The sequence below is a fragment of the Bos grunniens genome, chromosome 10 (genome assembly GCF_055505025.1).
Source record: "Bos grunniens cultivar Pamir isolate PY7600 chromosome 10, Bosgru_T2T1.0, whole genome shotgun sequence".
Lineage (NCBI taxonomy): Eukaryota > Metazoa > Chordata > Mammalia > Artiodactyla > Bovidae > Bos > Bos grunniens.
The window spans coordinates 75849005-75921093 of NC_141174.1; the positions used below are offsets into that span (position 1 = coordinate 75849005).

Here is a 72089-nt window from a genome sequence, read left to right on the forward strand (position 1 = left end):
AGGGTATCCATTATAGAGGAAACTTTAGTAGTAGACTAATAAATTCTTTGTATGCTAACCTATTTTTCCAGCCACCTCCAGTGCTTGCTAAATGGGATTTTGTACAAAATAACCATGGTCAGAAATCATGTATTGCTAAACACTGAATTTTATCAAGTTTATTTTATAGCAAAGCAATTAGCAACAATAGTTATAGAAGCAGATTTGTGGTCATGGAATTCATGGATCATAACATGTACTTAATCACCCATAAATAGCTGATGAAGGTAGAAGGGCATACTGAAGACTTCCTTATGAGAAGGAAGTTCTCTTTTGCGAGATAATATCTTCATTCTCTGATTCTGGAATCAAAATGTGGAAGTGATAGTTAATCCTTACACTCTGATGTTTCATAACCCACTCACAAAATTTTTGCATCCCACCTACCACTTTGAATGCTTCCACCAGAGTAAATAGCATTTTCACTAACTTGGAAGTTAAGACTGACTACTGGCCATGTAAGAGAATACTATACTAGAGAATGTATAAAACTATGCATCCCACTGATTAATATCTTTGAGGATGAATATAAAAGAAACCAGTGAGAATTAAGGAGAATTTGCCTTTCTGATAAGTGTGTGAAAAATAATGTCAGATGGTATGAAAGTGACTGTAATGTTTGAGTTGAGAGCATGTGATACTTGCATTTGTTGTGGCAAATTATATTACAAGACAGTATAAGCTGCATTTTCCATCCTTATGCCCTTCTATCTTCAGAATATTAGAAAATTCATACAGATTGTACTTAAGAGGTTTATTTTTTAAGGACTGAGAGAAGTAAAAAGATACCCATTATTCTAAGTAGGATAAAAGATGCTTTAAAAATACTGAGATGACAATGCAGCAAATGAATGGGCATAGCCATGAGAAAGAACTGAGGCAACTGCCCAAGATAGAGATAGCCATGTGGTTGGCTCTTGGTCCTTTGGCACCACCTCTGTGCAGGCATGTTCTTGGTGATGTTTCTTTTATTCCCAACTTTCACTTCATGATACAATTAGCTTGCAAATCATATTACTCTCAATATTTTTATACAGTTATATTGATAGAGACACTCTAATATTTTACTCTTGGCATAATTTATTCTTTTATTCTCAGGAATAATTTTCTATTGTACTGTGTACTGTCATATAATAAATGAATAATTTTTGAAATCAGATTGACCTTTGAATCTTTAAGTGAAGAAAAAATTAAATTGTACTATCTTGAGGAACTGTATTTCATATTTCTGAGTCTCATTTTCTTATCCATAATTTGGATAATATAATAATAGTAAATTTATATAACAAACATAACAGTGGTATAGAGCAGGCATTCAAGGATGATAAGTGCTATTTTTTTGCTAAGATTGTTTTAATTTTTTCACTTTAGTTGAAGCATAGTTGGTTTATAATATTATACAGTATTCGTTTTAGGTGTACAGCAAAGTGATTCAGTTATATATATATATATATATATATATATATATACACTCAATATATGTATTCAGCTATTATAGGTTATTACAAGATATTGAATATAATTCCATATGATATATATAAATCATTGCTGCTTATCTATTTTATGTATAGTACTTTGTATCTGTTAATTCCATTCTCCTCATTTATCCCTCATCCCACCCTTTCTCCTTTGGTAACTCTAAGTACGTTTCTTTTGAGAATCTGTTTCTGTTTTATGTATAGATTCACATATTATTTTTATATTCTACACATTTCTACACAGAAGTGATAGCATATAATATTTTTCTTTCTCTGTATGACTCATTTCACTTAGTATGATTTTCTCTGTATTCAACTATCTTGTTAAAAATGACAATATTTCATTCTTTTTTGTATCTGAGTAATAGCCAGTAAGTATGTGTGTGTGTGTGTGTGTGTGTGTGCATGTGTGTATCACATCTTCTTAAATCAATCTTCTGTTGATGAGCAGTTGGTTTGTTTCCATGTCGTGGCTATTGTAAATAATTCCTATGAACATTGGGGTGCATGTATCTTTTCAAATTAGAGTTTTCATGTTTTCTGGATATATGGCCAGGAGTGGGATTGCTGTACATTTATTTCTAGGCTATTTTGTTCCATTGACCTATATGTCTATTTTGTGCCGATACCATGCTGTTTTGATACTGTAGCTTTATAGTATAGTCTGAATTCTAGAAGGGTTGTCTCCAGCTTTGTTCTTTTTCTTCAAGATTGCTTGGCAACTCTGGGTCTTTTGTGGTTCCAAAAAAATTTTAGGATTGTTTATTCTAGTATAGTGAAGAATGCAATGAATGTTTTGAAAAGTATCACAGTAAATTTGTAGGTTGTTCTTCCCTGGTGGTCAGACGGTAAAGTGTCTGTCTACAATGCGGGAGACCTGGGTTCAATCCCTGGGTTGGGAAGATCCCCTGGAGAAGGAAATGGCAATCCACTCCAGTACTATTGCCTGGAAAATCTTATAGACAGAGGAGCCTGGTAGGCTACAGTCCATGGTGTCGCAAAGAGTTGGACACAACTTAGCAATTTCACTTTCACTTTGGGTGGTATAGCCATTTTAACAGTGTTAATTCTTCCAATCTAAGAGCATGAGATATCTTTCTATTCCTTTGAATAAGTTTCAATTTCCTTTATCAGTTTTTTATAGTTCTCAGCATATAGATTTTTCACCTCCTTGATTAAAGTTATTCCTAGGTATTTTAATTTTTTTTTTTTTTTTGGTATTTTACTTTTGACACAATTTTAAATGGAATTTTTTTTTTGCTTTCATTTTCTGATACTTCATTTTTATATAAGTACATCACTTTTATTCTAACATTTTTCTATTTTTGTGTCCATTTTAAGAGAAATGAAATTTCTATATGTACCATATTTTTATTTTAGGACTTTTATTGTTGATTCTTACAACTGAATTTACCTAATTTATACCTCTAAAGGAAAGTAAATTCTATTTATTTAAAATTTTTAGGAATTTTTAATTCATGAAAAAAGACTGTACTTAAATACCTCATGATTGATAAATGGTATTGATATTTGAATAAAAAATGGCCTTTTATATATAAATTAAAATATGTTTGTTAAATATTGATTACAAGTACTAAGTACTGTAGTTTAAAGAATTAACCAGGTAAGGCATGCTGTCTGACTCTGTGCGACCCCATAGACGGCAGCCCACCAGGCTCCTCTGTCCATGGGATTCTCCAGGCAAGAACACTGGAGTGGGTAAAGCATAGCCCCTACCATTAAGGAGTTTACAATTTCAGGACTTCTAAACCAATGGTTAATATAATTCAAAGTATAAATGTTAATCCTTGAGACTAAGATCATCAAAGGAAACATCATTTGGTTTTTTTTTTTCTTTTATTGAGTTAATGGAAACCAAACACAGAACAGCTTCTGTTGTTATTCTAGTGTCCACTGTCATTCCCTATGTACTGTACCACTGTTACTCTCTCTTTATTTTTCTCCTACTGCTTTCCATTAGTATTTGGGTAGAGAGTTAAGCTAAACAGTAATTCAGTTGACAAGAGGTCAAGTGAAAAGTCTGAGGAAAAGAGTCAGTGTTACAGAAATACCTTCCAAATGGAGTTAGGAGAAAATTCTAAAGAAGTTTATTAAGATGCTATCCATCAGAATGGGTGTATAGCTTGGTTGAATGAATTTTAGCTTCTCACTTAATACAGTTAAAGGCATAGGAAAGTTGATTAGACAATTCACTTACAAAGAAGAACCATTTGTGTTGAATTTTAAGGAAACATTTTGTGGTGTTCCACTGGTTGATTAGTGAATGTTAAAATTCGATGAACTTCATTAACCCTATTCCTGTACTTGGAGACAGGCATTAGTTAGTTCAGTGGCTCAGTCGTGTCCGACTGTGACTCCATGAATCGCAGCATGCCAGGCTTCCCTGTCCATCACCAACTCTCGGAGTTCACTAAAACTCATGTCCATCGAGTTGGTGATGCCATCCAGCCATTTCATCCTCTGTCATCCCCTTCTCCTGCCCCCAATCCCTCCCAGCAGCAGAGTCTTTTCCAATGAGTCAACACTTTGCATGAGGTGGCCAAAGTACTGCTGTTTCAGCTTTCGCATCATTCCTTCCAAAGAAATCCCAGGGCTGATCTCCTTCAGAATGGACTGGTTGCATCTCCTTGCAGTCCAAGGGACTCTCAGGAGTCTTCTCCAACACCACAGTTCAAAAGCATCAATTCCTTGGCGCTCAGCTTTCTTCACAGTCCAACTCACATCCAACTCACATCACATATATGACCACTGGAAAAACCATAGCCTTGACTAGACGGACTTTTGTTGGCAAAGTAATGTCTCTGCTTTTGAATATGCTATCTAGGTTGGTCATAACTTTCCTTCCAAGGAGTACGCGTCTTTTAATTTCATGGCTGCAGTCACCATCTGCAGTGATTTTGGAGCCCCAAAAAATAAAGTCTGCCACTGTTTCCACTGTTTCCCCATCTATTTCCCTAGAAGTGATGGGACCAGATGCTATGATCTTCATGTTCTGAATGTTGAGCTTTAAGCCAACCTTTTCACTCTCCTCTTTCACTTTCATCAAGAGGGCTTTTTAGTTCCTCTTCACTTTCTGCCATAAGGATGGTGTCATCTGCATATCTGAGGTTATTGATATTTCTTGTGGAAATCTTGATTCCAGCTTGTGCTTCTTCCAGCCCAGAGTTTCTCATGCATAAAATGTAGATATAAATTGAATGTCTAGAATTTTCAACCTCTTTTATAAGGTCAGTATATTGTCAATTTGAAGTGTTTCCAGTGAGGTTTCTGGGTATTAAATATTTCCCTTGTGATGTATGTAGTAGCTTCTGAATCTCTTTATAGCAGTTTTTATCTCTTTATTTCTCAGGGTATAAATGGCTGGATTTAGAAGAGGTGTAATAACAGAGTAAAACACAGCAAGAAATTTGTCCACCCAGGTGATGCTGAGTGGCCACACGTAGATGAAGATGCAGGGCCCAAAGAAGAGCACCACCACTGTGATGTGGGCAGTGCAGGTAGAGAGTGCCCTAGATGTACCAGCTTTAGAGCTTTGGCGAATAGTAAGAAGAATATATGAGTAGGATATCAACAAAACTATAAAGCAGGTCATGGCTGGAACCCCACTATCAGCATTCATTAATATTCCCAAGTTATAGGAATCTATGCAAGCAAGCTTGATTACCAGTGGTATATCACAGAAAAAGCTGTCGATTTCCCTGGGGCCACAGAAAGGCAATTGCACAATCACAGCCATTTGACTCATGGCATGCACAAAGCCAGTGGTCCAGGAAGTCAGCACAAGCCCAATGCACTTTTGCAGGTTCATTATGGTTGAATAGTGGAGTGGCTTGCAGATGGCCACATAGCGGTCATAGGCCATTACCACCAATAGCACCATCTCACCCCCTCCAAAAAAATGCACAAAGAGAATCTGGCACATGCAGCCTCCAAAGGAAATAGTCTTGTTCTCTCTGACAAAGTCTGTTATCATCTTAGGAGTGGTCACTGAGCAAAGCCACATATCAACAAAGGACAGGTTGGCCAATAAGAAGTACATGGGGGAATGCAGATGGGGGTCAGTGATGATTAAGATTATGATGGCAATGTTTCCAAATACAATGATCAGGTAAAGCATAAAAAACATCAGTAAGAGTAAGACCTGCATAGTCCATGAGTGACAAAGTCCCAGAAGCACAAATTCTGACACTACAGACAGATTTCCTGCATCCATTTAATTCAGAGTGACATCTAAAATAAGCAGGAGAAAAAGACAGATTTTTCAGTTAGTAGGATGGGAAAGGATACTTAATCTTTAGAAATTGGTTGAAATTCTATCTCAATGAAGTTTAAATTCATTGAAAATTAGCGTCTATATCTGAAAGTGAAAATTTAATTGGGAAGACAAATATTGGGAAAATACTGATAGTATTATGACCAAAAGAGAAGTAAATCCCTAAAATTTGCTTTCCAAGATAGACTTATTATAAATGATTAATTAAGAGGATATTCCCACAAAGAATAAGTGAGAAAGGTGGATAGCAAGATGAAAGACTGAGAAAAGATTATAGTGTCACCTAGAAACTAGTTTCATTCTGCTTCCCCAGTGAAAAGAATCTGAGTGCAGACCATCAACTGTTATACTGTAATAACTATGATTTGAGTAGTCTACTTAAGAAGATGATAGTGAACAGATACTGAAGTCCAGAACAAACGCATGGCACAAAATTACAGTTTGTCTCTATTATGCATACTGATTTCTTTAAGCCTCATTTGCGTGTCTTCTATAAGACATCATTTAATTAAAATTTTACCTTATTTCTCTACATTATATATTGGAACAATCTTTAGGAGAAAAGCCATATAATAAATACAAGGCATGATAATTCACATGGAAAATCAAGCACATAATTCATCATTATTTAAGATCACAAGTCAATAGAATTCATTTAGTTAACTGAATCTATTAGAAAAAATGTCTGGAGACTTATGTGAGAAAGGGAGGTTAACTCAGACGCAGGTTCTGTTTTAATGACATGTGAATGAATGTTCCTTATAACTCGAGCTTATGAATAGAAAATATTTACTTTCAATTATATCAGTAGATGTTAGGAAACCCCTAGGTTTTGAAATATTACTGTAAATGTATATAAAAAATGATTTGGGAGAATGGCATTGAAACATGTATAATATCATATGAGAAATGAATTGCCAGTCCAGGTTCGATGCAGGATACAGGATGCTTGGGGCTGGTGCACTGGGATGACCCAGAGGGATGGTATGGGGAGGGAGGTGGGAGAGGGGTTCAGGATGGGGAACATGTGCACACCTGTGGTGGATTCATGTTGATGTATGGCAAAACCAATACAATATTGTAAAGTAATTAGCCTCCAATTAAAATAAATAAATTTAAATTAAAAAAAGAAAAAAAAAGCCAGTCTTGCAGATAAGCAGCTATTATCTTCTGTAACTTTAAATACATGTTATTTATACTTAATAACCGAATAAAAGATGTGAGGATTAAAAAAAAAAAAAAAAACTTCAGAGATCATCAATTACTGACCTCTGAATAGAATAAAGATATAGTTTATATTAATCCTTAAGTACACTAAGAATTCCTCTTGAGCTGAATGGTGAAAATATAACTGTGTATCTCTGAAAGTGAAAGTGAAAGTCACTCAGTCTTGTCTGACTCTTTGCGACCCCAAAGAGGTCCCCATATAGTCCATGGAATTCTCCAGGCCAGAATACTAGAGTGGGTAGCCTTTCCCTTCCCCAGGGGACCTTCCCAACCCGTGGATCAAATCCAGGTCTCCCACATTGCAGGAAGATTCTTTACCAGCTGAGTCACAAGGGTGTGTATCTCTCTTCCTAATCTATTTATTTCCCTTGGCTTTGTTTTACTTTTTGGATGCTGCATTTTCTTTTATCCTTTGAAATCTCAAGGGTGGTGCTAAGGAGAGCAGGTGAACAATGAAAACTATTACCTCATCATGAGCACTGATTTCCCCTTCCCTTATAATGTGAACTCAGAAGTATAAAGGATGGAAAGAAAAAATAATTTCTTCAAAAAATTAGATGACTCACACATTTGCTGTGAAAGGGAGAACATGTAATAATAGTCTCAAGGTTTAAAGATAAATATATCCTCCATGATAGAGATATGTTTAATTTCTAAAGAAAATATCCTATATTACACACAATAGACTTATGTCCCCTGAGAAATTTGAACAATTTGACCTTTACTTGGAAACTTAATTTTTGTCAAGATAAACCTGTCAAGATAACAGACCAGGATTAGTTTTCTATATATTTTTTAAAATACCTCTTGGGATAGGGATATGGAAGATAGCTAGTAGCAAAAGCAGAATTTCAACTGGGTTTGAGAGAGGAATTTCTTAAAAGATTAATATGTACATTGCTGAGGAGCCATTTACCAAAAATAAATGACAGTGTTTTTAAAATCAGTTTTGAAATTGTTAATATTTCATAATATTAATAGACTGATTATATCAATTAATGTCAATCTAACATTTGAGATAATTAGTAGAATAACCATGGACTTTTAGATTAGTCAGATCTGGTCTAAACTCCAGCTTTGTTACCTGTTGACCTTGTGATCTTGAGCTAAATTTATTTCTATTTCCATTTCCTCATCTGTGAAAAGAGAACAGTCAATCTAATAGAAAGTGAAGTTGCTCAATTGTGTCCTACTCTTTGCGATCCCATGGACTGTGGTCTACCAGGCTTCTCTGTCCATGGGATTTTCCAGGCAAGAGTACTGGAGTGGGTTGCCGTTTCCTTCTCCAGGGGATCTTCCTGACCCAGGGATCAAACCCAGGTCTCCTGCATTGCAGGCAGACACTTTACCCTCTGAGCCACCAGGGAAGCTGCCCAATCTAATAGACTTGTCTTCAAATCAGAAAACACAGAAATTACTTAAAGTTATCTGATATTCAGCATATGTTTAATAAATACTAGTTATTTCCCCTCCTTATTGATTAAAATGTAACTTAAAGCTCTGCAGTTTCCAAAGTTTTCAAGAAACAATCTTAGTTAACTGCCAACCACCTTCTATAACCAAAATATATAAAGTAAATTTTATTTAAAATAATAACGGATTATATTTTATTTAACTTACATTAAGCAACTTTATAGGATATGGATGCAAAGGAAATATCAAGAAGCAAGAATTGCTTCTTGCTTTCCATGAGCTTAACACGTTTTTCACCTTTACATCTGCTTCTATCTAGGAAGTGTTTTGTATTTTAAGAAAGCCTTCAAGAGAATAGTACATTTTTTTTTAAGTACCTTTAGAATCCTGTAACTTAGGGTCAGTTTTCACAAGAAGAGGTAGTTATAACTTTGGGATTAGTGAAAATGAAAAAAAAAAAAAAAAGAAAATTAGGGAAAGGAGACAAATTGAGTTACTCTTTTTAGAGTATTAAAATACAGCCAAGCATTTTTCATCCCCATCTAGACACAAGATCCTTCTATTAATTTTTATTATAGCAATTATAAAACTGTGATTATCAACATTTTTAATTTTACAAAGAGAAACTTGGACAAAGAGAATTTAATAGATAGTCTGAGATATACACTAGGGAAAGTACACAGGGAAATTGTCCAAGTTCCTTTCTCTTCCTAAAGGTGCCCTCTTTTCTTCCTAAGGTTCTGAGTTTTAATCCTGTTAAATCCTATTAACCCTGCAGTAACTTAGTATAGCATCACTTTTCACCGGTTATATAATTATTTTTTCTTCTATCTTTATGCTGAAAGTTAACTTAGTATGTAGTTCTCTCTCTGATATAAAACTCTTGTCTTTTAAATGGGAAGGACCATTTAGCCAGGATAGCTGGAAGTTGCTCATAATCAAGTAGTTGTTATAATATTCAAAGAACTGTGATCTCTCATAGCAGACTTGAGAGCACCTCTGAGGCATGGCATTATGATGGTATGTACACTGTTGTTAAAGAGACCATGGAAATTCCAGTAGGATAACTGATTATCTCTTTAAAGGTCAGAAGCTAAACAAGTCATACTCAACTCTAAGCGTAGTGGGCATGCATGAAACAGATACATAGAAATACTTTTTAAATTATTTTAAGGAAGAAAGTTCTAGAGAATATGAGATAACTTACTAAGACCAGATTTCTCTAAGACCAGATTACTTTTTACTCTTCTCTTCTGATATATGGTTGAGATAACATCCACTGTGGAGTGGAAACAGTATCTGTGGGAGAAATTTCCCTCAGCCTGACATATATTCACCACTGGAAGGAATCCCTTGGGTGAATTTTTCCTATTACCTGTTCTAGACAGAGCAAGAATCATGAAAATAATTTACATTGTACATCTCTTAGGAACATTTTTGTTAAGAGCAGTAACTTTTGCATATTCTGGAAATCAGAACTAGGAGTGAAGAAAAATCACACATAAAGCAGCTAAGAATAGTGAAGTTTTTAAATTACTTTTAAGTTAACCTGTAAGTACCTAGATGTATTCTGCAGTCTTAATCTCTAACTAGATATAAATAATCAGATGCAATTAAGATTTAATTCCAGTTTTAAGAAACCGTATCCTGACCAGTGTGTGGTATATGACCACCAATAGAAAATCCTCATGTGAATAGCAAGATTACTTGTCTATGTAGAAAACATTCAAAGAAGATTTGATACCTACCTTTTTCAAACTTTCTAAAAACTTGGAGAGATAAAATTCTCCAAACACGTTAAAGAAACCAGCATTACTCTGATACCAAAACCAGACAAGGACATCACACACACACAAATTATAGGCCAATAACATTGATGTACATAGATGTAAAATTCCTGAACAGAATATTAACAACTGAATCCAACAATTAATTAATTTAATCATATATCACAATCTAGCAGCATTTATTCCCAAAATGTAAAGATGTTTCAGTATTCACAAATCTATCACTGTGATTTATCGCATTAACAAAAAGAGGGATAAAAATCAGATGATTATCTGAACAGAAGCAGAACTGCATTTGACAAAATCCAGCATCCATTAACAATAAAAACTCTGAACAAAATTTGAAATATTTTCCTCTTAGATGAGGAACAGAACAAGGATAACCAGTCTCCCACTTTTGTTTAACATAGTATTGGAAGTTCTAGCCATAGCAGTTAGGCAATAAAAATGAAAGTCATCAAAATCTGAAGAGGGCTTCCCTGATAACTCAGTTGGTAAAGAATCTGCCTGCAATGCAGGAGACCCTGGTTTGATTCCCGGGTCGGGAAGATCTGCTGGAGAAGGGATAGGCTACCCACTCCAGTCTTCTTGGGCTTCCCTTGTGGATCACTGATAAAGAATCTGCCTGCAATATGGGAAACCCGGGTTCAGTCCCTGGGTTGGGAAGATCCCATGGGGCTTCCTTTGTAGCTCGGGTAGTAAAGAATCTGCCTGCAATGCAGGAGACCCGAGTTCGATTCCTGGGTTGGGAAGATCCCCTGGAGAAAGAAATGGCAACCCATTCCAGTATTCTTACCTGGAGAATCCCATGGACTGAGGAGCCTGGCAGGCTACAGTCCATAGAGTCACAAGAGTCAGACACGACTTAGTGACTAAACCAACCAACCAAAATCTGAAGAAAAGATGTAAAAATGTCACTATTTGAAGATCACATGGTACTATATATAAAGAGCTCTAAAGACTTCACCAAAAAACTGTAAAAACTAATAAATTGATTTAGTAAAATCAGAGTACAAAATTAATTTACAGAAGTCTGTTGCAGTTGTACACACTAATATCAAACTGTCAGGAAGGTAAATTAAGAAAGCAAACCCATTAAAAATTTCACCAAAAAGAATTTAAAAACCTAGGAATAAATATAATTACAGAGGTTAAAGTTCTATATAGTGAAAACAATTAGAAAGCAATTAGATGAAACCAATGAAAGCAATTAGAAGATACAAATTAAAAAGATGTTTTGTGTTCATGGATTGAAAGAATTAATATCGTTAAAATGTTCTTGCTACCCAAAGGAATATACAGATTCAGTGCAATCCCTATCAAAATTCTAAAGGTGTATTTCACAGAACTACAACAAATAACTATAAAATTTGTATAAATCAAAAACAATCCTCAATAGCTAAAACAACCCTGAGAAAGAATAATAAAGCTGGAGGTATCATACTGTCTGATTTTAACAAGCTGTAGTAATCAAAATATTTTGGTACTGGCACAGAAACGGACACACAAGATTAATAAAACAGAGATGAGAGTCCAGAAATAAACCCACATGAATATAAACAATTTGTGATAAGAGAAAAGGTCATACTCTGAAGAAAAATAGACTCCAATAAATGGTGTTGGGAAAATTGGACAACCACATGTGATAAAATAAAACTAGATCATCTTTCACCATTCACAAAAATTAACACGAAATGGATTAAAGACATGAGTGTAAGACCTGAAACCATAAAATTCCTAGGAGAAAGCATAGGCCATAACCACACTGACATCAGTTTTACTGATGTTTTTGTGCATGTGACTTCTGATGCAAGAGCTGCAAAAGCAAAAACAAACAAATGAAACTACCTCAGCTAGAATGCTTCTGCACAGCAAGGAAAGCTATAAACAAAATCCAAAGAGAATCTAAGAAGTGGCAGGAGATGTTTGTAAATCACATATCTGACAGGTGGTTATAAAATATATAAAGTCATACAACTTAAGCAAACTGATTTAAAAATGAGTAGAGGGTCTAAATAGACATTTTTCCAAAGAAGACAACAAATACATGAAAAAATGTTCAATACCACTAATTCTTGGGGAAATGCAAATCAAAGCCATAATGAGATATTGCTTCACACATGTTAGAATGACTATTGTTGAAAAGAAAGTAATAACAAATGTTGGAGTGGGTGTGACAAAAAAGGAGTCCTTATACATTATTGGTCAGACTGTAAATTAGTGCAGCTACTATGGAAAGAAATATGGAGACTCCTCTAAAAATTAAGAATAGAGCTAACTTATGAAACATCAATTCCATTTTGAATATTTATCCAAAGAAAACCAAAAAACTAACTTGAAAAGTATATGCAAATCATCCCACCCTCTCCCTCTCCCACAGAGTCCAAAAGACTGTTCTATACATCAGTGTCTCTTTAGCTGTCTCGTATACAGAGTTATTGTTACCATCTTTCTAAATTCCATATATATGCATTTGTATACTGTATTGGTGTTTTTCTTTCTGGCTTTCTTCACTCTGTATAATAGGCTTCTGTATGGCAAAACCAATACAATATTGTAAAGTTAAATTAAAAAAAAAAAAGGTATATGCACCCCTATATTCGCTGTCCCCTTATTTACAATATCCAAGATATAGAAACTAGTGTCCATCAGTGAATGAATGGATGAAGAAGATGTGGTGTATATACACAATGGAATATTACCCAGCTCTAAAAGAGAATGAATTCTCTCATTTGTGACAACATGGATGGACCTTGAAGGTTTTATGCCAAATGAAGTAAATCAGATGAAGATGACAAATACTGCATGATTTCAGTAATATGTGAAATCTGGGACAACAAAGCAAACACAAACTCATAGGTACAGAGACCAGATTAGTGACTGCCAAAGGGGAAAGGGGTTGAAGAGTAGGTGAAATGGGTTAAGAGTGTCAACTGACTGATGAGGAATGATAAGTATACTTAGACTAGGTGTTGATTACTTTGTAGGGTTTACAGATGTCAAATTATAATTCTATACACCCGAAATCTATATAGTAAGTAAATAAACACATAACAAATAAATAGAAGTAACCTGAAAAACACTAATTTTACTGAGCCATTTAAAATGTAATATACACTTGAAATTAATATATTAATAATATTGTAAGTCAACTATACATCAATAAATTTAGAAAAATAAGTGAAGTCGCTCAGTCATGTCTGACTCTTTGCAACTCCAAGAATTGTAGCCTACCAGGATCCTCCGTCCCTAGGATTTTCCAGGCAAGAGTACTGGAGTGGGTTGCCATTTCTTTCTCCAGGGATCTTCCTGACCCAGGGATCAAACCTGGGTGTCTCACATTGTAGGCAGATGGTTTACCGTCTGAGCCACCAGTGAAGTCCTTAGAAAAATAAAATATGCAATATTACTGAATGTTTTAACACTGATTTAAGTTCACCATTAAAATAATTGCATTCATTGTGTTAAAAAAATGTAACGCCATTTTTAAAAAAATTTTACAACAAACATGGCTTCTCCTATATTATTTTCTAGGATACTTATAGCTTACATTTTACAATACATCTGTGATCCATAATGAGTTAGTGTTTGTGAAAGATGTAAGGTCTATGTTTAAATTCTTGGGATTTTTGCATGTGGATATCTAGTTGTTCCTGCACTAATGAGATCTTTGATGTATTATATTGTGCTTGTTTCTTTGTCAACTGATTGACAAACTTGCCTACATATGTCTATTTCTTGGCCTTTTATACCTTTTATACCATATTTTATACCATTATGGTATAAAATATATATATATATATATATTTTTATATATATAAACAAAATAAATATATATTTCCATTCTTTAGCCAATATCGTACTGTCTTGATTGCTGTAGCTTTATAGTAAAGTCTAGTAATGTCAGTCCTCTGATCTTGTTGTTCTTCTTCATCTTTTCATTTTTAATCCATATCTTTATATTTAAAGTGTGTTTGACATGTAATATATAGTTGCATCAATATTCATGAGAGATATTAGTCTGTAGTTTGTGTTATTTTTGTGTTGCTTTCGTACCAGAGTAAAATTGTTCCCTACTCCTCTATTATCTGGAAAAGTTTATTGAGAATTGGAATCATTTATTATTTAAATATTTGGTAGAATGCACCAATGAAGCCATTAGGGCCTGGATTTTTCATTTTAGTAAGTTTTATAATTCCTAATTCAATTCAGTTTTTTTTTCTTTATGTCTTCAATTCTCTATTTCTTCTTGTGTCTTTTTTAGGTATTTGCCCATTCCATGTAAAATATCTAATTTATTGGCATATTGTTTTCTATAGTATTCTTTTTAATTCCTCAGCACATGGATAGATCACAATTTGCATATTAATTTGAGCTATTTCAAGTGTTGGCATTATGAACTGAGTGCTAAAAACATTTGCAAAGTCACTGTGTGGAACGAGACAATAATTGATTCCTTTCAGAATGTAGTAACACTGGACAGCAGTTCCTGCAGATTCTGAAACTCCAACTAGAACCCCAAATCTCCAGGTACAGTTTCTTATAGTTAGACATGCCTTTCAGTTACACAAATTGAGCTTCTAGGTCTTTTATTCCAGTTCTTCTTTACCTTTCCTTCTATCTTTTCCTAGTCTCCACACCCACTGGACACCAGTTCCCTAGGGCTTTGGTCTCAGCAAGTTGTCATGGAATAAAGGAGATAAACCAACTCATGATATGATATGCATGACTGCTGCTGCTGCTGCTAAGTAGCTTCAGTCATGTCCAACTCTATGCAACCCCATAGACAGCAGCCCACCAGGCTCCCCCATCCCTGGGATTCTCCAGGCAAGAACACTGGAGTGGGTTGCCATTTCCTTCTCCGATACGCATGACTAAAACCAAGCAAATATGTTAGTGTTTGTAATTTTGTATACTTAAGTACTTTTTTTAAGGAAATGGTTTTATCACTAAAAGAGTGACAAAAATAGTGGAATTTTAGGATGCGTAGCAAGTAATAATCAGTGAGTATTTTGGGGAAAATACTTTTCCAGGCACTATTGAACTTTACCAAATATATGTATACTTGTGTGTGGTCTGTGTATAAAGCTGTCCCTATGCTTCCTCTCTAAGATGGGTAAGACCATCTTTTGTGAACATGTCAAATACAGCTCTGATCCTTGTAGGATACAGTGAGTTCTCTAAATGACATGGCTTCTTTCCTATTTTCAGATAGTTGTGAGCAACCAAGAAAATATTTCATATATCTCTACCTATTTTTTGCATATTTATCTTTGGACTGTAAGAAAAGTAGTGGAGACACTGAGACATTTATCCAGACTCAGGCTTTCCTGGTGGCTAAGATGGTCAAGAACTTCCCTGTAATGCAGGAGACCTGGGTTTGATCCCTGGGCTGAGAGGATGCCCTGGAGAAGTGAATGGCAACTCCCTCCAGTATTCTTGCCTGGAGAATTCCATGGACATAGCAGCCTGGTGGGCTACAGTCGATGGGTCACAAAGAGTCAGATACATCTGAGCGACTAACACACACATATCCGAACAAGAGTTTGGTGTGGGGTGTGGAAAAATAAGTGAAGAATATTAAGAGGTACAAACTTTCAATTATAAAATAGAGAAGTTAGGAGGATTTGATTAAAACTTGGGAAATATAGCCAAAAATAGTGTAACAACTTTGTATGCTGACATGTTTACTAGACTTATTGTGGTCATCAATATTTAATCTGCGTAAATGTGAAAAATCACTATTTTGTACACCTTAAATTAACATAATATTCTATATCAACTATACTTCACTTAGAAAAAAATAAAAATAATCAAGATAAAAAAGCATTGAAAATGTTAAGCCCATTATTGTAACAGATTAAATGAGTGAGGATAATTATCTCAAACTGTACAGAGAAGTTTTATGAATTAAATATTCATTTATTATTAAAATATTACAAATCTATTAATAGAAGAGATACATCTTAATTTCAAAAAAGTATCATCCATGATGGTATTTTAGAAACAAGCATTATGTATTTAGGGGGAAAAAATGCTTCTCTTCAGCACTGTACTGGTGGTTCCAACTCATTCAATATGAAAAAATCTAGAAAACAATAACTACTTGGTCTAGAAAAGATCAGGAAAAAATTGCTATTTGTTTTCTATATACCTCTTCATGGATCATAGCCTTGTCATGGGGAAGGGACTCGCATAACTTAGTGAAGCAATGAGCCATGCCGTGTAGGACCACTCAAGATGGATGGGTCACAGTGAAGAGCTCTGACAAAACGGGGTCCACTAGAGGCGTGGGACTTTAAGAGGAATCTATACACAAAATACAAATGAATGGTAGGAAATCTCAACAACTTTAATGAATATACAGTGAATATGTGAAAATTGCTGTTTTTCTACGTTAGTAATGACCTACTAAAATATAGAGCAAAAGATATTTCTATGTAATAGCTTGAAAATATAATGCCTGATAACAAATTAAACAAATCAAAATCACTAAATATGAAAGAATAAAATGTAACCAGGCAAAGCGATATACAAGGTTTATGGATTAAAATAATCAAAATCATAAAATTATCTATTCTTTCCAAATTGATCTATAAATTCTATCCATTTTCAATTGATATCCTGAGATTGTTATTGTCAAATTTGACAACTTATCTTAAAATCATCTGTAAGAGTTAGGTGACAAGAAGAACTTAGATATTCTTAAAGTAGCATACTTGAAGAGTATAGATTAATTGTGCTAAGTACCAACCATATTTAAGATTTTGTATTGTTGTATCTGAGAAATAAAATGACTAATGGACAGAATGATAGATTTCAGGAACAGAGCCAAGCATAGATGAATGTTTGATATATAGCAAAGATGACATTAAAATCAGTAGGGAAAATCTATTCAATAAATCATATTTAGATGATAGCTTATATCCATATAAAATAAATTGTATTCCTTTAATACACCAATACAAAATTTAATTTTTTGTTGGATTAAATAACTGAAAAATAAATGTTTAAAATTATAAAAAAGTGTAAAGACAATAAAATATTTTGGGAGTTTAGTTATGAAATGTACTACAGAGGAGACAAAAGCTTTAAATTTAAAGGAAAGAAATTGATAAATGTAACAATTAAATTTTGTGTATGTATAAACATCACAAACTTTTCATATCATCTATAGGAGTGAAGGCACTTTCAGTTTATATATTTTTTTGTATAAAAATTATAGCATCTCCAAAGATTTAGCTGAAGTATGAACTAAAAAGATGAAAGACCATATCCAGTAAATATTCAATTTGTTGTCCAAATTCACTATTAGCCAAGAAAATGCAATAAACGTTTTAAAATTAAAATTTAATATTTTATTTTAAAATATTTTCTATCCACCTAAATGGAAATAAAACACAGCAATTTGCAAAATTCAATATTGATAAGTCATGGAGAAATTAGGACCCTTGGTAGAGTATAAATATCTACAACTTAGGAAGAAATTTTTTAATTTCCAGTAAAGTTAGAAGGTTTATACCTTACAATTCAGCGCTTACAATTCAGCACTTCCAGTTCTAGGTAAATATCCTACCAAAATTATCACATGTGCACAAAGAAGTGTATATATATATATATATATATATATATATATATATAGGCATGTATATATATGCATGAATATATATATATATATTCAATTGAGACATTATTTATAATAGTAAATAATTAGATAATTCTAAACTTTTTCCAAGGGGAGAGGGAAATACATTTTAAAATACCCATTAGAAGAAGACTGTAGCCATTAAAATGAATAAACTAAATTCAACAAGTGGGGTGAGAAAGCTAGATATACACATATAAAAATGATGCTGGATTTTTAACCTTTCACCATATACAAAAATAAATCCAAATGATTTAAATACCTAAATGTAATACCTGAAACTACTGAACTTGAAGAAGAAAATATATGAGATTTTTAAGATGTTGATTTTGGCATTAAAATTTGAATTTTGTTGAATAGGACAGCAAAACATAGCAAAAGCAAAAATCAGACAAAGTTATATCAAAGTTAAAAACTTCTCTGTAGCAAAAGAAACAATCAAGAGAATGAAAAGGCAAACTACAGAATGGAAGGAAATATTTGCAAATAATATATATAAGGAGTTAATATATAGAATATATAAAGATCTTGTACAACTTAACAATATGAAACCAAATAACCCATTGAAAAATGGGCAACAGACTTGAATAGACATTTATTCAAAGAAAATATACAATAGTCAGCAAGCATGTGAAAAAGATGTTCAACAGCAGTAATCATCAGGAAAATGTAAATCAAAACCACACTGAGATATTACCTCACAACTGTTAGGATGGCTTCTATCAAGACAAAAACCAATAAATAAGTGCTGATGAGGATGTGGACATTCAGAGAAATGGAAAGCCTTTGCATTGTTAGTGGGAATATAAAATGTTACAACCATTCTGGAAAAAATTATGGAGTTTCTTCAAAAATTAAAAAACAGAGAATAAAAATAGAGTTATCATTTGATACACACATTTGAATTCTAAGGGTATATATATATGTATATATAAAGAGTTGAAAACAGTATCTTGAAGAGATATTTGCACACCTATGTTCATTGCAGCAATATTTACAATATGCAAGGGGTGGAAGCAAACTAAATGTCCAATTATGAATGACCATATAAAGAAAATGTGGCATGTCCATCAATGGAATGGTATTTAGCATTAAAAAAGGAGGAAATCCTATCATATGCTACAGCATGGGTGAACTTTGAGAACAGTATGCTAAATGAAATAAGTCCATCTCAAGAAGATAAAAATACTTCATGATTGACTCAAGTACTCAAATCCTTAGAAACAGAATGGAGACTGATGGTTGCCAGGGTGAGGTGAAGTGAAAAGAGCACTTGAATAGTGGCTATAGAGTTTCAGTTTTGAAAGATGAAAAATTTCTAGAGATCTATTTCACAAGGTGCATATATTTAACATTATTGTACAATTGAAAATTAAGATGTTATATTTTAACCACATTTTTAAAAAGAATGAACTAGAGCAGGATATATTTAAGTAGATAAATCTTTACAACATAACAATGAGTGAAAAAACAAATTTTAGAATAATGGCAATAATATATAGGTACCATCTGTATCAAGTTAAAACTATGCAAAATGTATTTTTTCACAATGTATGAAAAATGAGGAAAATACTTTTTTTAAATATACAAGGTAGTGATATTCATGGAGTTGATAGTTATTATCTTTGCTATGATGAAATAATTGGATATAGAGGATTGCTTAGAGGTCTTTATTATTTCTAATAATCCACTTTTGTAATAAAGAGGAATCTGAAATAAATAAGGCAAAATGTTAAAAATTTGATGAAACCACATACCATATCAGTGTCCAGATTAAACTCTACAATCGAAATAGTTTATAGGAAAGATAAAAATATGTTCAGTGATCTCCAGGGACCTTTCCAACCCTCCTCAAAGAATTTTTTAAAATAAAAATTTAGTGTGAAATATATCAAGCACATATGGCTAAAGATTCATTTTTAAAGCACACTTTAGCCTATAATTAGTATGGACTGAAAGGAGATCAAACCAATCAGTCCTAAAAGAAATCACCCCTACAAGTTGTGAAATTATTTGTTCTAGCTCTGTGAAAACTACCATTGGTAGCTTGATAGGGATTGCATTGAATCTATAGATTGCTTTGGGTAGTATACTCATTTTCACTGTATTGATTCTTCCAATCCATGAACATGGTATATTTCTCCATCTATTAGTGTCCTCTTTGATTTCTTTCATCAGTGTTTTATAGTTTTCTATATATAGGTATTTTGCTTCTTTAGGTAGATATATTCCTAAGTATTTTATTCTTTTCATTGCAATGGTGAATGGAATTGTTTCCTTAATTTCTCTTTTTATTTTCTCATTATTCATGTATAGGAATGCAAGGGATTTCTGTGTGTTGATTTTATATCCTGCAACTTTACTATATTCATTGATTAGCTCTAGTAATTTTCTGGTGGAGTCTTTAGGATTTTATATGTAGAGGATCATGTCACCTGCAAACAGTGAGAGTTTTACTTCTTCTTTTCCAATTTGGATTCCTTTTATTTCTTTTTCTGCTCTGATTGCTGTGGCCAAAACATCCAAAACTATGTTGAATAGTAATGGTGAAAGTGGACACCCTTGTCTTATTCCTGACTTTAGAAGAAATGCTTTCAATTTTTTACCATTGAGGATAATGTTTGCTGTGGGTTTGTCATATATAGCTTTTATTATGTTGAGGTATGTTCCTTCTATTCCTGCTTTCTGGAGAGTTTTTATCATAAATGGATGTTGAATTTTGTCAAAGGCTTTCTCTGTATCTATTGAGATAACCATATGGTTTTTATTTTTCAATTTGTTAACGTGGTGTATTACATTGATTGATTTGTGGATGTTGAAGAATCCTTGCATCCCTGGTATAAAGCCGACTTGGTCATGATATATGATCTTTTTAATGTGTTGTTGGATTCTGATTGTTAGAATTTTGTTAAGGATTTTTGCATCTATGTTCATCAGTGATATTGGCCTGTAGCTTTCTTTTTTTGTGGGATCTTTGTCAGGTTTTGGTATTAGGGTGATGGTGGCCTGATAGAATGAGTTTGGAAGTTTACCCTCCTCTGCAATTTTCTGGAAGAGCTTGAGTAGGATAGGTGTTAGCTCTTCTCTAAATTTTTGGTAGAATTCAGCTGTGAAGCCATCTGGACCTGGGCTTTTGTTTGCTGGAAGATTTCTGATTACACATTCAATTTCTGTGCTTGTGCTATTTCTTCCTGGAGAGCTAGAACAATAATTTCACAATTTGATGGAAATACAAAAAAACCTTGAATAGCCAAAGCAATCTTGAGAAAGAAGAATGGAACTGGAGGAATCAACCTGCCTGACTTCAGGCTCTACTACGAAGCCACAGTCACCAAGACAGTATGGTACTGGCACAAAGACAGAAATATAGATCAGTGGAACAAAATAGAAAGCCCAAAGATAAATCCACATACATATGGACACCTTATCTTCAACAAAGGAGGTAAGAATATACAATGGAGAAAAGACAATCTCTTTAACAAGTGGTGCTGGGAAAACTGGTCAACCACTTGAAAAAGTATGAAACTAGAACACTTTCTAACGCCAAACACCAAAATAAACTCAAAATGGATTAAAGATCTAAACATAAGACCAGAAACTATAAAACTCCTAGAGGAGAACATAGGCAAAACACTCTCTGACATAATTCACAACAGGATCTTCTATGACCCACCTCCCAGAATAGTAGAAATAAAAGCAAAAATAAGCAAATGGGACCTAATTAAAATTAAAAGCTCCTGCACAACAAAAGAAATTATAAGCAAGGTGAAAAGACAGCCTTCAGAATGGGAGAAAATAATAGCAAATGAAGCAACTGACAAACAACTAATCTCAAAAATATACAAGCAACTCTTGCAGCTCAATTCCAGGAAAATAAACGACCAAATCAAAAAATGGGCCAAAGAACTAAATAGACATTCCTCCAAAGAAGACATACAGATGGCTAACAAACACATGAAAAGATGCTCAACATCACTCATTATCAGAGAAATGCAAATCAAAACCACAGTGAGGTACCATTCCACCCCAGTCAGAATGTCTGCTATCCAAAAGTCTACAAGCAATAAATGCTGGAGAGGGTGTGGAGAAAAGGAACACTCTTACACTGTTGGTGGGAATGCAAACTAGTGCAGCCACTATGCAGAACAGTGTGGAGATTCCTTAGAAAACTGGAAATAGAACTGCCTTATGATCCAGCAATCCCATTGCTGGCTGTACATACCGAGGAAACGAGAATGGAAAGAGACACATGTACCCCAATGTTCATCACAGCACTGTTTATAATAGCCAGGACATGGAAGCAACCTAGATGTCCATCAGCAGATGAATGGATAAGAAAGCAGTGGTACATATACACAATGGAGTATTACTCAGCCATTAAAAAGAATACATTTGAATCAGTTCTAATGAGGTGGATGAAACTGGAGCCTATTATACAGAGTGAAGTAAGCCAGAAAGAAAAACACCAATACAGTATACTAACACATATATATGGAATTTAGAAAGGTGGTGACGATAAGCCTGTATGCAAGACAGCAAAAGAGACACAGATTATAGAACAGTCTTTTGGACTCTGTGGAAGAGGGAGGGGGTGATGATTTGGGAGAATGGCATTGAAACATGTATAATACCATATAAGAAATGAATCGCCAGTCCACGTTGGATGCAGGATACAGAATGCTTGGGGCTGGTGCACTGGGATGACCCAGAGGGGTGGTACGGGGAGGGAGGTGGAAGCGGGGTTCAGGATTGGGAGCATGTGTACACCCGTGGTGGATTCATGTTGATGTATGGCAAAACCAATACAATATTGTAAAGTAATTAGCCTCCAATTAAAATTTAAAAAAAATCAACCCTGATGCTGAGGCTGGAGCTGTAATACATTGTCCACCTGATGTGAAGAGCTGACTCACTGGAATAGACTTTGATGTTGGCAAAGACTGAAGGCTAAAGGAAAAGAGGGCAGCAGAGAATGAGATGGTTAGATAGCATCACCAACTCAATGGACATTAATTTGACCAAACTCTGGGAGATAGTGAAGGACAGAGGAGCTTGGGGTACTGCCGTCCTTTGGCTTGCAGAGAGTCAGATACAACTTAAATGACTGAACAACAACAAATTGTTTAGAGGCAATGAAGAAAAAGTATTGGATAGATGCCCATAATAGGAACACTGAATGTTTGGGGAAAAGCAGAGCATTTGAATTTGATGCCAAAGAGATCATAGAACGTGTTTGTGTTCTAATACCCATGAGCTGTTTATCAAACTTGTAAATTGGCACACTGCATGTAATGCAAGTAGCTTTGAATATTTTGTTTTATTGTAAAGTAAATAACTGAATATAGAGAGACTTCTTTATTTTTTCCTTTTCCATGTGGATTGAAATAGTACTAATGCTCTTACTTGACTCTTGATAGATACATGAGAACACCTGTGAATACAAACATGAATGATGGAATAAGGTAAAATGAACTGTATGCAACTTTTATGTTAGGGTGGAATTTCTATTTTCCTTAAGAATTAAATTTGTGCTTCTTGCCAGCAGATGACAGCTATTATTTGTATCTATCTACTTATAGAAAATTTTCCTTGTCAAAAAAAGCAATAATTCTTATGCATATTAGGATACGCAAAATTGTAAGTTTATGGGTGTATGTGCTTGTGAGCTGAGATAATACTTTTGTATGTACATTTGTTCAACTGGAGAATTTAGCTGAAAGATCCCTCATTTTGAATTTAAAAGTGGACCAACTCATATTAGATTTCTCTTTATTTGGTGAAGCTTAGTCTTGAACATTCCTGGGTTTCCTACTATAGTTAGTGAGTCAGTTTTTTTTTTTCTCCTTATTTCTTTATTTAAGAAATTTAATCCCAGCTGAATTGAATTCAATTATTCAATTCAAATTATTATTGCAGTAAAACAAAATATATCATAGAGATGTGATGATGGAGCATTTTGTAGGTTTAATATACATTGTGAATATTGAAAAAACTACAAAAAGACAAATTCAGTCAGTTCAGTTCAGTCGCTTAGTCGTGTCCGACTCTGTGACCCATGAATCAAAGCACGCCAGGCCTCCCTGTCCATCACCAACTCCTGGAGTTCATTCAAACTCATGTCCATCAAGTCAGTGATGCCCTCAAGCCATCTCATCTTCTGTCGTCCCCTTCTCCTCCTGCCCCCAATCCCTCCCAGCATCAGGGTCTTTTCCAATGAGTTAACTCTTCGCATGAGGTGGCCAGAGTATTGGAGTTTCAGCTTCAGCATCAGTCCTTCCAATGAACAACCAGGACTGATCTCCTTTAGGATGGACTGGTTGCATCTCCTTGCAGTCCAAGGGACTCTCAAGAGTCTTCTCCAACACCACAGTTCAAAAGCATCAATTCTTTGGCGCTTAGCTTTCTTCACAGTCCAACTCTCACATCCATACATGCCCACTGGAAAAACCATAGCCTTGACTAGACAGACATTTGTTGGCAAAGTAATGTCTCTGCTTTTGAATATGCTATCTAGCTTGGTCATAACTTTTCTTCTAAGGAGTAAGCGTCTTTTAATTTCATGGCTGCAGTCACCATCTGCAGTGATTTTGGAGCCCCCAAAATAAAGTCAACCACTGTTTCCCCATCTATTTCCCATGAAGTGATGGGACCAGATGACATGATCTTCGTTTTCTGAATGTTGAGCTTTAAGCCAACTTTTTCACTCTCCTCTTTCACTTTCATCAAGAGGCTTTTTAGTTCCTCTTCACTTTCTGCCATAAAGGTGGTGTCGTCTACATATCTGAGGTTATTGATATTTCTCCTCGCAATCTTGATTGCAGCTTGTGCTTCTTCCAGCCCAATTAAAAATTATTCTTTCAATAAAACAAAATATATCATAGAGACGTGATGGAGCATTTGGTAGGTTTAATATACATTATAAATATTGAAAAAACTACAAAAAGACAAATTAATACCAACTTATTCCGAGATGTACTATATATGGAATTTGGTCTAGAAATCTTTGTCATCATGACTGTTGCCTAGAAGGTCTTTCTGGACCTCACATGTTGGGTCCTCAGTCTATTCATGGCTGCTTTCATCTCCTGATTCCTCAGAGTATAAATAATGGGGTTCAGTAAAGATGTGATAACTGAATAAAACACAGAAAGAAATTTATCCACTGAAAAACTACTAAATGGCCAAGCATAAATGAAGATACACGGCCCAAAGAACAGAGTGACCGCTGTAATATGAGCAGATAGTGTGGACAGAGCTTTGGAGAGACCACCAGAGGACTGATGTCGAATGGTTACCAGAATGACAGTGTAGGAAATGAGCAAGAGTATGAAGGAGATGAAAGACAATAGTCCACTGTCAGCAATTACTAGCAACTCCAGAACATAGGTCTCAGTGCAGGCAAGCTTTATAACCAGCGGAAGGTCACAGAAAATATTGTCTACTATATTGGGGCCACAGAAGGGCAAGGTGATGGTAAACACCATCTGGCTCATTGTATGCACAAAGCCAACAGCCCATGATAGCAGCACAGAGCCTCTGAGTACCCGGTGGTTCATGATGGTTGTGTAGTGAAGAGGTTTACATATGGCAAAGTACCTATCAACCGCCATAACTATGAGAAGTGTCATCTCACTACCCCCTAAAAAGTGAAGGAAGAACATCTGAGCCATACAGCCCCATAGAGAAATAGTTTTATTCTCCCTGACAAAATCTGCAACCATCTTGGGGGTTGTGATTGTAGAAACAGACATATCAAGAAAGGAGAGGTTTCCAAGGAGGAAGTACATTGGTGTGGAGTGCAGATGAGAGTCCAAGGTTATGGTGACCACAATGAGAAGGTTTCCTGCCATAATCGCTGCATAGGCCAATAAAAATATGAAAAAAAAGAAAAGCTCAAGTTCCCAAGTGTTGGTGAGTCCTAACAAAACAAACTCAGATATCATTGAGCTATTCATCATTTTCATCGTTTGTTTATGTGTTTTCAGAAAGTCTTTAAAATGAAGGTAATCCAGAAAAAGTGATTATTTAATCTATGACAGTTTTGAAAGTATGGGCACACAGAAAGTAGTATTTGATTCCTACAGAAAAATAAAAGGTAGATATTTCTGAAAAATACATTTTAATTGACTAATTCAAGCACATTACTTGTATACACTTTCACATTACTGCATTTATTTTCAAACAGAAAGGCACAAAAGGGAAATTTATTGTAAAATTTTGTAAATATAGTTTGTGGGTATAGATTTTTCTCTTCACATTTATTTGTTGTTTTTACCATGAGTTCATGAATTTATGAACCCTGAGTTTAATGGATCATGTAATAATCAAATGGTCTTTGGTCATAAGTTAATTCAAGTGGATTAGAATATAGTCATGTAACTTTTTGGCAGCTAGTATTCAATCTTTTACCCTTTTCACCTTCCTAATTTGAAATATTCAGATATGTTCATATGAGTTGAATTATATACCCACTTGGCAAATTGTTACAGTACTTTCTTCTCTCACCTATACAATATTCTCACCCTTCCCTTTTATCTCAAATATATATACCAAATGCTTTAACTTATTCCTGAAGGTTTAAACTGGCTACAGTCTGTTATGTGTCCCTATCTCCCCCAAATAATAATAAAATAAGCTTCCCAGGAAGTTTCTGCACAAGAACATAAATATTTCTGTGTTAATGTTTCTTTCTTCCTTTGTTCTTTCCTTCTCCCTCTGTCCCTCCTGCCTTCCCTTTCTCCTTTCCTTCCTTCTATTTTCTTTCTTTCTTTTCATTTGTGTTCTGTATCTCATACTTTGGCTCGTGAATAAAACTCTTAGCCTCTACTTTTTGTCTATCTCCCTGACTCTCTTGTTGCTGGATTCCTGGCTGGAGTTTTCTTTCTTGTCTCTTTGCATTCTCTGTGTAAATGATCTCTAAACAGTCATCAAATCTTTCACAAGTAGTGGTTATTTTTTCCCTTGGCTCCTAATTGCTTACTTTTTTCTGATGATTGCTTTCCTCTGACTTTTCAAACTTGTGTCCAAACTGACTCTTGATAATTCCTGGCTCAAATATCCTTGATACTTGTACTCTGTTTTCCCACAATGAATGGGCACTATTGGCTTACTTTTGTGTACTTTTCTCTTTGATTTAGATCTTTTGGCCCCATCTTCCTGTTTCTTTTTTTCCTTTAAAAAACTATTAATGACACATGCCAACTGCACAGACACAGATAGAGAATCACAGATATACATACATATGCTTATACCAAGTTCTAGTTCTAGAGTACAAGGACAGAATGTGGAAAATTTACTCTGAATTTCCGCCCCCCCTTTTTTTTTGAATTTCCTTTTTTTTCTTTATAGTTCACAAAATATTCAGAAGTTATTCTTTTGTCCAGTTCTAGTCCTGCCTTAACATGTACTAGGGAAATATACTCTTTAACTTTTTCAACATTGATTTAATTTTCTATAGAAATAAAATAATATCTACTCTTCAACCTCTCAAATTGTTATAAGACTCTAAAGGGCAACATGTTGTTTTTGTTGTTCAGTTGCTCAGCTGTGTCCGACTCTTTGCAACTCCATGGACTGCAAATTCTCCCAGAGTTTGCTCAAACTCATATCCATTGAATCGATGATGCCATCCAACCATCTCATCTTCTGTCGTCCCTTTCTTCTCCTGTCCTCAATCTTTCCCAGAATCAGGGTTTTTTTCCAGTTAGTCGGCTCTTCATATCAAGTGGCCAAAGTATTGGAACTTCAGCTCCAGCATCCGTCCTTCCATTGAACATTCAGGGTTGATTTCCTTTAGGATTGACTGGTTTGATCTCCTTGCTATCCAAGCGACTTGCAACAGTCTTCTCCAGCACCACAGTTCAAAAGCAGCAATTCTTTGGTGCTTAGCCTTCTTTATGGTCCAACTCTCACATTCATACATGACTACTGTAAAAACCATAGCTTTGACTATACAGACCTTTGTTGGCAAAGTGATGTCTCTGCTTTTTAATACACTGTCTAGGTTTGTAGTAGCTTTTCTTCCAAGGAATAAGCATTTTTTAATTTTATGGCTGCAGTCACCACCTGTGTTGATTTTGGAGCACAAGAAAATAATCTTTGTCACTGTTTCCATTTTTCCCCCAAGTATTGGCCATGAGTTGATGGTACCAGATGCCATAATCTTCGTTTTTTGAATGTTGAGTTTTACTTCAGCTTTGTCACTCTCCTCTTTCACCTTCATCAAGGGGTTCTTTAGTTCCTCTGCAATTTCTGCCACTAGGATGGTGTCATTGGCATATCTGAGGTTATTAATAATTTTCTCAGCTATCTTGATTCCAGCATGTGCTTCACCCAGCCTACATATAAGTTAAATAAGCAAGGTGACAATATGCAGCCTTGATGTACTCCTTTTCCAATTTTGAACCAGTCCATTGTTCCCTGCCCAGTTTTAATTGTTGTTTCTTTATCTGCATACAGGTTTCACAGGAGACAGTTAAGATGGTGTGGTATTCCCATCTCTTTAAGAATTTTCCACAGTTTGATGTGATCCACACAGGCAAAGGCTTTAGCATAGTCAATGAAGAGAAAGTAGATGTTTTCCTGGAATTCCCTTTCTTTTTCTGTGATTGAATAGATGTTGGCAATTTGATCTCTGGTTCATCTGCCTTTCCTAAATCCAGGTTGTACATCTAGAGGTTCTTGGTTCACATATTGTTAAAGCCTAGCTTGAAGGATTTTGAGCTATATTGGTGTTATTTTATTCTACACATAGGTGCTAAATGCCTATGTGCATTCCCCAAATTTTATCTTTAACATTATCTCATTTTCTGGTGATTGTGAGGATACTCAAACTAATGAGGACCACAGGAGGATATTTACTATAAAAGATTTGGTAAAGTAGACTTAGTGTTAATGAAAGTGTTTTTCTTCATTAAATATAAGTGATAAAATTACCTAGGCTGTCTTCTTTAAAAGAGTTGTTGTCATCATCATTGGTATTATATTTAATGCAATAATCGAGTCTATATAATAGTTATGAAATTATCAAAATTATGCAGTCCTTGATCTCAAAATACTAACAGAAGAAAACCTGGAGGAAAATCCTAAAAGTAATTTTTATAGTTTATTATGTAAAATTGGAAAATTAAAACCAAAAATTATATTTATTAATTTATGCTTTTTAAAAAATTTGTAGGCATATTTATAAAATATATCCATCTAAATGCACATAAACATGATTCAAATATGTTATGAGACAAAATAATTCATTTTGACAATTTTTACATATGATCAAATGTGAAATATTTTTAAAATACTTACTCTTCTACTCAGACACAGGTAAAAATAAGTTAGAATCAGAAAAATAATGCAATTATTGCTAACTTGAAGCACAGTTTAAAATTCACATGAAAAAATTTAAATTTTTGAGTGGTATGTATTTATACAAATCATATTGAATGGAAAAGGAATGAAAAAATAATTGAATAACGCTCAATCAGGCAAGGTTTGGTTTTTCTCTAGCAGAAATTTCTGAGACTGGGATGGTTGCCTATGACCGGGGAGCCTAGCTCTCTTTCTGTGCTGTTTATGTGACTGAATGAATAAAAATTATTAGTTCAACTGGGGTGCAAACTTGAAGAAAGAAAACTATGTTTAATATTCTTTGTTTATATTCAGTAATAGAGACTTTCTACACATTTTCATAAAAGCACTTAATGTATGTGGAGATATGTAACTGGAAGCTCTTTTGTTAAGAAAAAAAAAGGCTGTGAAGTTTCTATTGATTGAATTTTTTTTAATGATTATTTGTCCTCATAGTGTTAAGCTGTATATGGATTAGGTAACCCAGGGGTAATATTCACTTAACACAAAAAATATTTGACATGTGAACGTTCAGATTTTCTGCCAAAATAACCATTATAAATATTTTCCTAATTAAAAAATAAGCTTGTACAGTTGGTAGAAAAAGTGCCAACATTATATGTACCCAAAGAACTCTTTTCCCATATATTGATCAAGTTTAAAATATTAAAGTATGTATTTGTTATAAATGTAGGTAGAAAAGAGTGGTAAGTTTAGAAAAATTGGAAATAGCCCTTAGGTTACAAAATCACCAAAACAAATATATTAGCAGTATAATTAGACAATCATTTTGAATAGAAGGTTTGTTACTTCAGAAAAATAAATATAGACTTGAGGGGAAATCTTTTAAATATTGATTTAAATTAATCACATTTAATTTAGATTCCATAAGTGTTTTCTCAGCTGAAGTAAATATCCAATGTAGGAAAGTAAAAACATGAAAAATTACATAAAATAAAATAAGTCAATGTTTTCCATTTTCTTGATATGCAGTTTTTATTAGACTACATTTCGGACTTGTCAAAGATGTTAAATATAGCCAAAGATGAAACTAATTTTTTGTTATTTTGCTGCTGCTAAGTCACTTCAGTCATGTCCGACTCTGTGCGACCCCAGAGACTGCAGCCCACCAGGCTCCCCTGTCCCTGGGATTCTCCAGGCAAGAACACTGGAGTGGGTTGCCATTTCCTTCTCCAATGCATGAAAGTGAAAAGTGAAAGTGAAGTCGCTCAGCCGTGTCTGACTCCTAGCGACCCCATGGACTGCAGCCTTCCAGGCTCCTCCATCCATGGGATTTTCCAGGCAAGAGTGCTGGAGTGGGGTGCCATTGCCTTCTCTGATATTCTAAATTATTTTGTCTTTTTATCCAATAGTGGTTAAACAATAAACAGACTCAAATTTATGTTCTCAAAATACAAACTCAAATTATAAAACTGACCGCTTAGATCAGGATGTCAGTGGTATTTATCCATCACAGACTGGCTTTCTTCTTATTAAAACTGGGTAAATTTGTCCAGATGCTATCTGGCCTAAGTTGTATTTTACCATTGCCTTCATGATCAGAATAATCTGGTTTTCATTAATTTCTAGGTTTCGTATACAAAGTCTCCTCCTTTATTAAAGTATATAGTTTCTCTATGTTATTAGCACTGCTATTTAAACCTACCAGTTCTAGCTGAGGAATGGCCTCTTCAAAGATACATAGACACAGTGAGATTCTGAATATATATTTATCTTTTTGCCTCTGTGGATATACATGACAATCATTTGCGGTCAAAAAAAAAAAAAGGACACAAAACACATACATAAGGTGTAGACTAGTGATTAACGCCCAGAGGGAATTATCAGAGTAAAGGTGCTAGTTAGTTGTCTCTAGAGTTCAGAGCAAGGACTTAGTCTCTCATTATTTAAGTTGATTATGAATTCACCAAGTGTATGAGTTGTGTGGAGTCTCCCTAATAAGTGCTTTCCAGAAAAAAGCATTAACTTAAGTGTTTTGGTTGGTAGAGGGTAAGCAAATTTATGAAAATAGATCTACCATAGATGATGGACTTGAGAAAACTGTAATTCTATTCATTTGACTTTACCAGTCTGAATATTTATAATTTGATAATTGAATGCATTTATTCAATTAGAATTGAAATAAATAGATCCACATAGAGCAAGGCATATAAGGAAATTCATAGACTATAAACTAGTTCTTAGCACAGAGAAAACTTTCCTTTTACTCTGTAAGGGAATAAGAGAGAGAGAAAGAGAAAGAAGCACACACACTCATAAGCTAGAACAGCAGAGGAGGCCTTCACCGGTGAAGTGAAGTGAAGACGCTTAGTCATGTCAGACTCTGCCACCCCATGGGCCATACCCTACTAGTCTCCTCCATCCATGGGATTTTCCAGGCAAGAGTACTGGAATGGGTTGCATTTCCTTCTCCAGAGGATCTTCCAGACCCAGGGACTGAACCCGGGTCTTCCGCATTGTAGGCAGAACCCCTACTGTCTGAGCCACCAGGGAAACCCCTGGCCTTCACCAGGGTAATCAATAAATGGTTTAACACATGTATACCTGTGGCAGATTCATTTTGTTAATATATGGCAAAACCAATACAATATTGTAAAGTTAAATAAAATAAAACTAAAAAAAAAAAAAAAAGAAGTGATTGGAGAAGGGATGGCACCCCACTCCAGTACTCTTGCCTGGAAAATCCCATGGACGGAGGAGCCTGGTAGGCTGCAGTGCATGGGGTCGCTAAGAGTCAGACACGACTGAACGACTTCATTTTCACTTTTCACTTTCATGCATTGGAGAAGGAAATAGCAACCCACTCCAGTGTTCTTGCCTGGGGAATCCCAGGGACGGGGGAGCCTGGTGGGCTGTCATCTCTGGGGTCACACAGAGTTGCACTTGACTAAAGCAACTTAGCAGCAGCAGCAGCAGAAGTGATTAGTTTGTGGAGTTTAACAGATTTGGAATTTCATGTAGTCTTTTACAATTATGTTTAACTTCATGATAGATCAACAGTATTTTTTTTTTTTTTGGTCTTCAAATGACTTTTTTTTTTAATTTTATTTTATTTAAGTTTACAATATTGTATTGGTTTTGCCATATATCAAAATGAATCTGCCACAGGTATACATGTGTTCCCCATCCTGAACCCTCCTCCCTCCTCCCTCCCCATACCATCCCTCTGGGTCGTCCCAGTGCTCCAGCCCCAAGCATCCAGTATCGTGCATCGAACCTGGACTGGCGACTCGTTTCATATATGTATTAAAAGAATATTATGGAGGTTACTACAGTAAAACTTTTATGGTAAAACATAATTAAGCAGGTAAAATTCTAGGGACTATCTGAGTAGCAGTACATGACTGCAGAGGATTTCACCTATTTGAGGAATTTTTCTGTCTTTATTCTTATATGTAATTCTGCCATGTCTCCTCAATTACAGTCCTCTTGAAAAGGTTACAAGAAAGTGAGGGTTGTAAGTATATGATAAATATGATTCATTTCCAAAGCCCATAGTAGATATTGCTAATAAATTTCTTATTCTTTCTAACGGAACCTCAGAATTTTTTTCAATGTAGTTCTCCAGGCAATTGCTAGCAATTAGATTTGCCATTAAAAAAATATTTCAGCTAAGGAGATATATACCTCAACATAGCATGACATTTGAGGGGATGTTTGCAAGAGAGCAGATCATTCTTAAAAATAGAAATTAGAAGGATAATATGAGCATAATATTGATATCCAGATGAGATTACCCATACCAGTGGTTAAGGATGGTACACATATAATTTTTCAGAATAAACTGAAATATTAGATACACAATGTCTAAGATCAAACTAAAACTGGGCAGTGTCTTGCTTCTTATCCTGTTCATGATGCCAATTGTCTCGCTATTCATACTGTGTGCTCTGTTCCTTGAACCCATGATAGACAAGGTGCAAGTGGGGAAGCTGGAAGAAAACCACAGCACAGCCTCTGTCTTGGCTGGCAAGCGGCCATAACTGTATTCTCTCCTGGCTGATGTGGCCGTGGTAGCAGCAGACACGCTATCTTCTCTCCTGTCGTGGCTTACCCAGTGGACACAGCCGTGATGCAGCAGTAATGCCACTGCTCTCTAGGTGGAGTTCATATATCTGTATCACACAAAGTAGCCCACAGGCAAGCAGCACCTGGTGATGTGAATGCGCAGTGCTCCAAGTGATCAGAGCTGTTACATAATCATTATCTGCAAAATGTGGGGCAAGAGCACGAGGCTGTAGGGTGAGAGAGCCTGACCATGCCATCTTGGCTAATTTGCTCTTTCCCTACAGGCAGATACAATCTAACACAGGGGAAAAAACAAATGAGATGAAAATAAGGAGAGAAAATATGCCTTATTCCAGGTTCCTTGTTTTGCAATATGTTAACAAAATACATCAAAAGAGGTGGTCCTGAAGATGTTTGCATAATTTAGGTTTCCAATAAGTCTTTAGAAGGACTCTCTGCAATGTTTCCATAAACTCACTGAATCATTAATAAATTCAGATTTGTAACCTGAAATAGCCCACTATTTTCTCTGAGTTCATTTCTATTACAATTTATTCTCCACTTAAGAAGATAAGCCTTCATGACACTTTAGAAGTATGTTGAATCTATTCTCAAACCTCCCATTCGCAAAACTCTTTAATGCTTTATATTGCTAAAAACTAGGATTCACGAGGCCTGAATACTCTAGTCTCTACCTTTCTATATATAATCTCTGCACAGGTCTTTCTTCCTTTTATTCATCAACCTCCCTCATAAATGTCTGTCTTTGGTACCTAAAATGACTTTCTCAATTTACAATATCCATATAAACTGGCCCTTCTGCCTGGAATGCTCTTTTCCCACTCAAATATCTATTCTTTAGCTTTCTTAATGCATTTCTGTGAAGATTTCTTAACATGATCTTCTAACATCACCACACCTAATATAGATGCCTCCTTATTATTCTCTGCAAGGCAGAGAGCAGTGTTGTGTGATAACCATGTATGTGTATTATATATTTTAAACATTCATAAGGGTTCCCTTGAATTCTAAGACAAGGAGGTAATGAATGCAAGCTTATTTATGTATTACATTTGTGCTAAGAATATTTTCCAGTAAAATAAAAAGATACCTTAATATTCCTCACATTTTGTAAGGTAGAAATTTAATATTATTTAACATTTGATTTCAATTATTTGAAGAAATATTTAAATGGTCTTCCCTGGTGTCTCAGCCATAAGAATCTACCTGCCAGTCTAGGAAACAGGGGTTAAATCCCTGGATAAAGAAGATCTCCTGGAGGAGGATTTGGTAACCCACTGTATGGACAGTGGAGCCTTTTGGGATACCGTTCATGGGGTTGCAGGAGTCGGACAACACTGAGCAACTAAACAGTAACAATAACAACCCCCAAATTGCAGAGAACAAAAAACGATCATATACAACAGATAATATTTAGGGGGTGAGCCAGGAACCAATATGATGGTTGCTCAGTCTCTTAATGGCTGCCTTCATTTCCTGATTCCTCAGAGTATAAATAATTGGATTAAGGAGAGGAGTGATGATAGAGTAAAACACAGAAAGAAATTTATCTACAGAGTAACTATTAAATGAAAAAGCATAAATGAAGATAGCAGGGCCAAAGAAGAGAGTGACTACAGTTATGTGAGCAGAGAGTGTAGACAGAGCCTTAGAGGATGCACTGGAGGAGTGCTTCCAGATCGTGACCAGCATGACAATGTAGGATATGAGCAAGAGAATGAAGCAGATCAGGGACAAGAGCCCACTGTTCACGATCACCAAGAGCTCTAGGATGTAAGTATCAGTGCAGGCAAGCTTGATGACCAGGGGGAGGTCGCAAAAAAAGCTGTCCAATACATTGGGACCACAGAAAGGCAAACCCACTGTAAAAACCATCTGGCTTGTAGTATGGATAAGCCCGATCACCCATGAGAGCAGTAGAAACCCAGTGAGCACCCTGTGACTCATGATGGTCTTGTAGTGCAAGGGTTTGCATATGGCGACATACCTGTCAATGGCCATAGCTATCAGAAGAGACATCTCTCCACCCCCAAAGAAGTGCATAAAGAACATCTGGGTCATGCAGCCCCACCAGGAGATGGTCTTGTGTTTTCTAAGGAAGTCTGAAATCACTTTGGGAGTTGCAGCAGAAGAAAGACATAAATCAAAGAATGATAAATTTGCCAGAAAGAAATACATGGGGGAGTGAAGATGGTTATCAACTATCACAGAGATGACAATGAGGAGGTTTCCTACGAAGATGGCGACATAGACAAGAAAGAAGATTGCGAAAAAGAGTATTTGAGTTTCTTGAGAAGTAGAAAGTCCCACCAAAATGAACTCAGAAACACTTGATCTGTTATTCAGAAGATCCATTCATCCTTCTGCAGAAGCTTTCTGAAAAGGAAAGCAAACAGTATGTGATAGGGACTAGCAGGTCAGGGAATCTAGTCTTAATCATCCTATTTCTTATTCAGGAAAGTAACCCTTTTTATAACATGACTGCTTTGTATATATGTTGCAACTGGAGATATCTTACAGAACCACAAGACCATAAACGTGTGGTGGTTATGAAATCAACTAGATTACATTTTTCTCTGGGTTAGTGCAAGGCAAGATCAGCTAGACATTGAGCAAACTTGTCTTCCTTCGTGTTCAGCTCCAGACTACACTCTGTATAACCACTTACTTTATTCGAGTTTTCAAAAGCATTAGGGGAATAGATTTTTTCTTTTGTGGGTTTCATATAATATATTTACTGACATATTTTGTTACATCCTACATTGGAGCTTCCATGGTGGCACTCCATGGAAAGTGGGAAAGAATCTGCCTGCCAGTTCAGGAGATGCAGGTTTGATCCATGGGTTGGAAAGGTCCCCTGAAGTAGAAAAGGGAAAGCCACTCCAGCATTCTTGCCTAGAAAATTCCACCGACAGAGGAGTCTGACAGGCTATAATCTATGGGGTCACACAGAGTCAGACACGACAGAGTGACTGAGCTTGCATACACTATGTAGTAAAAATGTGTACCATATTAAAAAGATACTGCTGAAATTGCATGATGTGCATTATATTTCCTGAAGAGGACTAATGATGAGTATGACTGTGATTATATTATGATAGAAAGTTGAATTTTGAGACAGCTATATAGTAGTTAACAAAATTACTGAGATTTTAGATTTGAATGACTTGGATTGACTCTCAAAATATCAGATGTTCATCTCACATATTTGCCTAACTCTTTGGTCTATGTGGTCAGACAAGTAACTGTATCTTATTTGTGCATTCTCAGCCAATTGTTGCATAATTGAATCAAATGATCATTTTATCTGATACTTCTTTTCAATTCATATATTTTCACATATAGTGAGTCTATAGAAATACCAAAATCATTAAGACTATAAACTAGTGAAGATTCCATGGTACTCATGTTCAACTTGTCTGTCTTAAAGAGATGTAAGGAGTAAGGGGAATACTTTATCATTGTGATTCTAAACTCAAAAAAGTTAATGATGTATTGTTTGAGCAGAGTAGTATTTTCAGGTTAATTTCTTATCCTCTTTGGACCTACGTTCCTCACAGTAATCTACCTTAAGTTTCATTTAATTGACATTTAATCTTGTCAAGGATAGATAGACTCATGATATTGTGTTACTGACTGAAGTTAACTCAGCTACACTAAATTAAAAAAATTTCAAGTACACACTTACACGGAAGGGGAAGAGGTCAGTGCTCAGTCTACATAAAGTTACTTATTTCAGCGCCTCCCCTGCTTATCTGATTTTAGGTCTATTTTTCAAATCTATTCCAGGCTTGTTGATCATCTTCAGTGCTTTTCTGGCCTTCTTCAGAGCCTAGAGCCAAACCTAAGGCCAAAATGAGAAGACAAAATAGGGCATATTTGATAATCCATGTACCCTTAGCCTTTCCATCACACCGTTTAAATGTTAGAAGTACAGTATTTGTAGTTAACCGTAAGGAGCATTTAATTATATACACTTATGTATGTAAGTTTACGTACATTAAGACACACATTTGATCATAAGTGGCCCATACTCTAACCATTATGCTTGACAGCATCACTCAGAGTAGCATAAAACTTCTTCTTTTCACATAATAATGGAATTGAAAATGAAAATCTATATTCTTCTTCGTGCTTTGTACTCTTAACACAAGACAATGATTTTATCTTATCCAAGCTACAGTCTTGGATGGCTTTGTTTTTCTAAAGTTTGCAAATAAGCAAATAGATTTATAGGTACAATGAACTGGACAAAGATAAGATCTCAGACAAGATTTCTCTCAGCTTTTTTTTAACAATTAATATTTGTTTAAATATATGGCTATTTTCAGACTGTTATCAGAAGATAGTTGTATATTCCTCTCTAAAATTTCTGACAAGTGTAATAATAGCATCAATATTTTGGAAGTGGTGACTTTCTATGATTTTTTTTCAAGCCATGAATCAGACATTTTATCCTTGCAGTTTTCTTAACTCTCTTTTAATAATTGCATCCCTAGAAACAAATATACAATTTTCTCTACATTATGAAATAATTCAAACAAGAATTTAACCAGCCTGATAAGTATAACCAAAGAATTTAAGCTTGCCTAGATCCTTTTTCTGTACAGATAAATTATGTAGCCTGGATTGCTGTATTATTATCTTGATTCCCTGTAAACATCATTAGAGTGACTTTTGTATCTTTTTTCCATTTTTATAAAAATCAAATTTTTTCCAGTTTAAGGTCTCCTTTCCCTCCCTTCTTTCAGTTATTATTTTGGCATTTGAATTCATCAGTATGGACGGACACACTTACATCGTAAATAAAATTTGTGATAGGTGTGGTATATAGGCAGAGAAACATGTCAGGATTATGTGACTTACCTGTTGGACTTCAGAAGTAAAGTCAATATGAAATCCTGAATGCTTATCTTCATCATCCAAAGACTTTCCTCTCTGAACTTCAAAAGACAACAGTATATAAAGGTATCCCTTGATGGGTGACATAAAGGATATACCTCATTTGGTTGTTTCAGAGTCCTCAGAGACTGGCTGTAAGAAGTAATTGGGATTGTTCAAAGACACTTTTGCCACTGCAGAACATGAGAAATCATTTTTCACCTCTCAAATTGACAATACTTTAAAGACATCAATAAATAATCAAGAAAGTATTGAAAAATATATATGAAATCCTGAATGCTTATCTTCATCATCCAAAGACTTTCCTCTCTGAACTTCAAAAGACAACAGTATATAAAAGTATCCCCTGATGGGTGATATAGAGGAGAAACCTCATTTGGTTGTTTCAGAGTCCTCAGAGACTGGCCATAAGAAGTAATTGGGATTGTTCAAAGACACTTTGCCACTGCAGAACATGAGAAATCATTTTTCACCTCTCAAATTGACAATACTTTAAAGATATCAACAAATAATCAAGAGAGTATTGAAAGATATCACTAGCTGTGAATTGTGTTTTTTTGTATGATGTTTTGTCTTAGCTGTAGTTTCTTTTCTACAGTAAACATTTATGATCTATTCAGGCAAAATATGAATATTCAGTCTAGATAATTTTAATTCTAAATTTTATTAAAAGTGAACTTTTCCCATGTTTTAACTTTAATCTCTTGGAATTTATTGATAAAGGATGTGGGATAATTATTTATATCTTTGTAATTAAATAAGTTCATTCCACTTAATTTTATATTTCCTTTTCCATTTAAAGATATGTGTAGACAAATCTGCTTCAAGTTTACCTATTTTTCTCCTTTTTTAAAAATAAACTTTATTTTTTAGAACAGGTTTAGGTTCACGGCAATATTGAGAAAATGATATTTTCCATACACATGCTATTTTCCTTCACACATCCATAACCTCCCCTATTATCAACATCTTGCACTATGGTGCATTTGTTACAAATGATGAACCTACGCTGACATATAACTGTCACTCAAAATCCATACTTCACACTATGGTTAACTCTTGATTGTACATTGGATGGATTGGGACAAATCTATAATGATATATAGACATCATTATAGAATCATATGGATTAGTTTCATTGCCATAAAATCCCCTCTGTTCCATCTAGTCTTCCTTCTCCCCACCCCCCATTCACTGACAACTAGAGACCTTTTTCCTGTCTCCATAGTTTTTCCTTTTCCAGAATGTCATATGATTAGACTTATACAATATGTAAACTTTTTCGATTGGCTTTTCATTTAGCAATATGCATTTTTCTCCAAGCTTTTTCATGGCTTCATAGCTTGTTTATATTTAGCACTGAATAAAATTCCTTTGTCTAGATATATCATAGTTTATTTAACCATAAGCCTAATGAAGAACATCTTGGTTGGTTTCAAGTTTGGGTGCTTATAAAGAAAACAGCTCTGAACATCTGTGTGCATTTTTTTTTCTGGATAGTTTTCAGTGCATTTGAGTAAATACAAAGGAACACAACTGCTGAAGCATACTGTAAAAATATGCTTAGTTTTGTAAGAAACCACCAATTGTCTTCTGAGGTGGCTGTACCATTAGCATTCGCACCAGCAGTGAATGAGAATTCTTGTGTTTCCACATCTTTGCCAGCACTTGGTGTCATCGGTATTCTGGAATTTGACCATTCTCATAACTGTGTAGTAGTGTTTTATTACTATTTAATTTGCATGATCCTGATGATACATGATGTATGACTTCTTTGGTGAGGTGTTAGTTAAGGTCTTTGCCCATTTTCAAAATGGGATTGTTTATTTTCTTATTTTGAGTTTTAAGAGTTCTTTTTATATTTTGGATAGTGGTCCCTTTCAGATATGTACTTCACAAATCTGTTCTTCATCTGTGGCTAGTGGTTTCATTCTCTTGACATTGTCATTCAGAGAGTAGCATTTTTTTTTTATTTTAATCAATCCAGCTTACCAATTCTGTCAGAGACTGTGCCTTTTGTGATATATCTGAGAAGTCATTGCCTAACCCAAAGTCATCTAGATTTCCTTCTATGTTGTCTTCTATGAATTTTATAATTTTACATTTTATGTTGAATTCTGTGATCTATTTTGAGTTAATTTTTGTGATGAGTGTAAAGTTTATGTTTAGATTTTTTTTTTGTATGTGAATGTCCATTTGTTGAAAGTCTATCTTGTATTCTCTCACTTGTAAAATAAGCTGACTGTATTTATGCTGGTCTATCATGTTCCACTGATCTACCTATTCTCTCTCATATTGTTACCACAAGTTTTCATTTTACTCATTGCATTTTACAGTGCATTTTAATATCAGGAAGGACATGTTGATGCTTTAGTCATTCAGAATTTTCTTAGATATTCTGTATTTTTTAATAAAATAGAATTATTTTCTGAAGTTGAAACAAGTCCCAGTGGAATCAATCGATGCAATATTAGAAACTCATGATAAACATAGGAGAAATTGACAGCTTTACAAAACTGAGCATTTTCATCCCAAAAGAATTTATGTACCTTTAAATCTGTCTTCTTTTATAGCTTACAACAAAGTTTTATCATCTTGATTATATGAACAACGAAAAGTTTTTATTAAATGAAATGTTACATATCTTGTAACTTTTGTTTCTATAAAGTAATCGTTTTCCTTAACAAAAATATAGTCATATGAAATGTTATTCTGTCTATATAACCGGTAAATGTCAGCACACTGAAATTTAATTTTTAATTTATTTTTATAAGGAAATTCATAGACCAAAGAGCAGTTGTATCATAGGCAAAAATCTTCTTTACCATATAAAGGCTCTTTGAGAGAAGAAGAGATGGGGGAGACATGAAAGCTGTGAAGGAAATAAGGTAGGGAGAAATAGCAGAAAGTACAAGAAGAGAGACAAAGGCAGAGAGAAAGGAGAAGGAGGAGAAGGCTCTTTTCACCATATTGAAAGCTCTTTATAGATGAATGGCAATTAATTAATGATTAATTAGTGGAGTTGAGTGGTCATCACTCTAAAATTTTCAGATTTTCCTATGTCCTTTGTGTAAATCTTTCAGAGGTTAAAAACTTTTAATGTTTAAAAAAAATCAGTCATAAATATCTGAATTTAGTTAAAAGAATATTAGTATTCAAGCTATCTGGTATAGCAAGATACAATGAGCAGTTTGTGATTTTGATCTTCAATATTTCAGGTCGTATAGTGCTGAGAAAACTATTCGGGTTGCCAAAGAAATTTTTGAAATATTATTTTCTACCTACATGATACATTCTAAAGACGATTAGCTTATTGAAGCTATACAGTGAAAAATTATTTTTCAAATTGTCATTCAAATCATAACTCCTCTGTGAAGCTTCTATATGGTTGACATATATTGGTAGATTGTTGCTAAGTCACTTCAGTCATGTCCGACTCTGTGCGACCCCAGAAATGGCAGCCTACCAGGCTCCCCCGTCCCTGGGATTCTCCAGGCAAGAACACTGGAGTGGGTTGCCATTTCCTTCTCCAATGCATGAAAGTGAAAAGTGAAAGTGAAGTCGCTCAGTAGTGTCTGACTCTTAGCGACCCCATGGACTGCAGCCCACCAGGCTCCTCCATCCATGGGATTTTCCAAGTAAGAGTACTGGAGTGGGGTTCCATTGCCTTCTCTGATTGGTAGATTAATACCTGGTAAATTACTACATACAACATGAAAACTAAAAGTCACACTAAACATCATATAATGTGCTTTCATTAAAATTTCATATTTTTATATATTGGTTCACTAAAATATTTTTATAAGAATAATTTTAGTCATGGATTTTATACATAAGAAAATTTATATTATTTAAATACTTACTTATGATATTTTTATAAATACCTAAGACTCACTACCCACAAATAGCCCTGGAGGAGGAAATGGTAACCCTCTCCTGTATTCTTGCCTGGAAAATCCCATGGACAGTGGACCCTGTTGGGCTACAGTCCATGGAGTAGGAAAAAGTCGAACATGACTGAAGCGACTTACACAGAGACACACACACACGCAGACAAATAGCAGAGAACATGGAACAATTGTTTGTTACAGACAATATTTAGTGGGTGAGCCCAGCACCAATATGATGTTTGCTTAGTTTCTTAATGGCTGCCTTCATTTCCTGATTCCTCAGAGTATAAATAATTGGATTAAGGAGAGGAGTGATGATAGAGTAAAACATAGAAAGAAATTTATCTACAGAGTAACTGTTAAATGGGAAAGCATAGATGAAGATGGCAGGGCCAAAGAACAGAGTGACTACAATGATGTGAGCAGAGAGTGTAGACAGAGCCTTAGAGGATGCACTGGAGGAGTGCTGCCAGATGGTGACCAGCATGACAACATAGGATATGAGCAAGAGAATGAAGCAGAGCAGGGACAAGAGCCCACTGTTCACAATCACCAAGAGCTCTAGGATGTAAGTTTCAGTGCAGGCAAGCTTGATGACCAGGGGGAGGTCGCAAAAAAAGCTATCCAATACATTGGGACCACAGAAAGGCAAACCCACTGTAAAAACCATCTGGCTTGTAGTATGGATAAGCCCGATCACCCATGAGAGCAGTAGAAACCCAGTGAGCACCCTGTGACTCATGATGGTCTTGTAGTGCAAGGGTTTGCATATGGCGACATACCTGTCAATGGCCATAGCTATCAGAAGAGACATCTCTCCACCCCCAAAGAAGTGCATAAAGAACATCTGGGTCATGCAGCCCCACCAGGAGATGGTCTTGTGTTTTCTAAGGAAGTCTGAAATCACTTTGGGAGTTGCAGCAGAAGAAAGACATAAATCAAAGAATGATAAATTTGCCAGAAAGAAATACATGGGGGAGTGAAGATGGTTATCAACTATCACAGAGATGACAATGAGGAGGTTTCCTACGAAGATGGCGACATAGACAAGAAAGAAGATTGCGAAAAGAGTATTTGAGTTTCTTGAGAAGTAGAAAGTCCCACCAAAATGAACTCAGAAACACTTGATCTGTTATTCAGAAGATCCATTCATCCTTCTGCAGAAGCTGTCTGAAAAGGGAAAACAAACAGGGTATAATAGGGATTAACAGGTCAGGGAACTTAATATTTACTTTAGCATTTTGCCTTTTATTCAGGGAAATGACAGTTTGGCACTACAACTGCTTTGTAGGTATTTTGCAGTTGGAGATATTTCGTAGGACCACGAGACCATAAAAATGTGATGATTATGCACCAAATTATATCAAATTTTCTCATGGTTAGTGCAAGGCAAGTTCAGTTGGACACAGATAACGTGTCTCCTTTCATGTTCAGCTCCAGATCACACTGTGTAGAAACACTTATACTATTAGAGTGACAAAAGAGAGTTTTCAAAATCTCCTGGAGGTAGATTTTTATCTTTTGTGAATCTCAAGAAGTACATTATGATATCCTCAGTATGCAGCAATAAGTTTACCTTACTAAAAAAGATATTATGAAGACCAATTCAAGCCTAAAGCAACATGAAGAAAATAACAAAAATTATAGCAAAAATTAAATGTGGAATTCAGAGAAAGATAACAAAGGAAACCAGTGAAACCAAGACCTGGTTGTTTAAAAAAAAATGAATTAAAGCAATGATACTCTAAATAGGCTAAGAAGAAAAGAGAAGATGCAATTTAGCAAAATCAGAAATGAAAGAGAATTCATCACTACTAGACTACTCATCCCATAAACATTATGAGAATAGTAAATAACACTATAAAATAAATAAAAAATTATTGCCCAAATCACATTATGTGCATTATGCTTCCTGAAGTAGATTGATTAAAGACATGTATTGTTAATAGAAAGTTAGGTGTTGAGACAGCTCCATAGTTTACTGAGATCAAACCCTATTCATTTACAACTGAAACACCAGATTAAGTCTCAAAAGTGCAGATACTCATTTCACCTATTTTCCTACATCTTCCCTATATGGCTATGTAAATAAGTTTATTCCATCTGTGCTTTCTTACCCTGCATGCTGCATGCTGTCACTTGGTTTGTGTTCAACTCTCTGCGACCCTGTGGACGGTAGCCTGCCAGGCAAGAATACTGGAGAGGGTTGCTTTGCCTTCCTCCAGAGGATCTTTCTGACCCAGGGATATCAATTGCATCTCCTGCATTGGCAGGCAAGTGTTGTAAAATCCATGACCATTTTTATCTGATATTTGCTTTTTAACTCACATTTTTCATAAATACAATGAGTGTGTAGAAATACCAAAAATACTGTTACTAAGACCATGAGCTCGTGATGTAACCAAGGTAGTCCTGTTCAGCTTAAGAGATGTAAGGAGCAGGGTGACTCAATGGTTTACCCTTGTGCATCTGAACAAACAAACTAAAAGTATGATGAACTGTTTGAACAGAATAGCATCTTTGGATAGTTACTTCTCACCTTTGGACCTGTTTCCTCTCATTGATTTTCCTTACATTTCCTTTAACCTTTAACTTTGTCAAGGAGAGACAGGAGTCATAGATACTGTGGTGCTGACTGAGGTGGACTCTGCTAAGCTAAATTATTTTTTAAAACTAATACAATTATGTAAAGTTTAAAAATAAAATAAAATTGGAAGAATAAAAAAAAAAGAATAAAAAAAATACAAATAAAAGGAAAAATCAATATTTCATCTACATAAATTCACTTATTTCACTGCCTCCCCTGTGTATCTGATTTTAGCTCTATTGTTCAAGTTTAATCACAGGCTTAATGATCATCTCTAGGCTTTTATTGCCTTCTTCAGAGCCTAGAGTCAGACCTAATGCCAAAATGTGAGAATAAAATAGGAAATATTTGATTATTTGTGTACCTTCAAACTGTTAATCACACAGTATAGTTTTTAGAGACACAATATATCCAGTTGACCATAATGAACATTATATGCACTTAGATATGTAAGATTAATATCAGTAAGACACACATTTAATAAGTGGCCGTACTCTAACCATTATGTTTGACACCATTACTCAGAGTAGCATAGAAACTTCTTTCTTTCACATGGTAGTCAGATAGAAAATGGAAATCTTTGATATGTGAATCATCATTCCTTCTTTGTGCTTTGTGCTTTTAATACAAGACAATGATTTTATCTAAGCTATAGCCACTGTGTCTTCTGTGTTTTTCTGAAGTATGCAAATAAGTAGATTTGAAGGTGATCATTGACTTGGCAAACATCATATCCTAGACAGAGTGATTCTTCTTCTTCTTCTTCTTCTTTTTTTTTTTTACAAACTCAGTTCAGTTCAATTCAGTTCACTTGCTCAGTCGTGTCTGACTCTTTGTGACCCCATGAACATCAGCACGCCAGGCCTCCCTGTCCATTACCAGCTCCCAGAGTTTACCCAAACTATGTCCATTGAGTCGGTGATGCCATCCAACCATCTCATCCTCTGTACCCCTTTTCCTACTGCCCTCAATCTTTCCCAGCATCAGGGTCTTTTCAAATGAGTCAGCTCTTCGCATCAGGTGGGCAAAGTATTGGAGTTTCAGCTTCAAGATCAGTCCTTCCAATGAACACCCAGGACTGATCTCTTTTAGGATGAACTGGTTGGATCTCCTTACAGTCCAAGGGACTCTCAAGAGTCTCTTCCAACACCACAGTTCAAAAGCATCAATTCTTTGGCACTCAGCTTTCTTTATAGTCCAACTCTCACATCCATACATGACCGCTGGAAAAACTATGCTTGTTTAAATATATGGCCATTTTCAGACTGCTGTCACTGGATAGTTCGTCATATATTCCTCTCCATAATTCTGAACAAGTGTAATGAAAGCATCAATATTTTGTATGTGTTGGAACTCTATGATTGTCCAAGCCATGAATCAGGCATTTTATCCTTACAGTTTTGTTATCTATCTCCCTTTAAAAATAATTGCATCCCTAGAAACAAATATTCAAATTTGTCTATATTATGTAGTAGCTCAAAGAATAAAGTCATTTAATCTGATCAGGGTAGCCAAACAATTAAAATATCTTGAAAACATACCCCTTTCTCTAAGAACAATTTCTTTGGCCTGGATTGCTGCCTTAATTTCAAGTAAACATGATTAGAGTGATTTTTATATTTTTTCCACTTATATAAAAATACGTTTTTTTTCCCAGTGCAATTTCACTCTTCAACCCTCACCTCAGTTATTATTTTGGCATTTGAATTTTATCATTTATAGACACATTTATATCATAAAAGAACTAACATAATAGATGTGATATATAGCTAGAGTAACACATCAGGATTACGTAACCTACCAGTTGCACTTGTACTTTAGAAGTAACATCACTATGAAATCCTGAATGCTCAGTTATTCTCCAGTGACTTTATTTTCTTCTCTGGACTTCAAACTGCTCAATATATAAATGTATCCCTTAATAGGAGGTATAAAGGAGAAAACTCACTTGATTGTTTCAGAGTCCTCAGAGACTGGCAGTAAAAAGTAACTGGGATTGTTAAAAGAGACTTTTGCCATTACAGAAATTGAGACACCATTTTCAATTCTCAAATTGACAATTCTTTAAAGGCTACAGTAGATTTTCAAGGGGGTGTTGGAAGTTGTCACTAGTTGTGAATTGTGGGATTTTTGTATAGCTTTTTTTTCTTTTTAATTTAATTTCTAAAGTAGTTTAATTTCTAAAATAAGCATTAAGAAACATTATATTCAGGAAAATGTATATATATATATATATGTTATAGGTGACTTTAACTGTAAATTTTATAAGGTTGAAAATGTCACATTTAAACTCAAATCTGTTGAAATTTTTTGAGAAATGATATGAGGAAATTTTCCATCATTCCAATGAAATAATTACTCCACTAACAATTTGTTATGATTTTTTTTTATAACCTAGCAAATTTGTAGATGGATCAGGTTATTTTTTGGGTCTGTTCATTTTCTTCCTTGTCTTGGCTGTTAACTTTTGAGGAGGTCTTATACACTTTATTTTTACTCTTTATGTTTGATGGTATATTTTAGTGTTAGAAAGAGCATGTCCTTTCTCATTGATTTATTCATTCAAAGGGTTCTTGTATGTTTTTATATATTTTTATTCTAAATTAATTTGATTGATTTTCTAAAATTAAAACAAGTTCTACTAGTCATTTTGATATCACAATATTAAACTTATAAAATGTAGAAAAAATTAAGAGAATTACAAAATTGAGTATTCTAGGAAATTCTTACATCCCTTTAAATATTTACTATCATGACACAGCAAAATTTTGTCATATTTGTTATTTCAACACATTTTTGGTAACATATTTTTGTTAAATCTAATTTTGCACATTTTGTACTTGAGTGCTACACTTAATATTGGGTTTTATCCTAAGATGATTGATCTTACTGCTACTGTTTTTATTTTACATATATAGCTGGTAAATGGTATGATTGCTGACATCTCATTTCTAATAGTTTTTCTACTACTTTTTCTTCTTTGTATTAGGTTAATGATAAAATGATCTCCACACATTAATATTTTTTCTATTACTTGTCTTGTTAACTAAAATTTTCTAGCAATACTGAGTAACAGTGACAATAACTGCTATAAGCAAAACTTGTTAGCTTCCCAACCATGACTTTCTTTTTTCTTGATAATGACACCTCATTTTCTTGGGATTAGATGCCTATGTACCTCCATGAAGCCTCAAACTGTATAAAAAGCTGCATCTCACTAACCAAGGTCAATCCCAACTCGACTATTCTCCTCACTAGTGTCTAATTTAGCCATGATCATAGAACATGTAGCAGAGACTGCTATTATTTGCTGTGTGGCCTTCTCCTGTTCTTCATTTGTAATGGATACCTGAATTCATTTACAGACATTGTACAGCCTCCCTTGTAATTAGAATTGGTAAATAGCATGAAATAAAACAATATTATCATGTGGCTACTTGATTGAAATTCCCTATAAGGGCTGACTCACCAAAAAGTTATGCTCTTTGCCTCTTGCTAACCCTATTTAATCCAAGTCTATGCCCCGACCAGTAATGCTGAAGAAGCTGGAATTGAATGGTTCTATGAAGATTTACAAGACTTTCTAGAATTAACATCCCAAAAAGATGTCCATTTCATTATAGGGGACTAGAATGCAAAAGTAGGAAGTCAAGAAACACCTGGAGTAACAGGCAAATTTGGCCTTGGTGTACAGAATGAAGCAGGGCAAAGGCTATTAGAGTTTTGCCAAGAGAACACATTAGTCATAGCAAACACTCTCTTCCAACAACACAAGAGAAGACTCTACACATGGACATCATCAGATGGCCAACACCAAAATCAGACTGATTATATTTTTTTGCAGCCAAAGATGGAGAAGCTCTATACAGTCAGCAAAAACAAGACTGGGAGCTGACTGTGGCTCAGATCATGGACTCCTTATTGCCAAATTCAGACTTAAATTGAAGAAAGTAGGGAAAACCACTAGACCATTCAGGTATGACCTAAATCAAATCCCTTATGATTATACAGTGGAAGTGAGAAATAGATTTAAGGGACTAGATCTAATAGACAGAGTGCTTGATGAATTATGGATGGAGGTTCGTGACATTGAACAGGAGACAGAGATCAAGACCATCCCCAGAAAAAGAAATGCAAAAAGGCAAAATGGCTGTCTGGGGAGACCTTACAAATAGCTGTGAAAAGAAGAGAAGGGAAAAGCAAAGGAGAAAAGGAAAGATATAAGCATCTGAATGCAGAGTTCCAAAGAAGAGCAAGGAGAGATAAGAAAGCCTTCCTCAGCAATCAATGCAAAGAAACAGAGGAAAACAATAGAATGGGAAAGGCTAGAGATCTCTTCAAGAAAATTAGAGATACCAAGATATCATGCAAAGATAGGCTCAATAAATCACAGAAATGGTATGGACCTAACAAAAGCAGAAGACATTAAGAAGAGGTGACAAGAATACACAGAAGAACTGTACAAAAAAGATCTTCATGACCCAGATAATCACGATGGTGTGATCACTCACCTAGAGCCAGACATCCTGGAATGTGAAGTCAAGTGGGCCTTAGGAAGCATCACTACGAACAAAGCTAGTGGAGGTGATGGAATTCCAGTTGAGCTATTTCAAATCCTGAAAGGTGATGCTGTGAAAGTGCTGTATTCAATATGTCAGCAAAATTGGAAAACTCAGCAGTGGCCACAGGACTGGAAAAGATCAGTTTTCATTCCAATCCCAAAGAAAAGCAATGACAAAGAATGCTCCAGCTACTGCATAATTGCACTCATCTCACACGCTAGTAAATTAATGCTCAAAATTCTCCAAACCAGGCTTCAGCAATACATGAACCATGAACTTCCAGATGTTCAAGCTGGTTTTAGAAAAGGCAGAGGAACCCAAGATCAAATTGCCAACATCCATTGGATCATTGAAAAAGCAAGAGAATTCCAGAAAAAACATCTATTTCTGCTTTATAGACTATGCCAAAGACTTTGACTGTGTGGATTGCCATAAACTGTGGAAGATTCTGAAAGAGATGGGAATACCAGACCACCTGACCTGCCTGAGAAACCTGTATGCAGGTCAGGAAGCAACAGTTGGAACTGGACATGGAACAACAGACTGGTTCCAAATAGGACAAGGAGTACGTCAAGGCTGTATATTGTCACCCTGCTCATTTAACTTATGTGCAGAGTACATCATGAAAAAAACTGGACTGGAGGAAGCACAAGCTGGAATCAAGATTGCTGAGAGAAATATCAATAACCTCAGATATGCAGACGACCTGCCTTTATGGTATAAAGTGAGGAAGAACTAAAGAGTCTCTTGATGAAAGTGAAAGAGGAGAGTGAAACAGTTGGCTTAAAGCTCAACATTCAGAAAACTAAGATAATGGCATCCGGTCCCATCATTTCATGGCAAATAGATGAGGAAACAGTGGAAATAGTGGCTGACTTTATTTTTCTGGGCTCCAAAATCACTGCAGATGGTGATTGTAGCCATGAAAGTAAAAGACACTTACTCCTTGGAAGGAAAATAATGAGCAACCTAGATAGCATATTGAAAAGCAGAGACATTATTTTTTCAACAAAGGTCCATCTAGTCAAGGCTATGGTTTTTCCAATAGTCATGTATGGATGTGAGAGTTGGACTGTGAAGAAAGCTGAGCACCGAAGAATTGATGCTTTTGAACTGTAGTGTTGGAGAAGACTCTTGAGAGTCCCTTGGACTGCAAGGAGATCTAACCAGTCCATCCTAAAGGAGATAAGTCCTGGGTGTTCATTGGAAGAACTGATCCTGAAGCTGAAACTACAATACTTTGGCCACCTGATGTGAAGAGCTGACTCATTTGAAAAGGCCCTGATGCTGGGAAAGATTGAGGGCAGGAGCAAAAGGGGCAACAGAGGATGAGATGGTTGGATGGCATCACCGACTGAATGGTCATGAGTTTGGGTAAACTTTGGGATTTGGTGATGGACACAGAGGCCTGGCGTGCTGAGGTTCATGGGATTGCAAAGAGTCGGACACGACTGAGCATCTGAACTGAACTGAACCCTATGTTTTCTCAGGTCTAATTTGGAAAAGTGTTTGTTTTAATGCTAACATGAAACACTGTAAATATTTATAGTTAAATAATGTTAATAAATATTTTAAACAGAATTAATTTGATTACTCAAATGGCACAATGACTGGGATGATAAGAGCCTTTGACCATCATTACTCTTGAGGACATATGAAATGTTCAATGTAAGAAGAGTTTTATTATGATATGTTAGTTAGTTAAGCTTAGTTTTCAGCAAAAGAGATTCAAGGGTTTACCAATGAGCAGATTATCTACTGGCCTTATCATTTACTGCATAACAGAGAAGGTACTGTGCTGGCTGGTAGAACATTAGAGTAATCATTTGCTATCCCATTTTTTTTTTTTTTTTTTGGTATCACATTTGAACCATCCATTTTGCTATCACATTTGAACATTCCGCTGTCTTGGGGTAGCATTCTCTAATATACACTCTTAACCAGTGATTATTATAAGTCATCTTGTCCTAAGTTCCCCTATGGGAAGAATCTGTAGAATTTGTATTTCCCCCCTCCTCCCCCACAACTTTAGACTCTGTAGTTCTGGAAGCTCTGGGATATGCTTTCACCAGAAGATGTGTTAAGATTTCTCTTAACTTCAACTTATTGCTGCCACTCAGTAACTACATTTTCCTTTCCCAAAGACTCAAAGGCAAGGAAAGGTGCCACAGCCTTATAAAGAGTAATTTATCTTGGTCATCAAGAGAAGCAGTAGTACTACAGTATAAATGGTTGAGTCATGGAGGATATTAAAAAAGTCCAAATTGAAACATGGGATTGAGCTATTCTATTTGTGAGATGAAAATGCATTGAATGGTATTAATGACAGAGATGACATTGCAGAAAAAAGATTAGTGCACTTAAAATTACGAATAGAACTAAAACATGGAGAGAACAGAAGATAATTTTTATTATATTTCTCTTTAAAAAGTAAATAATTTTGCAAAGCAAAAGTAATAATAATGTGTTGTTGAATGTATTAGCTCAGTAAGAAAATAGTAGACATTGAATATACAACACAAATATAAAAGCTGCGAGGAGGTAAATGGAAGTATACTGCTGTAACTTTCTTATATGACACACAGAAATATATAATTTCAAAATTTTACAATGAAAAGATGTACAGTATATATTTATAACCCTAAATAACCACTAAAAACCACAGGAAAAAGATAAGTAAGTCAACATTATTAACATGAATAAATATAAATTAATAATAGAAAATACTTAAATATTTCCCCCAAAACAGAAAGGACAAAATCAGAAAAAATGGGTGAAACAAATATAAAATAGAATGTTTTGTCAGTTTTAACCAAACTGTACCTATAATCATGATATATATAAATGACTTCACTTCAGTTCAGTTCAGTCCAGTCGCTCAGTCGTGTCTGACTCTTTGTGACCCCATGAATTGCAGCACGCCAGGCCTCCCTGTCCATCACCAACTCCCAGAGTTCACCTGAACTCATGTCCATCGAGTTGGTGATGCCATCCAGCCATCTCATCCTCTATCGTTCCCCTCTCCTCCTGCCCCCAATCCCTCCCAGCATCAGAGTCTTTTCCAATGAGTCAACTCTTCGCAGTAGGTGGCGGCCAAAGTCCTGGAGTTTCAGCTTTAGCATTATTCTTTCCAAAGAACACCCAGGACTGATCTCCTTTAGGATGGACTGGTTGGATCTCCTTGCAGTCCAAGGGACTCTCAAGAGTCTTCTCCAACACCACAGTTCAAAAGCATCAATTCTTCGGCGCTCAGCTTTCTTCACAGTCCAACAAATGGCTTAATAACCAAATTAAACACAGAGATTGTCATATTGGATAAAATATGTGTTACAGACAAGAAGACATCATTAAAATAAAGGTACATAGATTAAAAGTAAAAGGACAGAAAAAGAAAAGTATACTAATATGTTATTGTTTAATTAAAATGTGATGTGCTGGTTTACTCCTGCTGCTATAAAAACTACCACAAACTTAGTGACTTAAAATAGCCATAATTTATTATCTTACAGTTTTTAGGTCAGAAGTCTGATGCATTCGTGTTGGCAGAGTTGTATTTCTTTCTGTAAGCTATAGGAGAGAATTCATTTTCTTGTATGTGTGTGTGTGTGTGTGTGTGTGGTAGTAACTCAGTCTGACTCTTTGCAACCCCAGGGACAGTAGCCCTCCAGGCCCCAGGCTCCTCTGTCCATGGAATTCTCCAGGCAAGAATACTGGAGTGGGTTACCATTCCTTTCTCCAAAGGATCTATCTTTCCCACTCAGGGATTGAATGCATTCTCCCACATTGCAGGAAGATCCTTTACCATCTGAGCTGCCAGGGAAGCCCTCATTTCTTTTGCCTTTTTCAATTAAACCAAAAGAAAGCAGAAAAAATAGAGTAATACAAAACATCTGGCAGGAAAACAAATTTTAACCTAACCATATCAATAATAATATCATTAAACATAAGTGATATTTCACTTTTCATTATTGTCCTGCATTTATACATGTCATATATATAAGTCCCATGAGATAGCTTCTATTTTTTATTTTATTATTTCTTTAATTTTATTTTATTTTTAAACTTTACATAATTGTATTAGTTTTGCCAAATATCAAAATGAATCCGCCACAGGTATGCATGTGTTCCCCATCCTGAACCCTCCTCCCTCCTCCCTCCCCATACCATCCCTCTGGGTCGTCCCAGTGCATTAGCCCCAGGCATCCAGTATCGTGCATCGAACCTGGACTGGCATCTCGTTTCATACATGATATTTCACATGTTTCAATGCCATTCTCCCAAATCTCCCCACCCTTTCCCTCTCCCTCTCCCACAGAGTCCATAAGACTGTTCTATACATCAGTGTCTCTTTTGCTGTCTCGTACACAGGGTTATTGTTACCATCTTTCTAAATTCCATATATATGCGTTAGTATACTGTATTGGTGTTTTCCTTCTGGCTTACTTCACTCTGTATAATAGGCTCCAGTTTCATCCACCTCATTAGGACTGATTCAAATGTATTCTTTTTAATGGCTGAGTAATACTCCATTGTGTATATGTACCATAGCTTTCTTATCCATTCATCTGCTGATGGACATCTAGGTTGCTTCCATGTCCTGGCTATTATAAACAGTGCTGCGATGAACATTGGGGTACACGTGTCTCTTTCCCTTCTGGTTTCCTCAGTGTGTATGCCCAGCAGTAGGATTGCTGGATCATAAGGCAGTTTTTTATAAAGTCAGTTTTTAGTGTGTACTTATTTTTACATGTATCAACATAGTTGACAATCTGCTTCTATATCCCCCAGCTTTATAATTGCTATGAGGACAGTAACTTGTTTTATATAGCAATTTGTTGGCAATGTTTTGGGATTATCACTGAGTACCATACCAAAATATACCTTTACAGCACTTTCCATGATTTTGTAAGCACCTAATGCCTTATATTACCTTATTTAAAAAATAACCAGAAAAGTTTAGTTATCTGTAACCAAATAATGACTGATATACCAAATACCTATCATTATCACGTTAAGTGAAAAGATTTTTGCGTGAACTCAAATTCCTTTCTAAGATTTAAAAAATAACCATTATGAATAACCACAAAACTTTCTAAAACTTTGAAATATGAAGTTAAACTCTTTCATGACCATTTTCCATAGGATATAACAGCTTTCTTTACTTCACTCCACCAAATTAGGAATAAACAACTGCATCTTTAAGTGTCCATTAAAATTAGTAACAGCATGATACTTTGTACTTAATGATATTTTACTATGCAAAACCGTTTATAGAATCTCGAGAATCCTGCTTTAAATCAAATAGGAAACATTAGTCACTCTTTTACTTAATACCTTTTTTTGGCCTTTCTTTGCAATTTGAATAGATTGAGCATCTTTTTATCACCTAAAATATGTGATTTTCTTATACCAATCTCTCTAGCTTCAATTTCTGCCACTTTCACACTAACTATGCTACAGCTAGTCTATTTTTCTTTATGATTTTCAAATGTATCAAGCTTATAAGATCTTTGTGTCCTTGTATTAGTCCTCCTCTCTGCCTAGAATATTCAGTCCCCATGGTTATTGCATGGTTGTTTCTTTCAAATCATCTGGATATCAGCTAAATACCACTCAATATCTTGCTTAACAACCAAAAATAAAATAACTACCATCTCTCAGTCAAACTCTAACATGACATTATTTTTAATTAGCTTCAGAGTATTATCTCTTTCAGACATTGTGTCTTTTTTTCAGTTTAGTAGTATAACCTGTCTTTATCCACTCAAATATAGTGCCAGCAGGTCTGGAATCTTACCTGTCCCATTCATCTACTTAGAATAATGCCTGAAACCTGAAAGTGTTTAATAAATACATTATTTGCTAAATGATTGATTGATTCATTGCATTAATGAATAAATAACTTACTTAATTCCAAATGAATTTACTCCCCTCCTTGGTTTTCCAGTCTTTCCATTGCATTCAGCAAACCATGTGATGACTCAATAACTTTCTCATGGAAGCTTTTATTTCCTGATTGCGAAGGGTATAAATCACAGGGTTCATCAAAGGAAAGATTACGGTGTGAAAGAGAGAAACCACTTTGTCAGCTGGGAAGGCTCTGAAGGGGCGGGTGTAGATGAAGATGGCAGGTCCAAACATGAGAAACACAATGATAATGTGTGTGGTGCATGTGGACAGAGCCTTGCTCTTCCCTGCAGAGGAGTGCCCTTTTACACGGCAGAGGATGACCGCATAGGAGGCCAGAAGGCCCAGAAAGCACAGCAGGGTGAGCAGGCCACTGTTGGAGACCATCAGGAGCTCCACCACAAAGGTGTCAGCGCAGGCCAGCTTGATGACCTGTGGCACGTCGCAGAAGAAGTTGTCCAGTCGGTTTGAACCACAGAAGGGCAAGTGGATAATAAGAGCCACTTGAACAATGGAATGAGTAAATCCCCCAAGCCACAGAGCCAACAGCAAGGCATAGCAGGCTCTAGGGTTCATGACAGTCGAATAGTGCAAAGGACGACAGATGGCAATGTAGCGGTCAAAGGCCATCACGACAAGAAGGAACATCTCCCCTGCCCCAAGGAAGTGCAAGAAGAAGAGCTGAGTGATGCAGCCTCTGTAGGAGATCACCTTCTTCTCAGAGAGGAAGTCCACCAGCATCCTGGGAGCCACAATGAAGGAGTAGGATGCATCCAGGAAGGCCAGGTTGCCCAGGAAGAAGTAGAGGGGGGCCGTGAGACTGGGGTCTGACCTGATGGTGAGGATGATGAGGAAATTTCCAGGGAGGATGATGAGGTAGAAAATTAAGACTAGTGTGAAGACCAGGAGCTGAACATCTTGAGACTGGGTCAGACCAAGTAGGATGAATTCTGTCACCTCAGTGCTGTTCTCCCTCGCCATCATTTCTCAGTCTGTGGAATAACAAAGAGCAGAATACCATCCATTATAACCACCTTTTCATCTATCCCCTGGCTCTTCTCCAAGTAAAAATAATATTTTCCACATCCAGCACTTTGCCAGCTGAATGCAATTTACGCATCATAGCTCTCCTGTGTTTTCAGTTAAACTTTCTACCTTTCATTTTCTTGATTTTCCAAGACACTGATCTTATGGCCACACTTGCATTCCTATTTAAGCATTGTGTTCCTAAGCTATTTTGCTTGAAGTATCCTAGAAAATTCCTGATTAAAGCAAAACTAGTCATTATGAAGGTTGTCAGGTTGCTGTTGCTTTTGTTGTTGTCAGTGGTGCACTGTCTCCAAGGCTTAGTTAGATTAGTTGCTGAGTTTTGGTCCCCTTCTTCATCTCCACAGAGCAAAGATATTCTGCAGATGCTTCTTCCCTCCAGTTCCTATAGAATTCCCAGTTCCTGATTTGCAGCTATGTGCCTTGTTTCAGAATTTGTGCCTTATTAGTTCCATCACAGTGTTTTGCTTTGGTGCCCGTGTGCAACCTTATTCCATTTAGTCACCTGGATCTCAGCAAGTACACTGCATTACATCTAACTTAGAAGTATCCCCCTAGTTGGGGCATCCCAGGTGACTCAGTGGTAACGAATTCACCTGCCAATGCAGGAAATACTGGAGATGCAAATTTGACCCCTGGATCAGAAAGATCCCCTGGAGGAGGTAGTTCAACCCTCTCCAGCATTCTTGCCTGGATAACTCCATGGACAGAGGAGCTACAATCCACAGGGTCACAAAGAGTCAGACATGACTGAGCAACTAAGCACACATTCCCCTACTTACACCCCTGACTGGTCCCCCATCCTGCATGTGCTCCACACCCTGTCCTTAAATCCTAATTAATACTAGTCCAGTCTTACTTGCTCACAATATATATCCACAGTCTACTTTTCCCTCAGATCTCAGGATGATAGCCAAATACTATTCCCACAAGTATTTTCTTGTAATGTAAAGCTTATTAGAATATATAAAATATTGTGACTATCTCAACTAATAAAATCAAAGCTAGATCTGGAAATGACCATATAGAACATGTAGTCTAATATATCATTTAACAGATGAGAAAAAAAAAGAGCAATTTCAGTTAAGATTCTTAAATTGCAATGACTTTTCTTTTTTATTCTAATTAAATAGGGGAGAAAAGGTATGTGTTCCTCAGTTTAAACAGATTGTATGTGTGTGTTCAGTTGTGTCTGATTCTTTGCAACCCCATGGACTGTAGCCCACCAGGCTCCTCTGTCCATGGGACTTTCCAGGTGATAAAGTTACTAATTAGTGCCCCATCAACTTGTATGATCTTATTTGGGCACTTAAATAATTACTATTTGCTTATGTAAATACTTTGTCCTTGTGGGCTACAATCTGATCTAAAGAAGAATTCTGTTCATGACATCCAGAATTGAGGTTTAGACTACTATATAGATAGTGGTCTCCAAAATGGAATATGCTCATCTCAGTGGATAAATAAGATAATCCATTAGGATGCATAAAAACTGTGGAACTTCTCCATACATTATTATAAATCATGCTTTGAATTTTTAAAAGTATTTGTGATTGCTTTCTAAGTGTTACATTACTATAATCATAGAAACATTCTATAAATAAATATTCATGTATGTGATATTTGTGTATATTTGTTGAATGATGTAAAAGAAGAAAGGTTGTTGACTATAACAAAATATTATAATGTGACATATAGCAATATTTCCCTTGATTTTTAATTACACACAATGTTGACTTTCAAAAATGCTATGCATACAGTGGAATGCAATTTAGCAATAAAAAGGAATGGAGTACTGATATATGTTACAACATGGATATAACTCAAAACCATTATGCTATATAAAAGGAGCCAGTCACAAAGGACCACATATTGTATAATTCAGTTTATACAAAATGTCAAGACAAGGCAAATCTGTAGATATAGAAAGTAGAAGAGTGGTTGCCAAGGAATAGGAGTGGGATTGGAGTGGCTGTTAATGAGTATGAGATTTCTTGGGAAGTGACGAAAATGTTCTAAAATTATATCATGTTGATGCTTGCATAGCTCATTAAATACACTTAGCACTGAATAATATGGTCTAAATGGTAAATTTTATGATATTTTTTGTATCTCAATAAATATTATTTGCACTGTGCTCAATCACTCTAGTTGTATCTGACTTTTTGTGACCCTGTGGACTATAGCCTACCAGGCTCCCCTGTCCATGGGATTTTCCCAGCAAGAATATTGGAGTGGGTTGCCATTTCCTTCTTCAAATTTCTTTAACTACTATTTAATGTGGCAGAGAAGAGTAGAGAGGAAAAATTTCTTTTTTTTAATTTAAATTTATTTATTTTGATTGGAGGCTAATTACTTTACAATATTGTATTGGTTTTGCCATACATTAACATGAATCTGCCACAGGTATACACGTGCTCCCCATCCTGAACCCCCCTCCCACCTCCTTCCCCTTACCATCCCTCTGGGTCGTCCCAGTGTACCAGCCCCAAGCACCCTGTATCCTTCATCGAACCTGGACTGGCGATTCGTTTTTTATATGATATTATACATGTTTCAATACTATTCTCCCAAATCATCCCCCCCTCTCCCTCTCTCACAGAGTCCAAAAGACTGTTCTATACATCTGTGTCTCTTTTATTGTCTCGCATACAGGGTTATCGTTACCATCTTTCTAAATTCCATATATATACGTTAGTATACTGTATCGGTGTTTTTCTTTCTGGCTTACTTCACTCTGTATAATAGGCTCCAGTTTCATCCACCTCATTAGAACTGACTCAAATGTATTCTTTTTACTGGCTGAGTAATACTCCATTGTGTATATGTACCACAGCTTTCTTATCCATTCATCTGCTGATGGACATCTAGGTTGCTTCCATGTCCTGGCTATTATAAATACTGCTTCAATGAACATTGGAAAAAATTTCTAATTGAAATTTGAGATAATTATTACTAGCATCCCTAGAAAGAGGAAGAGAGAAAAGGAAAGAGTAAAGGAAGATCAGCCTTAACAAGTCTGTACAGGGAACTCATGGGAAGTTCAGACAATTCAGCAGTATTTTAGGCACACTTATTAGGAAACATCAGGACATGTGTCCTGTGTGATTAGTAACATTTGTAAGGAGCAGCCAAATGTGACAAAGAAGGTGTTTACAACTCATGTGTGGGCTTCCCTCATAGCTCAATCGGTAAAGAATCTGCCTGCAATGCAGGAGACCTGGGTTCGATTACTGGGTTGGGAAGATCCCCTGGAGGAGGGCATGGCAACCCATTTCCATATTCTTGCATGGAGAATCCTATGGATAGAGGAGCTTGGGAGTCTACAGTCTGTGGGGTCGCAAAAGTCAGACGTGACTTAGGGACTAAACCAACCAAACCATAACTCATGTGCACATATTTGTGCATAAAAATACATATTCACACATTGTGAGTCTAAGAAAATTGAACTAGGAAAAAAATATCTTTGGTGACCTTCATATTAGTTTAGGAGCTTCTTTCTTTCTTTTATCCACTTAAACACTGATTTGTCTCCACATTTATTCCTCATTCTGCCCGTGGAAACCTGCTCTTAGGAAAGTAAGTCAACAGCTACCTCTATCTGTTCTTAAGTTTTGTGCGTTTCAGGTGCCCAAGGTTATTTCTTTGGGTTAATAGTTCTAGGACAGAGGGATCACTATGAGTTACAAGCTCTTCCACTCTACCTTTGCTTTTATTTTCTATCATCCACCTCTACTGCCTATTTGTTGTTAACAAATGAAAATCTATACCACTTAATATTTTAAATTCACTACTCTTCTCCCGTTTTCATGTACATACCTTCTATTCCAGTGATTCTCAAATTGTGCTTTTCATAAAGGACAGATGTGCCTTGGATGACTATTTCTCTGTAAAAAACAACAACAAAAAAATGAATTCTGAAAAAAAAAAAAAAAAAAGCCCCAAACAATGGGTCTTAAAAGGACAAGCTTTTGTCCTAATCCTATAAAGCAAAGAAGTAACTGTCAGCGTAGGCTAAGATAGAGATCTGAATGCTCTCATCATCTCTAATATTCCTTGTTATTTCAACTGGTACAAAAACACATCTGGCACTGAAGATGCATGGGTAGAGCTGTCTACCTCTTTTCCCTCTTTCTCAAAGTGCAGACCCGCAGCATCCATCCATAAGCAATATGGAGCATGCCTAGTTTCCAGCTGCTATCAGATCAGCTCCCCTCTGGGGACCTAATTACCATCCTGGCATCTCACTCTTTAATCTTTCCCCATTTATTTCCTGTTCTTGTTTGTTTGTTTGTTTTTTAATTTCCCATTCTCTTCCTGTTAATGCTACCTTAATACATTCATTTTCTCAATTATTCTTTTTATATTTATATTTTCTTTAGCTTCTTTTATTCTCAATTTTATTCTTTTATTTTTTCTTGCAATTTCTCCTCCTTGTTTTGTCTCTTGCTTTCCCGTCCTCCTTGCTTCCTTTCTTATCATTCTCTTTCTTTTCCCTCTTTTTGCCCAAATTCTTTCAGTGTTAAATCTTTTTCACCTTCTTCTTTATATGTATTCTATTTCATCATGTTCCATGCCTGTCTTTCCATTAATTCTGATATAGTAGATTGTTTTTCTCATTCCATGGTAGAGGGAGCATGGTAGGTGCTTCCTAAATGTTCACTTAGAGTGGATTTTCTACAGATAGAAAATTCTTAACTTGGTCTTCAGTGCTAGGCCTTTTCTCCTGAATACTATCCTCTGAAATTTACTCAGTCTCAATCATACATTGATCACTGAATCACACATTCTCTCACATGTTTTGTCTGTTTTTAATTCATTCTGATATATATGAAATGACTTTGTGCTCTAAAATTAATCTCTTTAATACCACCCTTGCCAAGATGAAAGTTCAAATATGACAATGTAGTTTCTGATAATGTATTATTTCTATATTTTATTACAATGTATTGTTACTATTACTACAAGTTTTAAAAAATGTGGATCAGGCAGAAGAATAAGAATATTTAATTGATAGTAGAGTTGAGGATTATGTAAAATTTTAATCAATTGCACAAATCTTCTCCAATACAGTATCTTATAAATTAAATGGAATAGTTAAATTAGATCATAGAAATTTGTATTTTCCTTTAATACTCCAAGATTTTATATAGTATCATGAATATTATTTGAAGATATTCTATTTAATATAAGTGACTATTTCTATGGTTTGGTAACTGTATAAGCTTGGGCAAGTCATTTAGTGTTTTAAAATCTTTTTTTAATCTAAAAAGGAGAAATAACATATCCCATTTTATTGTTCCACGGAGTCAAATGAGATGATCAGTAGCCAATTCACATCTTTTAGACTGAACTATAACATCCATTAATTAGACAAATGTAGATCTCACCTTTTCTCTGTTCCTGCAACATTATCCTATTATCATGCATTTTCAGGCAGCAAATGTCTCGGACAGTTACAATGTGAATTGTTTTCTATTTTCTTCTTCCTTTCAATTTCTTTCAAATATGAAGACTAAGCAAAAATTTCACCTCACCAGGTGTTCAGTGTTACTCTCAAACAAATGGCTATTATCTTCCTCCTGATGAAAAGGAGATTAACTGATCATTTCAGAATTTTTCCTTAAATATATATTCTCATGGTGAAACATGATGAATTATAAATCTGTTCTACAACTTATATTGTAATAAGGAGTGTTTGGGGTATTATAGCTACTTTAAGCCTGCAGAGTACTTCCAGTGGGAATATTAGAATGTCATCTAGAATTAGAGGAAAAGATGAGAATATTTTAAGGATTAATTGTTCAAAAAATGTACCAGCTAGGGCCACACAGGTCTTGTCAGGATTTAGAATTTGACAATTTATCAGTGACAGTGATAATGGAATGGCACATATGTTTATTAAGCATAATGAAAGTAGAAAGTCTAGGGAGATTATTTTAGATCTTATTATACAATTCATTCAAGTGATGAAAATGCATAGTTGTTTAATCAGAAGTTAAATAGTGAAAATAAATCAATGATAAATGTTACTACCTGCATTTCTTTGTGTAAAAGAGTTAGAGAATATATTATGCTCAAAATGTTTTTCAGGAATAATTCTCCTTAAATAAGAGAACTTCATGATGTCTTGTAGAATAGTCTCTCTAGGGATATGCTGTCTCAAATAAAAGAATTATTCTACTGTGATTTTTGTATTTATAGTTATTCACATTTTTGAATGTGTGTTGAGCTGTAGCAAAATGAAGACTTTTTAGTTTCTAAATTAATGTTATATGGAAGAAAAAATACTTAATTTTAAGAAATTAACTTGACTTTTTGTTTAAGAAGTGAAGTAAATCTATGGCATTAAAATTAAAATAACAAACATCTTTTGCAAAAGGAATACAATATATGATCAAGTGTACTTTCATTCAAATTTATATCCAATTCAGCCAGAGATGCAGTAGGAGATAAAAAGTTGGAGAAAGAGGTAAAGAGATGAAAATAATGTTATTTATTTTTTCCTATTATAATCTGTGCTGCAAATAAATAACTTTGAATATATGTCATTTTGCTTGGGTAAAATTAATATAACAATATAAATTTCCAGAAAGACAGATTGAAATGTAATTGGAAAAGACAGGAGAAAAGAGGGAAAAAATGGAAAGACATAATGGAAAAAATAGAAGAAAAGATGTAGAGACAAAGAAACCATGCCCACAGAGATGCCTGTGCTACAAAGGCATGTAAGCAGATACAAAAAGAGGAGGAGAGAGAGGACAAAGAGAGGAGAGAGTGTCAAGAGAGAGGAAATATCTCTGGAAATGCAGTGTCTTTTGTTGTGGTTTTGGGGTTTTGTTCTTATTGTTTTTTTATATAATTACAGATTTCTCAGTGATCTCAGTTTTCAGTAGTGATTGATAAGATAGATTCTAGTTCTTTGAGAAGCCTCTGAAAAGTTGAGGTGTTAGGTGCACGCATCGATTCTTTCCTTCCCCAGGGAGAAATTGAGAGCTGAGGTTTTTAATCACCAAGTAATATTCTATAATGTGGATATAGCACATTTTGTTCTATCCATTCATCAGTTGATGAACACTTGCCTATGTTTTAACTTTTTTTTTAATTTTATTTTATTTTTAAACTTTACAATATTGTATTAGAAATGAATCCGCCACAGGTATACATGTGTTCCCCATCCTGAACCCTCCTCCCTCCTCCCTCCCCATACCCTCCCTCTGGGTCGTCCCAGTGCACCAGCCCCAGGCATCCAGTATCGTGCATTGAACCTGGACTGGCTACTCATTTCATACATGATATTATACATGTTTCAATGCTATTCTCCCAAATCTCCCCACCCTCTCCCTCTCCCACAGAGTCCATATGACTGATCTATACATCAGTGTCTCTTTTGCTGTCTCGTACACAGGGTTATTGTTACCATCTTTTTTATTATAATGATTAAGGTTGTTGTAATCATTCATCTACAGTTTGTTGTGTGCAAATGTGTTTTCATTTATGTTGCATTGATATTTGAAGTAAAATTGCTAGGTCATATATTAATCCTATGCTTAACATTTTGAAAAACTGCCAGAATTTTCTTTAAAAGTGTTGCACCATTTTATGTTTCACCAGCTATGTATTTGGGTTCCAATTGTTCTACATCCTTGTTGACCCTTGGAATTGTCTGTCTATTGGATTATAGCCATCCCAGTGGGTGTGATGTGGTTTCTTATTGTTAATTTGATTTGGGTTTCCTCTTGATACTAGTAATGTTCAGCATCTTTTTACATACTTATTGGCCATTTGTATATCTTTTATGGAAACATTTATTTAGATTATTTGCCCATTTTTAATTGAGTTGTCTTTTTATTCTAGAATTTTCTAAATTCTTTTATTCTGGATACATATCCCTAATCAGATATATGATTTATAATCAACTTCTACCATTCTGTGTATTGTCTTTTCCTTTTCTCTAGGTTCTCAATTAAGCTGAACTTTTTGTTTGCTTGTCTTGGGTTTTTTATTGTGAAAGTGTGAAAGTCTCTCAGTCATGTCCAGCTCTTTTGTGATCCCATGGACTGTCATCTGGTCATGCTCTTCTGTCCACGGCATTCTTCAGGCAGGAATACTGTAGCCTGGCAGGCTCCTCTGTCCAGGTAAGAATACTGGAACTGGTAGCCATTCCTTTCTCCAGGGGATCTTCCCAACCTCAGGATTGAACCTGGGTCTCCTGCATTGCAGGCAGATTCTTTAATGTCTGAGCCACCACAGAAGCATCTTTTATTGTGAGTTCTCTTTTAAAATCTTTATACAAGAGTAAGTATAGCCTGTCTGAAAATTAAAAGGAAACCTTAACTAAAATTGGATTTGGGAAGGCCTGTAAAGGGAGCTCTCATGCCCTGCCATTTATCCTCAATTACCCCAAACAAGAAGTAATCAAGCACTAGCCTCAGTGGGAATAGATGTATGTAGTTCTCCCAATAAGGAAGGGCAATCACTCTACTTTCCCAGGAGGAAGAAAGAATACTTTCTTCTTGTCCAGCAACAAGTTCAAGACAAAGGAAAATGCCTAAGCTCAGACTTCATCTGAACTTTTACTTTTTTTCAATGAACTTTCTTCTTTTTACTTACATATGACTTCCTTTCCTTATCCCACTCTCCTTACTATCAAAGCTTCATGTGTATCTCACTCATAGTACCTTTCTGGCAGATGAGCTTTTCTACCTGACAAGAATTGTTTAATAAGCCAATTAGATCTGCAAATTTACTCAGTTGAATTTTGTATTTTAACAGGTGTTTCAAATCACTGTTTTTTCAGTGAACTTGTGCTTTCTTCTACCAAATACCCAAGCCTATCACTTTGAAGTTGCAAGTTGAAAGAAAGTCTCACCTTGATGTTTCAGGACATACAAAGAATTTGATGACAAGCCAAACCCTTGTTAGGGAAGCACTTATTTTCATCTCCACTAAAAATAAAGTTTGAGAGACTTTTTTTTTTTTTTTTCTCGCTGTCTGCTTCTGCTGGGCAAGCTTTCTTCTGATTTTCTCTTTTTTTCCCCTAGACTCTGAGCTCTCATTCAAGTGAAGTCTGAGCCATCCCTGTTCAGGCTCAAAGTCTAGTCCACAGTGCTCTCCCAAATTTAGTGTTACTAGCAGGCTCTAGGCAATGGTATTCTATAGATGTTCTCAAAGTAGGTGATGGTTCCATGGTGGTGTATTTTCCTGGAATGCCACTCAAAGTTCAAACTAGAGTTCAGGTGTAATTTTTTTTTAATTTCTTTTCTATTTATTTTTTAAATTCAAATTTATTTTAAATCATTAACTTAAAAATATTTTAAATGATTTTGACAATTCTATGTTTTGTCAACCAAGGGACTGAAGAGCTTGAGCAAGTTATACTGATAGACACAAAAATGTTGCATAATACTTTATCAAATGACATATAATTCCATCTACCACTGAATGTATACTTTACCTTTCAATTAGTTAGAATTCCTTTAATATCAGATGTGCTATATTGTAGGTATTTAGAAATTAAAAATATTGAGATATTTTTGTTTACTATGTAGAAATAGAATTGAATATAATTCTTATGGCAACTATTCTTAAATTACGATATATAACATAAAATCAAACAGTGTACTTCTTTTTTTTTAATTGACATTTGAAAGTCAACTCTTCACACTTATGAGCATGTGGTTTCAAGGCTGCTCTTTGTAGTTCTATTGAAATTGTCCTTCCATTATTTCTGTTTCCTTTCTGGTATCTTATATTCACTCTGTCATCTGATATTAACTATACTATAAAATTTATTTATTTTTATTCTTTATCTCATTGGTTCAAGAGGTTGTAATTAAATTTTTGCCTTTGCTGTTAACATTCTTTAAATCATGATTTAATCAGGGTGCCACATTTATAGTAGTATAAGTTAGTGACAATCATTAGCAATCTGTGTTAAAACAATCTCTAATACTACCACTACATATTTCTATATTTATCTCTTCACTAATAAACAAACATTGACTATATCATAAAGTATTTAATGACATTATATGTCTATTTTGCTGCAGATAATTAATTATCATCATGTGTTATAACAGCATTAACTGTGAATTTAAAGCATTTTATCATTAATTTTTTCTGCACCAGTTAAGAAAGTAAAACCATGTATTACATATAATATATTCAAATTGTGTTAGCCTTATATTTGAAAGCTGGATTAATTACACAGTTCTAAAATCTAAAAGTTCTATGTGGAGCTAACATTTTGGAACTGTAACTTTCTCATGGCCACTTGCATTTTCTGATTTCTCAAGGTGTAAATAATAGGATTCAATAAGGGTGTGATAACAGTGTAAAATACAGCAAGGACTTTATTGCTGGCAAAACTCTTGAAAGGCCAGGCATAGATGAAGATACACGGCCCAAAGAACAAACTGACCACAGTGATGTGGGCAGACAGTGTGGACAGGGCTTTGGAGAGGCCTCCAGATGATCTTCGTTGCACAGTGGCCAGGATGACCGTGTAGGAGACAAGCAGGAGGAGGAAACAGATGAGTGACAGCAGCCCACTGTCAGCAATGACAAACAGTTCCAGGGTGTATGTTTCCACACATGCAAGCTTAATCACAAGGGGAAGGTCACAGAATATATTGTCTATGATGTGGGGGCCACAGAAAGGCAAGTTTACTGTTAATACCATCTGACTCATGGTGTGTGTAAAACCAATTGTCCATGAAAGTATAACAGACCCGTTCAGCAACCTGTAGTTCATGATTTTCCTGTAGTGCAGTGGTTTACATATGGCCACATATCTGTCAAAAGCCATGGCTACCAGAAGAGTTGCCTCAGCACCTCCAAACAAGTGCATAAAGAACATCTGAGCCATGCATCCCCATATAGAGATGGTCTTGTGTTCAGTGAGCAAGTCTCTGATCATCTTGGGTGTGGTGACTGTGGAGAGACACATGTCCAAAAAGGAGAGGTTTCCAAGGAGGAAGTACATGGGAGAATGAAGGGTGGAACTGCATGTCACCGTGACCATAATGAGCACGTTTCCCAGCACAGTAGCCCCATAGATCAAGGAGAATGTCACGAAGAAGACAATCTGAAGTTTCCATGCTGCAGAAAATCCTTGTAAAATAAACTCCGTCACTACAGATCCATTTTTCAGATCCATTTACTCAACTCAAAAAAAGTTCCAGAAGTTCTTTCTTATCTCAGATATTTTCAAGAAATGATTAGTGCCTACAAATTAGAGAAAATACAATGAAAATAATGTTGTTCCTGTAGGTTAGCCTCCAGAAGTATACAGAGTGGATACTAAAATGTTGACTGTGGACCTGGGGAGTACACAGAGGACAGAAACACACAGCCTTCTATGAAGAGTTGTGCTATACGAATAACATGTAAATGAGCAGAAATATTACTATTGACAATTTTGTGACAGTAAAAGCAATAATTACATGCACTATGGAGAAATGACAAGGCTTGATAACTATTAAAATGAAAGCCAACTATAATTTGGGAACCATTGATTTGCCACATGGATTTATTTTTTTTACTTCCAGAATTATATTTTCTTATTTTTTAAAACTAAAGACCCTTACTCCTTGGAAGAAAAGTTACGACCAATCTAGACAGCATATTGAAAAGCAGAGACATTACTTTGCCAACAAAGGTCCATCTAGTCAAGGCTATGGTTTTTCCAGTGGTCATGTATGGATGTGAGAGTTGGACTGTGAAGAAAGCTGAGTGCTGAAGAATTGATGCTTTTGAACTGTGGTGTTGGAGAAGACTTTTGAGAGTCCCTTGGACTGCAAGGAGATCCAACCAGTCCATTCTGAAGGAGATCAGCCCTGGGATTTCTTTGGAAGGAATGATGCTAAAGCTGAAACTCCAGTACTTTGGCCACCTCATGCGAAGAGTTGACTCATTGGAAAAGACTCTGATGCTGGGAGGGATTGGGGGCAGGAGGAGAAGGGGACTACAGAGGATGAGATGGCTTGATGGCATCACTGACTCAATGGACGTGAGTCTGAGTGAACACCAGGAGATGGTGATGGACAGGGAGGTCTGGTGTGCTATGATTCATGGGCTCGCAAAGAGTCAGACACGACTGAGCGACTGAACTGAACTGAACTGAAACATAAAGATGTTTCTAATGTAAATGCTCCTGTTAATGAGAAAGGGACTATATTTTTCACATAGTTCCTTTGGTACATGGAATTTTACAACCCATGATACAATTAACAAAAGAAAAACCTGAATATGAAATTAATTCAATCAAGCAGAAATTGATTAAAAAGACTTATTTTGGCCTTTTACTGTATTTCAGAGGGAAAGATGGCATTCATTTAAGTTGATGACAGCGCTTGTGTCTCTTATTCTTCTTCCTGAGCAAGGCTTCTCAAAATATTTATTTCTGCACTTAATAGACCTGTTCTTATATTATGAATACAAAAGGAATATAAGTGAAAGGAAAGAAATTATTACATAGCTTAGACAAAAAAATGTATTGGTAAAGAAACTTTTATTCCTCTTAAATGATTAATTGCCAATTAGATTTTATTGTGTTCACTCAATTTATTATCCACTTTGGAGAAAATTGAAGGTAGAAAAATAATACATTAGCACTAGGATAGAACTTTCTAATCATTTTTTCTCCACATCTTATTTAGTAAATGAAAAATCAAGATCTATGTAAGTAAGTAAATCTCCCCAAGTCCTAACGGCAAGACCACTCCCAAGAATGTGTAGTGGGTATTAGATGAGATAGTACATGTATAAGCTCCTGGCTTGGCAGAGAATGAGCACCGAGAAGGCATATATTCAGTCAGTTATTCATGTAAATCCAAGATTAAAGCCTGAGGATAATTTATATAAATCCCTGTTAGAAAAGTAACAAGCCAAGGCTTATTTTATTGTTATCAGATATGAACATTTCCACTCTTGCTCATGTGTATACAATACACAGTACTTAATGTAACAAGTAAATCTTTTCTTTCCCTTTTATTATAGACATATTAAGAAAACAAACATAATTTCAGTATTGATGGATTTTACATTTTTTAAAACCTATGCACACTTATCCTAGACAAACCTCAAGAACTAAGTAAAAGAGACCTAACACAAAAGACCACATGTTATATAATTTCATTTATATGAAATATTTAAAAACAAAAATCCATAAAGACAGAAATTATATCAGTAGTCCCCTTGAGATGGGATGTGAGTGCCAATGGGCACTGATGATGATAATGACTTAAAATCAGATTGTGGTGATAGGTACACAAATATATGAGTATAATAATAATCATTGAAATGTGTACTTAAAAGGGGTAAATGTATATACTATGTGAATTATATTCAATAAAATGTAAACCATTATACATTTTTAACTTTTATTTGTGTTAAAATTTAGTGTTTGTAAATTATAGTTTTCTAGTACTGTATAGCTGCTTATGCTGAAATATATTTTATCGTGAGATAATTAATGATGTACTGCAGTCCAATCGAATCTACTTATAAATGTATTAGTATTCCCTATTTGAATTTATATTTTTGACTAAGTTTAGTATTTGGAAACTTGCTCTTCTCTGTTCTTGTTAAATAGTTATCTTCATACTTTTCATACTGTTTTGAATACTCATAATTAGTTTCCTGGAATATTCAAATTTTCCTTCAATCCAGAGTTCCAAAGAATAGCAAGGGGAGACAAGAAAGCCTTCCTCAGCAATCAGTGCAAAGAAATAGAGAAAAACGATAGAATGGGAAAGACTAGAGATCTCTTCAAGAAAATTAGAGACACCAAGGGAACACCTATTCAAAGATGGGCTCAATAAAGGACAGAAATAGTAGGGACCTAATGGAAGCAGAAGATCTTAAGAAGAGGTGGCAAGAATACACAGAAGAACTGTACAAAAAAAGATCTTCATGACCCAGATAATCACAGTGGTGTGATCACTGACCTAGAGCCAGACATCCTGGAATGTGAAGTCAAGTGGGCCTTAGAAAGCAAACAATGCTAGTGGAGGTGATGGAAATCCAGTGGAGCTATTTCAAATCCTGAAAGATGATGCTGTGAAAGTGCTGCACTTAATACGCCAGCAAATTTGGAAAACTCAGCAGTGGCCACAGGACTGGAAAAGGTCAGTTTTCATTCCAATCCCAAAGAAAGGCAATGCCAAAGAATACTCAAACTACCGCACAATTGCACTCATCTCACACGCTAGTAAAGTGATGCTCAAAATTCTCCAAGCCAGGCTTCAGCAATACGTGAACCATGAACTACCAGATGTTCAAGATGCTTTAGAAAAGGCAGAGGAACCAGAGATCAAATTGCCAACATCTGCTGGATCATCGAAAAAGCAAGAGAGTTCCAGAAAAACATCTATTTCTGCTTTATTGACTATGCCAAAGCCTTTGACTGTGTGGATCACAGTAAACTGTGGAAAATTCTGAAAGAGATGGGAATGCCAGACCACCTGACCTGCCTCTTGAGAAACCTGTATGCAGGTCAGGAAGCAACAGTTAGAACTGGACGTGGAAGAGCAGACTGGTTCCAAATAGGAAAAGTAGCAAGTCAAGGCTATATATTGTCACCCTGCTTATTTAACTTACATGAAGAGTACATCATGAGAAACGCTGGGCTGGAGAAGCACTAGCTGGAATCGAGATTGCCAGGAGAAATATCAATAACCTCATATATGCAGATGACACCACCCTTATGGCAGAAAGTGAAGAAGAACTAAAGAGCCTCTTGACGAAAGTGAAAGAGGAGAGTGAAACAGTTGGCTTAAAGCTCAACATTCAGAAAACTAAGATCATGGCATCTGGTCCCATCACTTCATGGCAAGTAGATGGGGAAACAGTGGCTGACTTTAGTTTTCTGGGCTCCAAAATCAATGCAGATGGTGATTGCAGCCATGAAATTAAAAGACAGTTACTCCTTGGAAGGAAAGTTATGACCAACCTAGACAGCATATTAAAAAGCAGAGACATTACTTTGCCAACAAAGGTCCATATAGTTAAGGCTATGGTTTTTCCAGTGGTCATGTATGGATGTAAGAGTTGGACTATAAAGACAACTGAGCACAGAAGAATCGATGCTTTTGAACTGTGATATTACAGAAGAGTCTTGAGAGTCCCTTGGACTACAAGAAGATCCAACCAGTCCATCCTAAAGGATATCAGTCCTGGGTGTTCATTGTAAGGACTGATGTTGAAGCTGAAACTCCAATACTTTGGCCACCTGATGTGAAAAGCTGACTCATTGGAAAAGACCCTGATGCTGGGAAATATTGAGGGCAGGAGAAGGGGATGATAGAGGATGAGATGGTTGGATGGCATCACTTACTTAATGGACATGGGTTTGGGTTGACTCTGGGAGTTGGTGATGGACAGGGAGGCATGGCGTGCTGCAGTTCATGGGGTCGCAAAGAGTCAAACACGACTGAGTGACTGAACTGAACTGAACTACACTCTTGAATATGAAGAGTTTCCCTGTGGCTCAAACAGTAAAAAATCTTCCTGCAATGCAGGAGACCCTGGTTCAATCCCTCAGTCAAGATGAGCCCCTGGAGAAGGAAATGGCAACCCACTCCAGTATTCTTGCCTGGAGAATCCCATAGACAGAGGAGCCTGGCCGGCTGCAGTACATAGGGTTGCAGAGAGCTGGACACTACTGAAGCGACTTTTCACTTTAATATGAACATCCTGTAGGGACTTCTCATTCTTTCAGATTTATTTAAAATCTCATTGTATTAAAATGGTATGTTTTATACAGAGATTTTCTACATATCTAGTTTGTGTCTACCTAATTCTACCTTTCCTACTCCTGCTTCAACTGTCATTATATATGCATATTTACATTTTCTGCCAACACTTGAACCTTGATCCCTATTCTGCAATCAATGTCATGAGTTTCTAGGTTTT

The 72089-nt window shown here is 35.6% G+C and overlaps 6 protein-coding genes across 6 annotated transcripts; all 6 read right to left on the minus strand.

Annotated features, from left to right (window-relative positions):
• Positions 1-4812: 4812 nt before the first annotated feature.
• On the minus strand, positions 4813-5754 carry LOC147364884 (olfactory receptor 4K14-like). Its single transcript, XM_086318848.1, has one exon. It carries the CDS (start codon positions 5749-5751, stop codon positions 4813-4815), a length of 939 nt encoding a protein of 312 aa, XP_086174974.1. The 5' UTR covers positions 5752-5754.
• Positions 5755-24905: 19151 nt separating this feature from the next.
• Positions 24906-25847, minus strand: LOC147364885 (olfactory receptor 4L1-like). The gene has a single exon (XM_086318849.1). It carries the CDS (start codon positions 25845-25847, stop codon positions 24906-24908), a length of 942 nt encoding a protein of 313 aa, XP_086174975.1.
• Positions 25848-34689: 8842 nt separating this feature from the next.
• On the minus strand, positions 34690-35631 carry LOC147364886 (olfactory receptor 4K13-like). The gene has a single exon (XM_086318852.1). It carries the CDS (start codon positions 35629-35631, stop codon positions 34690-34692), a length of 942 nt encoding a protein of 313 aa, XP_086174978.1.
• Positions 35632-42192: 6561 nt separating this feature from the next.
• On the minus strand, positions 42193-43056 carry LOC147364887 (olfactory receptor 4K13-like). The gene has a single exon (XM_086318850.1). The coding sequence runs from the start codon at positions 43039-43041 to the stop codon at positions 42277-42279; it is 765 nt and encodes a 254-aa protein (XP_086174976.1). The 5' UTR covers positions 43042-43056; the 3' UTR covers positions 42193-42276.
• A 12122-nt stretch (positions 43057-55178) lies between these two features.
• On the minus strand, positions 55179-56144 carry LOC147364888 (olfactory receptor 4N5). Its single transcript, XM_086318851.1, has one exon. It carries the CDS (start codon positions 56106-56108, stop codon positions 55179-55181), a length of 930 nt encoding a protein of 309 aa, XP_086174977.1. The 5' UTR covers positions 56109-56144.
• Positions 56145-66402: 10258 nt separating this feature from the next.
• LOC147364889 (olfactory receptor 4L1-like) lies at positions 66403-67332 on the minus strand. Its single transcript, XM_086318853.1, has one exon. The coding sequence runs from the start codon at positions 67330-67332 to the stop codon at positions 66403-66405; it is 930 nt and encodes a 309-aa protein (XP_086174979.1).
• Between the last annotated feature and the right edge of the window lie 4757 nt (positions 67333-72089).

Excerpts from the sequence above, each read along its gene's own strand:
- LOC147364889 (XM_086318853.1), bottom strand. The coding sequence starts at position 67,332 with ATGGATCTGAAAAATGGATCTGTAGTGACGGAGTTTATTTTACAAGGA.
- LOC147364887 (XM_086318850.1), bottom strand. The coding sequence starts at position 43,041 with ATGTATTTCTTTCTGGCAAATTTATCATTCTTTGATTTATGTCTTTCT.
- LOC147364886 (XM_086318852.1), bottom strand. The coding sequence starts at position 35,631 with ATGGATCTTCTGAATAACAGATCAAGTGTTTCTGAGTTCATTTTGGTG.
- LOC147364888 (XM_086318851.1), bottom strand. The coding sequence starts at position 56,108 with ATGATGGCGAGGGAGAACAGCACTGAGGTGACAGAATTCATCCTACTT.
- LOC147364884 (XM_086318848.1), bottom strand. The coding sequence starts at position 5,751 with ATGGATGCAGGAAATCTGTCTGTAGTGTCAGAATTTGTGCTTCTGGGA.
- LOC147364885 (XM_086318849.1), bottom strand. The coding sequence starts at position 25,847 with ATGAAAATGATGAATAGCTCAATGATATCTGAGTTTGTTTTGTTAGGA.